Source organism: Pleuronectes platessa, chromosome 14, assembly GCF_947347685.1.
Source record: "Pleuronectes platessa chromosome 14, fPlePla1.1, whole genome shotgun sequence".
NCBI lineage: Eukaryota > Metazoa > Chordata > Actinopteri > Pleuronectiformes > Pleuronectidae > Pleuronectes > Pleuronectes platessa.
The window spans coordinates 8853678-8925766 of record NC_070639.1 but is presented as its reverse complement, the minus strand read 5'-3'; the positions used below and the strand labels follow the sequence as shown (position 1 = coordinate 8925766).

Here is a 72089-nt window from a genome sequence, read left to right as displayed (position 1 = left end):
ACTTTATTGGATTATAACCACAATGATTGTTTAATTGATAGACAGTATACACATTTTTGTGTGTGTATGTGTTTGTATGTATGTACATAAATGGAATCGATCTCTTATTCTCTGTACACAACAACAACAAAGGAAGCATGTCCATATACCCACGAGTAGCATGAGTATGCACACTGCTTTTAGCTCCTTCTATTGTGGAGCTTGCAGTCCAAGGCCGTGTGCCATTCACGCTGGGCTCTCTGAGCTCACATCCAAACCTCTGCTGCCTTCAATTAGCATTTAACTCATGAGTGTCAGTCAGTCTCTCCTTCTTCACCACAGTAGTCGGGAATTCAACGCGAAATTCAACATTACGCTGTATGCTTTATACAGCGTAATGAGCACCAGTAAAAAAGGGACGTACACGTTCAAAACCAACATGGACACATAATCACACATTCAATCACTTCAGCTTTGAAAAATATTTTGTCCATTTGATTTGTCATTTCAATAATGTGTCAAGAAAAGGAGCCGAAACCTTCTCTGGTGTCACCATCTCAGATGTAAGGATTTCATGATTTCCTCTACAAAGGTCCATAGGGCCATCGTTGGTCAAATCTTTTTTTGAAATTAAATAAATCATGGGGTAATAATAATAATAAACATTGTTTATATTGAGTATGATTTTAACCTGATTACATTTACAACATAATGGGTCTTCAGTGTCCACATTGAGATCTGACCATAGACGGATAGATGACATCATGGCTCCCTAAAATTGAAGCCAAAACACCCTGGTGGCTAGCTGCAGTGTAGGTCATAGACCCTGTCTCCTCCATGTTCATGGATAGGACAAACCAAAACGTCAAAGTAAAGGTTAAAATACATTTTTCTCAACATTGGTTTTTGTCATTGTATGTAGTTCTTATCACGTAGTTTCGAATGGAGTTGTAGTCACTACATCCACAGGTGTCTTAAATAATGTGAGGACTGAGGAGATGGCTGCTCCGGGTGTTTAGTGGCACTGCTACCCCGCTGGTTAGGAACAGTCGCATTCGAGCATTATTAATTGTTGCATGTGTCTATGCATAAAATACAGAATAAGTGACACAAGTATCGTAAACACTCCAAACTTCTTAAAACATGCATACGTGTAAGAAGGATACACACACACACATACACGCATTGGTCCATCAAGCTGCTCTCCATCTATCCAAGGATCTCCTGCGACCTCCCTCCTAACAAGGCCAGGGGACATTCATACTGATTTATTCAAAGGGACGGTTCTCATTCAATTTTCTCCATATTCATAAGCGTGTTTCGCACCCCCGCTCTCGTTTTCCTTTTCAGCTTTAAATTAAAGGTACAGGAACGAGCCAGGCCTTTCATCTCCGGGGTTGGGGGTGGAGGGCTGTGGGAGGAAAAGCAGAGGCGTGTGTGTGAAAGAGTGTGTGTGTGTGTGTGTGGGTGTGTGTGTGTGTGTGTGTTGGGTGGGGAGGGGTAGAGGTGCATCAGGCAAGGGAGAGGAAGGACTGGTAATGGTGACACTCTCTCCTCTGTATTTATTAGCCCCCCCCCCCCCCCCCCCCATTGCCCATGCCCCCTCCTCCACCCCCGCCCCATCTCCAGCCTCCCCCCACCCCCCACTCACCCCGACTACACCTGGCTAAAATGATTCATTAATGCAAAAAGCAGCATTTTTTTAAAAGCCTGTATTTCAAAGGCATCGACGGGGAAAGGAAAGAGAGCGGAGCTGAGTAGGGTGGGGGGGGTGGGGGGGCAGCCTGGGAGAAGGGCGTGCGAGCAAGCAGCAGCAGGAGGAGGAGGAGAAAGGGATGGAGGACGAGAAGGAGAGAGAGCGCGGGGAGGCGAGGCGTTTGAAGGGGCATAGCACACTTCAAGTTTCTGTCACTGAAAAGATCAAGCTGGGGAGGTAGAGAGGATGCGTGAGGTTTTACGGCAAAGTCTGTTGTCATGCACTTACTGGATGTCGGTGAAAGTGGCTGTCATTTAGCAATAACACCACAGACAACAAAATGTGACAGCGTCTGGTCTTATAACTAATATCTAGTATGGTAAAAGAGTGTTTTAGGGGTTAAATACACACTTGTACTCAATAGTAGAAATGGCAATACACATTAATTCACTTGTTCGGTAAATCAGAAGATCCTTCAGTCACTACGACTACGGTGCATTCACTAACACACACGAACACACACACGCACTTATACACACTGGCAGTAAACACCACCAGCGGGATCATGTGTCGGCCACTCCCAGTCCAGCTGAATCTTTCATACGGCTGCAGATGATGTGGTTAATTATAGATGGCAGGACAAGCCGGGATCCTTAGCCTCAATTAGACGGGGCCAGAGGGTTATTGACCTGCGCAAACACTGTCAGTGCCTATTACACACTACACATGGCCAGTGACAGCAGGGGGGGGGGCTGGGGGTGGAGGGCAGCGCTGGGTTACAAGGGTGGCCGCTGCTTTCTTTTCTTTCCCAGCAAAAAAAAAAAACACAGTCGCACACATGCATCCGAGCACAAACACACACGCACACAATCAGAAACGCACAAATGACAACGCATTTGTCTCGAGACGGCTGATTTTGTAATCAGTGAAATTAATCACATTATTAGCTTATTACTCTTGCTTGATTGTGTGTGTGTGTGTGTGTGTCTGTGTGTGTGTGTGTGTGTGTGTGTGTGTGTGTATTTGCACTACTTCTCCACTTTAATCTTTATTTAGTGGAGTTGTTAAATTATTGGTTTCTGTCCCATCATCCTGATCGAATTGTCATCTCAAGCAAGATGCTTTAAGGTGGATTTCAATTTGTCTATTTTAGTTTCATTGTTTTTTTGATTGTAAGAACATTATACTTAATGAAGTCTAGCCAGGGATCCAGGTACCACAATGACATATGTACGTTCAAAATGTCCATTAAAATCCACTCATGATTGTAATGAGGGGGAAAGTGATGAAGTGAGGAAAATCAGTGGAGGCTGGGATGGATCAACTCTTTCTCTAAACCCAACCATGTCCCATTCCTGCGTAAACCCATTAAACCTTCACCACAGCCTTTGTTACAGTTTTGGAGAGAACATTCAAAAGACAACAGGGCGTCAGATGAGAAAACACTTTTATGTATTGATCTAGAGGGCTAAAGACTAATGACATTTTGTTACCTCCACCAAAGAGGTTATGTTTTCATCAGCGCCTGTTTGTTTGTCTGTTACTTAGCAGCAGTACCCGAAAACTATGAGAACAACAATGAAACTAGGTGGATGGCTGTGGTACGGGTCAGGGGAGAACCCAGCTCTGGATCAGGGGCTGTTCTTTAACATAGTGAGATAGGGTGGTTTTATATAAAAAAAAAAAAAATCCCTAATAATTCATTGGTCTTGTTGAAAAACAAATCTGGCATATTTAGGCGATCTATATCTGAGTGTGTGTAATTTTGTGCAGCTTGATTTAATTCTAGGGGACTATTGGGCCTTGCTGGAGGTATGTGCTCTACAGAGTGAAATTCAGTTTTTTAACTTTGAGGACACAAGCCTCACACAAACCTCCAAGTTAACTGAAATGATTTAGACAAAAAAAAAACATTTTACTCAAACTCTCCACTGTTAACATACATCACATTATACCCAGTGCAAATGAACAGATATAATGGGGTTCCCACGCATCCTGTAAACCTGGAGCGTTTTAGCCTTATCTTACAGTCCTACAAAGGAGAAGAGAGACAAGTAGTTGTGTTCTGTGTCTTCCTAGAATTTTTTTTTTTCTTTACCTTCATTTGAAGCATCTCTTTACTGCTGGCTGCCGGGGTTCAGGGACCAGATGAAGTGAGAGGAGTGAGACTATATGGGCTGCTCTCGGTCATGTTTTGAAACACTCTGAATATGGGCATTCAAAAACGTTGTGATGTTTTCAATGCACACGCGCAAAGTTGTGTGTTTTTGAATGCACCATGAATTTCATCAGATTGGTAAAGACGGCACCCACTTTATGTAATAATAAGCTTGGATAAAATCACTATTGATTTGTTTCCTGGCAGACAAAACATGTGAGTGGAATAATCCTTCAAAGGCATTTAAATGCAACATTACAGTAACTGTAGGTTGTAACTTTAATTCTTACCTTTTTACTTTCACTATTATGACTTGCACAATCACCAGGACCAAACCTGGTATTAACATCCGTCCTGAGAGATCCGATCACAAATGGCCAGTGCTAAGTACGTGTGATCACTGTTCACGCCTGGCATTAAAATGCGTCCTGAATGTGTCTCCTGTGACCGCCTGTGATCGGATCTCACTTCCCCGCTCTACATGCAAATTAACACGCGTGTCATCCGTGTTAGTTAAGACCAAATTACGTTGTTTTGACCCAGTCTGAGTTCACAGATGTGTCCGATGTCACTGTTTGTGTGTGTCGGCGTGACCAAGAGAGAGAGAGAGAGAGAGAGAGAGAGAGAGAGAGAGGAGTCAGGAGGCCCCGAATGAATCTTGTGCAGCTGCAGTGAAGACAGATTTCACAGATTTATGAAAAGTGCCAGTCATGTTAAAAAGAGTAATAAAAATAGGTTCAGTTCATAGTGAAACTGTAGCAGGTCAGAGGACATCAGCTGAGCAGGCATTTCCTTCATATGTGGACCAGGACACATTCACACTGCTAGGAGAATGTGGACACATGTGGACCAGACCACCTCCGAATGTGTCCTGGTGTGATCTGAGTGTCCTCACACCTGTACATGTTAGTACCAGGTGTGTAAGGGGCTAATGTGAGTCATCTAAAGAGAAACTATTTGATGATGTTAAATTGACTTGATAAAAACATTTAGGACAAGAGCTGACCAATTTATAGATTGGCCAATAAAAATCGACACATTGGTATCTGCACTCATGTTTGCCGACAGAAGTTTTTTTAGAGGTTAAACAATGCAGGAAATATGTGCTTTTATGTTCACATTTTAGTTTAAAAAAAATCCTAATTAAAGTTTTATATTTGGTTTTATTTGTTTTCTTTTTATGTATAATTATTTATATAAATAATATAATCTACATTTAAATAGCTGTTATATATCAAGCCTCAAGCACATTTCTTTGTGGTACAGATTTAATAATAACATCTTAGCAATTATTGTCAATTATCTTTCTTATACCTACAGATATATTGGTATTGGAAATTGTTTACTCCACTGGGCTACACTGTTAACAGGGTATATGAATTGTGACTCTTTTATTATATGTGAACTGGTTTTCTCAGTGGTGAAAACAGTGAAAGTGCAATTTTGGGAATAATATAAAGCTTTAAATGGGAAAGTCGGTTTTAAACAGTGTTCAGGGTTGAACGACAATGTTTACGTTATTTGGATGTTTGCACATCGAGCTGCTGTTGTTGCAGTAATGGAAAGGTTGATGTGATTGAGTCGAAAATTAGACTCAGGTTTACAGGAACAGTTCACAGTAGTCCTGTATTTAAAGAGCTACAATTTAATTAAATTTTATAAAAGGAGTAGTTGTTAGTCTTAGAACCGATCTCCCATCTGACACCTTATGTCAGATGGGAGATCTTGAAATCTTGAAAATGTCCTGGAAATGTATTCCTTGAAAAGAGTTACGTCACAGATATAATACCCAAGTTTTAAATAATTTCCTTAAAAAAAAATAGCAGGCTATTTCCAAGCTTTAGCAGCAAAAGATTAATCTTCTGAATATTTTGCATCATAATTTCAAGTTTCTATAAACTTTCTGTTCCTCTAGAATCACCCAACCTTAACCCTCTTCTATGGAAACAAGCAGGCAGCATCCCCGTCAGCGTCATCCACACATCAGCACAGAGCATTGATATTTGCCGTGTTTTTCTCACGGAGGTAGCTATTGGTGTAGTATGTCCCATTCCCAGGGTGTCTCTCGGAATACGGTCCCTGGGAACAAAACCAGGCAAACAGCCCTGAAATGTATCATATAATGATCCGGCCCTAATGTGCATGGCTTCAGGAATAGGACGATCCTTGAGTTAATCACTGCTGTCTACCTTAAACTCTGCGTCTAATGACTGTTTCCTCTCAGGCCCTCTGTCTCGTCTCTAATCCATCACCGTTTTATCCTCTTTCTCTCCTGCAGAGGTGGAAAGTTATATTTTCCTGAAACTTTTCTGCTACTGCCGATTAGTTTAGCTAAGTTTGTATTTGTTGATGAGAACTTGAGCTCCAGCCGCAGCCTCTCCGCTCCCCGTCCACCTCCTCCTCTCTCCCTGCTGCCTCACCTGTACTCACCTGTGCCTGACTGTGCGGGTGAGTGAGAGCCAAGCCACCTTTGGGACCTGCTGATTAGGGTATTAAAAATAAATGGGCTCAGTTTAGGTGAGGGGGGGGAGGTTGGTAGCCCAGTGGTATATATTTCTGTTAATTTTTCTCTACCCCCCTCCTATGTAGTGACTGATCTGGCAGAATATGATAGCATGGGCTGTCACGACAATAATTAGGCCTATTTTCCGTGAGGTCATCTTACAGGGACGCTGGGCGGCTGTGGTTCACACACAGGGTGCTCTGTGCTGCTCCTGCCCCAGAGCCCCCAGGATATGATCGTCCACGCAGGGCAACAAAGAATCACTCCGCAGCAAATGAGCGAAACATAAAACACCTACAATCTGATATGGACAGTGGTTCCCAACGCTTTTATACGATGGGAGAGGTTACCTCGCCGAGCTGTCGCAGCTGAAGACCAAGCGGCCTTTATTATCGAATCGTGTCCCGTCTAAGATACTGAACAAGATCTGAAGGAGGATTAGGTCGTCGAGGATATTTCTCGTGATGACTTTCAAACGAGGAGTCCGATTGTGTTTGTTTGTACAAGTCATTGGCTTTGGAAAACTTTACATCTGAGTCAAATAATACAAACCTTAACATGTGAGGTACACATGATGATGGTTCCGCCACCAGAGAGTCAACAGTGCCAAGTGAGAGCGCAACATATTTCAGCTCTATTCAAAACACTCCCTGGTTAGGTCAACAGCTGCAGGCTAGAATTAGAAATCAATTATTCAGCTTCGACAAGCTCATTAAGTCTCTGAATAGGATTTTCTGTTCTGAGTCTGCCTGCTCATTTCTCCTAGCTTGCATTTTCTAATTAGTATTTCTTTTCTCTTTAAAGTTTGATGGTAGTTTGGGTAAAACTGTGGACATTGACTTAACACTCAGAGACCCGCCAGCTCCTCTGAACAGTATCATTATCCGTGGAAGAGGCTGTATCGGTACATTGGAAGACCACTAAGGTTGTTTGCTTTCAGCTCGGGCACTGTCTAATGATTGGAGTCATCAGGCTAAATTAGGCATTAATAATCAAAGGAGTGTAATCTGGGTAAATTGAGCATTAATAATCAAAGGATGACTGTAAATTATCGCACACAGTAAATGAAGCAGCACTAATCAGCAGTAGGAGAAGAGGGCACGAGGCTGACAAAGTATTTGGAGACAGCAAATGGAGGGATGTGCGCGGAGGGGAAAATGCATTTATAATCAGCTCCCTCTGAAGGGCCGCACTAAAATTATTGATGTTGTCATAGTAACGTCCATCCAACCCCATTGACGGTATCCTTTGAGTAAAGCCAGACATAAGCTTGCATTTTATAATGTCGCCTACTGTTGCCTACATCACCTACAGTGCAAGAGGGCTTATTAGCAAGCCCATTCCCTGGCCATCCCTCGTTCTCTCTCTCTTTCTCTCTCTCTCTCCCCGCTCTGCCTCCTCCCATCCCTCTCTCCCTCTCTTCCTCTCCTCCCTTCCTCTCCTCTCCACATTGTGTGTGCCTATCTGATCCCGTGGCCTTTTGTTGCGCTATGAAAGGCCTGATGCCACACTCATTATTTTCTCCTTTATCTCTCTCCCCACTGCTCTGATTAGAACAGTCGCCCCTGACAGACGCCCTCAGCCAGCTCCTATCCATTACAGTGTGTGTGTGTGTGTGTATGTGTGCACATGTGTGTGTGCGTGTGTGTGCGTTGAAGGGAGAGAAAAAGGCAAGCTACCTACCTACCGTATATAAATGTGTTTAGCACAGTAAATGGGAATATATGAAAACAAAGAAATTACATAAATGGTAAAATACAAAGGGTGTAGTTTAATTTATTTTTTTATTTTCTTTATAAAATTGAACCTATGCCCTCACATTAATCCCTCTTCTCTGCCGCTCACTCTCCCACATTGTCAAACCATTTGAAAAGTGACTCTTTTGAGCATAGTTCTTCAGTTTTGGCTTTCCCGTTTAGTTGCCGCAAACTTTTTTTAGGTATAGTCAAAACTGTTCTTCGGTAAAGATCTGCTAAGTTCATTGGACACTGTACAGACATGAGCCTGTGTTCCTAAGTATGCATGTGGACCAGTTGACCTTTTACATTCACGTTCCCTCCCTCTTTTGGTGAAAGCACACGTATGACACACAGCAAAAAGAAGCTAAAGGTTGTTGTGTGTTATTTCACTGCTGATTTTGGGTTTCCCTTCAGTTTTTAACTCATTCAAATAAGAAAATGCACAATATCAACCATACAGCATTGGAACATAAGGTGTCATATTTTCAAAGTGTGCAGTAAAACCAGCAGGGGGCATTTAATGCGTCCTTCGTTAATCGTCAATAAGCTGTTACAGTTGCAAAATTAAATTTATGCATAAATCAGCAGCATTGAATTATAGGAAATACTTTTAAATATTTCCAGATACATGTAAAATAGAACAAAAAAGCCTTTTTACACATATATTACCTTCTCTCTCTCGCCAAGTATGTCTGAATATGTCATTTGCTTTTAAATTACATTATCATGCAAAATTAAGCAGAAATTTGATGAAACTCTGATGGATTCACCTGAGTTAATGGAATAGGGGTTTAAGAGGGAACTAATTATCCTTGTTTATTAGGGAGGGAATGCATTTCTTTGGAAGGCCGGATTTTGAATGTAAACATTAATGGCCTCCTTGATTAGCATAAGAATGGTGTGTTATTGTCCTGTTTAACTCTGGGCGTATGCATCTCTGCTGCTCTGGACACGCACAGACACACACACGCCCACACTCCATGAGCTTTAATACACTTTGTTACCTGCGTTATCTAATGATTTTTTTTGTTATTGTTTTGCTAATCCATAAAATTAATTTTTCAAATTACAGTTTAAAGGCCCAATGACATTACTGAAACTTTTTTTAGTAGAGGACAAGATAAACAAAATCGTGCTCCAACTGAGGTGAAGGATAATATTTGATACAAGAATATTTGATACTTAGTCACTGTGATGTCCTTCCTTTTTGGATTTCGCATTCATTTTAGAAAAGTTAGTTTAATCCGTGTAGCATAAAAGAGGAATCGGCCATTACTTAATAAACATAATGCTAATAGAAAAAAACCATATGTGATTATATGGAAGGAGGAAACCTGGGACCCAGGTGAAGAGTTAAATTAGGTAAAGGAGGCGATGAGGAGAGTTAAAGGGCAGGTGAAGAAGGGAGGCTTTGACTTGGGGCCTCCCGGGGACGGTGACCTTATTTCGAATTCTGGGTAAGGGACTGTAGTTGGGCAGCTAAGGAGCCCCCACCCCCCCCCCCACGCCAGGTCTCGGATGCACACTCATGCACACACACACTCACACACTTTCAAGGCTGAGTTCAGGAATAGAGACCCCCCTGAAGTCCTGCGGCTCCCTCAAAGGCCAAGTCTCTTCCACTGTTGTAAGTGAGGCTGCACAATAGGTTACACATACAATATTCCTCCAAGGCTCAACTTAATATCCTCAGAGGACTCACTGCAAACTAGGAACTCAGTCTACCAAGTACTACGGGAGAATGACTGCATGTATATATTGTTGCATTTTATGTTTGACAGCTGGATGACTGGCATGTGAATGATACAGTGAAATAAGAAGCATTTGAATTGTTTGTTGTAGAACAGTTTCCTGAGTAATTTGAAAAACCTGCAGGGAAATCTTATCAGAACAAATTCAGAGCTTAAAGATGGTTGACTTTTAGGACTTTTGCACAACGACCTTGATTGGTCCGGACCAAAATAACAGACATGAAAGGTTCCTTGGAGCACAGTCCAGACCAACGATCCTAAAGGTCGTCTCAGTCTGGATCGGCCGTGGTCCGGATCGATTGCAGTGTTTTGGATTTGTTTGCAATTGTGAACCAATTGCAGGAAGTTGAGACAACATAAAACAATAGAAGAAGAGAGGACTGCTCGTAATCTACACCTCCTATCATGTCATGTTTGACTGACGATTTATTTTCTCCATCCTAATGGAAAGACTACTGTTTTCTATGCACTTTTTCCAAATAAGGTAGAGAATAAAATAGCCACATTGACAACACCTCAATGTCCGACGCACGCCTACGATCTACAAACCAATCATTATCAAGTATAGGTAGACGCAGCCCAAGGAGGAGATGACGACAGGACGTAAACTTAGAGCTGTTCTTAGGTCCCGGTTAACTAAATTTAACAGGAACAGATTATTCTGGGTAGCTTTGTCCATTTTAATGACTTCTACGATAACAGTATCCTAACATGAATCACACTACATCACTTTACAATACCACTACAGGCAATGCACATCACCTCACATATAAATAGTACCCCATCTACAAAACAATGACATTTTATATTACTAAATATGTCTTAAATAATGTATTTAATTCCAATAATCTATCATTTTAAAAACTACTCAGACTGATCCAAGGCGATGTAAAGAATTCAGCTCTCGTTTCAAGGCTGTCTCTTCTCATTTCTCCTGACGTTGGCTTCCCATCATCCACCGTCCTTCTCTTTACGACTGTCATTCTGTTTCGCTCCAGCCAAAGCAATCTAGTGCTGAAAAGTGTAAAAACAAGCATCACTAGCTGAGTGGGCTACAGGGCGCATCAGTGCTAACAAGGTAAAAGTGCCAAAGTGCTTAACCAGGAGTCTGTCTCACTGCCTCCCTCCCTCCGGCTCTCTCAGTCTGTCCTCTGCCTCCCCTGGACCAAGCAGGCTCTCATACCTTCTTAATTTGTATCCATTTTTTCTTGTCTTGTCCATCTCTATATCTGGCCGGTGTCTAACGTGACAGATTTCACCATCAAGAAAGATGTTCCATTAATGGGCCCTGACCTTGTCTGACGGCTGCACTTAAAACCTTATCTACTACGAGGCTTTGTAGAAGATACACACACACACATATACACACATACACACACCAACTTTCCATTTCACCCCATCTCCTCATCATAATCTCCGCTTTTTTTCTCTCCTTCCTCCATAAATTTCCAGCTCCTCTCACCTTACAAGAGCCCCCCTCTGTTGTTTGTGGGGACTTGCCTGATAGCCATTAGTGTTACACCCTATTACATCAGTAATGACTGACTGTGAGCTCTAATTAGAGATATGTTAGAGAGAGCTGACTTAACCCCCCCCCCCCCAAACCCCCAACCAACACCTCCTTCTCCTCCTTCCTGCTTTTCCGCCGAGCTGTTACTGTGACTCCATCGCCGTGGCGACACCATTAGCGCAGCACCTCTAAGAGTTGCAACTCTGACTGTTAAAACCATTACGTTCATTACAGACCAATCAGAGGGGGAAGGTGTTATGGCTAATTGATAAGCTGAACAATGCGTAAAATCTTGTCTCTAATTGCCCTGCGGGAGAAGGAGAGAGCGCCCCGGGAGGAGGAGACAGTGAGAGAATGAAAGAGAGAGAGAGAGAGAGAGAGGAAGTGACTGGCGTGCTAAATTCAAAATCTGATATTTTTTCAGTGAAATACTTTGGCCTTACAATATGTCTTCATTCAAAACAGGCTGCAGATTTTTTCCGTCCTTTCTGAATAACAGGTTGTTGCTTCTGAGTTTGTTGTCTGTGATCAGATGATTATCTGAAAGGTCTGTGGCACACTATGAAGAGAGTCTTGCCTTCGCTGCTGGAGTAGGTAATCCTGGGTAATAGCATTATGGACACAGTGTTTTCCTAAAGCCCATGATTATCCACTGCTGTTTGCTGTGGGATTGACATTGGCCTCCCTGGTCTCTCATTCTCTCTCTCTCGCTCTCTCTCTCCCCCTCTCCCTCCCTCCTTTTCTCCTTCTCACTTGTTCATGTCGTCCTGTCTCTGACTCACCACTCCATCAAGCCCTTATATGCTCCTCTCTTACAATTCTAACAAGAGAAGATGAAAATAGAGCACATGGAGCAACAAAAGAACAAATTGCTTGTAGACAAGAGTGCCCCAGATTTGAAGGGCAAAAAAATGGCACCTTCAGTTTGGCAGTTTGGATTTTCCGACCCACTCTCGAATCAATAAGGACACAATGCATTATGTTGTTTTCTAAAATATGTTCAATACGTCCAGCACATAAACCAATTTCAGCCATTACCAACTTGAATATTTTCAACACCTGATTTCTGTTTCTTGGTCTGCTCAGTCTGTACAAAATGGCGTACTGTAGCCTAGCATTTCCTGGATATTTTACAGCAAAAGTTCTGGAGAAATTACTGGCGAAACTGACTCAGACATTTGTCTTCTCACATACATTATTGTCCACCCACCCCTCCTCTCTTCCCCATTTGTCTAATCCTTTTTACAATGCTGGAAGTGTTGGGTTTCTCCATCAATTTTAAGGTCTCAACCTTCTCTTAGTTTTCAATACTGTGTCATTTTAAGAGAGTATGAAAGTTCAAGATTTGTTGATTTTTGGGGGGGTAGCTCTCTTAACTTATTTTGGGGTTTTTTTTATGTTTGTGTGTTGTTGCCTCTCACTGTTGTTGAGCTCTTTGTGTTTCTGAGTGTCATGTTATTAAGATTTGTGTGTTGGAGAGAGAGGGTACTCAAATGAACAGAGCGAGGACCTCTGCTTTTAGCCAATTGGCTCGCTCTTCCCTCACCACTTTCAGGCCTGAACTTGACCTCATCTCTCACTCTCTCTCTCTCGCTCTCTTCCCCCCCCCTTAATAGTTTCAACATTGACTTTTTACTTAGCTTTATCACTTTGTGTCAATCTCCTGCTCGTGTGGTTCATGGGTATAGCACTTATTTGATGCCGCACATCTCACAAAGTGACAGAGCAATCTCTGGTGAATCAGTGAAAATGACAGGACGTAGCAGTTGTTTTAATCTGCAGAGAGTCTTTTTCTCAGACAGCAGGTGAATGAAAGAGTTACCCATGGCAGGTTTATTGAGGCTAAGTTGAGAAATACCACAAGTATGGTGGCCCTGAGAGCTCAATGCACTGCAACCTGGAGAAAGCACAAGCAAATTAGGAAAACACCATCGATTAAAACAATACATGCCCTGCAAATATATTCCATAAAACCAAAGAGACGTGCACTGCAAAAAGTCACACTACCACCAAAAGCAGAAGTGTTTCCAGGCAATACAAAAAAAGTGATGAACCTGGCTGGAGATTGTGCTAGTCAGATGCTTTCACAGCAACTGGAAAAGTGGCATCTGGGTAGATAGAGCATGCAGGAGGCAGGACACGAGGAACCCTGTTTAGGAAATCAATTTTTTTTTATTTGCCGCACCTTGACACCTCTTATCCCCAAAAGCTCTCCGATCTCATCGTCTTTCCAAGCTGACATCTGCTGTGTGTGGCCCCTCTTTTTCATCTGTTTTTTGTTTGGTTTTGCTTCCATCACTCGCTGGGATTTTTCTGGACATTTATTTAGGGGGCCGGCAGGAAATGTTCAGAGGAATGTCTGGTGCAAATGACACCGTCAGTTGCGTTCTCACATACAGCGCCTCCAGAAGATTTAAGGAGAATATCCAGTCTACATGTCTGAAAGCAGCTTAAGAGCCACCAGCATGTCCCAGTCGGGTTCATATCATTTTTGTCTATATGCTGGTTGAAGCACATTTATTTGGTTAACTATTTTACTTGCATTTGCAGCTTGTATTGTAAAATTGTTACTTATTTTGCATGTGTTTTCTTAAAAACGGCTTAAAGTGGAGGACCCAACCCTTCCTCTTTGTCTGTACTGTTAATGCCACCGAATCATTATAAAACAATGAATGATCAGTTCCTAAATCATCTCCAAGAGTCTGCTTTGTTGTTCCTAAATGACAGAATTACCTTAATAGCACCCACATGTTTTTCACCTTGGCTTGCATGAAAGCACATGGACACGTGAAGCAGTGAAGAGATGCTGCCAGCTCCAGAGACTTTTAATCAGGGAGTCCGTCAGCTCTGGCAGCTGTGACGCAGCAACAGGCAGAAAGGAGGCAGCCGTTCACCTGATTCTTCAGCGGAGAAGGAGCTGATCCACCTGGCTCTCATCCTGTGGGTTACACAGACAAGAAACAAATCTGTCTGTCTGTCTGTCTGTCTCACACTGACAGACACTGCACATTCATCAAACTGTGCATCTGGGTGTATATAAGAGATATTTGATTAATCTGTGTGTGTGTGTGTGTGTGTGTCTGTGTGTGTGTGTCTGTGTGTGCATGTGTGTGTCAGCTGTCAGAACCACATGCTTGTGAGCTGCACAAGTCATATAAACAAACTCTGACTGGACACTCTGGTCTCTCCTCAGTATTTTCAGTAATATTTGGTGATTCCAGGATCTCATTCTCGGTTAATGTCACGAATGAAAACAGCCTCCAAAGTCAATACCTCTCCTCCCTCCTCTCCTTTTCCCTCCTCTCTCCCCCTGTCGCTGCATCCCTTTCTGTTCCAGGATCAGTAATGGGAGTCAGAATGCAGGAGGAGGCGAGGGGGGTGCGGGGCTCCTCGCCAAGTCCTCGCCCCTCCTCCGCCAATGCGGCACAGCTGCCTTTCAGAACCCCGCCGCTCCAGTCCATTCATCCTGGAGAGCCAAAAAAAAAAAAGTGGCTATTTATTAGAATACTTGTTTTGTATTGTTCTGTGCCACACAAAAGACGCTTCATTGTGTTTGAAGCAAGCCCCTTTCGCAGAGAGAAACAATAACTTGGAATTGTCTTTTTTAGAGTGTATAATAAATGTCATTTCTTCTTGTCTCTGCCGCTCAGTGTGTGTTGAGTAGTGGGTTTGGGCACCGGGTAAGGATGGCCTTGGCACTGGAGCGGCCAGACTGTAGTGGGAGTAGCGGTCTTACATGAAGCTTTGGAGGGTTTAGGACGGCTTTAGGAGCATGAAGGGACAAATCTGCCCACTTGGTCTGGAGCAGAGGGAACCAGGGGAACATGCGTAAGTTTACATATACACGCCAAAAAAAAGCGACATTTGTGCCGATATTTAACTTGTGGATGCAGTTAACCTGTCTTGTTCGTCAAATCTATTTTTTGTCGAAATTCGTTTGGCGGAATAAATAGCGGTAACTTGACAGCTCTGTGATCTCATTCACTGCGCATGTTGGTCTTTATTGGAATCGTCATTACAGGAGAGGTGTAATGTGTGTTTTCATAGCTGCAGGCTGTGGTTTTATTTCGGGACAAGTGAGCTCCGCGGGGCTCGGCAGCGCGGCAGAGCGCAGCGCTCCGCGGCTCCTGGTGCTACCAGTTGCTCACTAACCGACTCAGGTGGATTTTTACAGTGACATTATCGGCTACTGATCTGCTCCGGGCTGAGTGGTTATTATCTGATGCATCTGTCTCCATCTGAATTACAGAGGAACCAAATCTGCTGCGTGGTTTAAAAATGTGGATCTATTTATTAAGCGATGAATTGTTACTGGTGTTATTGGCTGTCAGAATGTACGTTACACGCCTGTTTGTTTACCTTTCAGTAGGCGGGGAGAGGCGGGGGACAGAAGTCGAGGGCTGATCATCGTATCTTTAGATTTTAGTGTGAGTGAACAGGTGCTTTCTCTCTTCAGGTCAGAATCAGCTTTATTGGCCATGTATGCGCGCACGAACAAGGAATTTGACTCCGTTTTTTCCGTTGCTTTCAACGTACACAAATAGACAAATAAACAGAAAAAACAAGGACAACAACGCAGAAAGAGGTTGAGCACAAGGACAACAAATCGGTACAATGTTACGCAAACGGTTAACTACTATATGTACGAGTATGATCGGTTCAATGATCGACACAAGACCTGGTGTTGTGTGTCCAGGTGATCCGCAGGTGACCATATTACCTTTTTTACCCCCACAGCCAACGCCAAAGCAGTTCCAAGTGTCCTGGCTTGCGCAAAATTACGCATAGCCACGCAGCGCGCGCGTGGAAACGTTTTAGCTCAGGTTAAATACTTTAGAAGAAAATGTCAAAGATTAAAACGGGTTTGTAACTTTTGTGCGTGGATGATGGGGAAAAGTGTAGAAATAAGGGTCCAATGACAATGCGCGTGGACGCTCATAGCTGTGGGATTATTTATATTAAGGGGTATTTGTTGTGTGGGTAGGAGTGTTGGATAACTGCTTTGACCCTTAGCCCCAGTCGTGGGAGCGCGCGCGCACGCACACACACACACACATACACACACACAGACACACACACACACACACACGCAAACCCACACACACTCACATCCTGTTGCAGAGGCCGCGCACAAAGGAGCGAGGAGGCTTGAAAAGAGGTTTGTTAAATGAGGAGTAACTGATGGGGGATGACAGAGATAGAAAACACTGACCACCGGGGTCCTTGTGTCACTGCATGTGAGGCCAACTCTCCATGAACAATATACATCCACTACATTCATATTAATAATAATTACCATTCTCTCTATTGTCGTTTATCAAAATTACTTGTTCAGATTATAAAAAAAAAAAATTGAAATAACTGTGCCCAAATATTTGATTATGTCAGATTATATCTGCTTATATCGTTTCTTGTAATGATCGGCCTATTTTAAACTACTGTAGACTCTTGTGGGGACTATTAGGGTTAATATCGAGCAAAGTTTTTTTTCCATTATTGTATTATAGGACTTTATTTTCAGTCAGCATTGTTTGCTTGTTGTCTGGTGTCATGTCCCCCCCTCCTCCGCCTTCGCCGTCATTATATTGTCATCTTTCTCGGGCCTTAAGCCACATGGCCCGGACCACTGCGAACGTTTATTGACCATTGTGATCTCCCGTTAACCCTATTACCAAAGACGCATGGATCCGTCCGAGTGATCCCGCTCCCTCAGGCCCTGAGCAGGGAGCTTTATCAAGCTAAGCTCTAATTAAAATATAAAAAAACACAGCAAAGAACGATAGAATGATTAAATCGTTAGTCTCGCCGCGGGAAGTGGTATTTCGTTTTCCCTTTCAATTAGAGGTTGATTGGGCTTTTCAAAGGAGGTCAGCTGTGAAATCTGGATTATATATGCCCGGACGTGAAGACACGTATAGACCCAGCTCCTTCTCATGGTTTTTACGCACGCGGACTGCTGGACTGGACGTTAAAAAAGACACATTAAATATTGTTGTAAGGAAAGTCAACGTCTGTAGCTGAAGGCAGAGACACAAGGACTCGTGCGCCATCACCAGCAGACGGCGATAAGAGCGCTTTGCCCCGGCAATTTTATCCCGTTATGTGGCCATCCACCCGCCTGGGTTTCTCCTCTTTATACCTACTGTTTTTTACCTAATCACCGCCACACACTTCCACTCTTACATAGCCTGCGCAATTATATTCCTGGGTAAAAGGAGAGGTGACTAAAAATATAGATTTTTAAGGGCTGGTTGCGCATCAAGTCCTCTGAAAGTGATTTGGTTCGGATCGGCTTTGGTGTAATCCCTGTGCGTAAAATTACAGTTGGGCCCAGCCTTTCAGGACTTTCATATATGAAGAGAAAGTGGAGGGTAAATAAATGATTTCACTTAAACTGCTGCTTCTCTCTTTAAAGCGGATTTCTGAAAGTCAGCATCCATCCATACATGAGCCATATTTTAAAATATGCTGAGATGTTGTACTCAGTCTAATCACATACTGCCCCCACCGTTTGGTCGCTTCATCGCTGCAAACAAATCTTAGTTATTTTTGTTTAGTTTGAGCCTCTGAGAGGGTGTTTGGAAATTTCAAATGCCTTGTGCTATTTGTGGGATTTACCCTCCTCTCTGCCTCCTCCTTCTCCGCCTCCTCCTCCGGCGTGTTCTTCCTCCGTGGTCCCCTAGTCACCTGACCAAACGCCATGCAAATCACTCTGCTGCTAGAGCCTCATTGGCCGCTTGTGGCTCATTTAACCGCTGTCAGTGCGCATCATATGGCCGCCGCTTTAACCAACTTCTCAACTCCGACATAAGCAAAGTGGCTCAAATGCGCATTCTCTCACAGTGGATGTGAACCAACCCAGGCGAAGACAGGGCGAAAAACTGGTTGGAACATTTTTATATCCCTTCTCGGATTATTTTTTTGTGTCGTATTTGATTCGTTAGGGTTTCAGAATATCCATTCTGCGACTCAGTCGACCTGTGCGTCCCCGAACTTTGTGCGCACTTAGCCTATCTTAAAAAATACTTTTTTCTCTGTTGGTGGCGAACTTTAAAACCAGGTGAATGTATAGCATGATGATGGAAACTGACCTCCATTCCCCCGGCCCCCAAACGAACACGACCACGGGGCAAACGGGGCCGAATGGCGGGTCCAAAGCGAACCAGGAACGGGTGAAGAGACCGATGAACGCGTTCATGGTGTGGTCCCGTGGGCAGCGGAGGAAGATGGCACAGGAGAACCCCAAGATGCACAACTCTGAGATCAGCAAGCGGCTGGGTGCCGAGTGGAAGGTAATGTCCGAGGCTGAGAAGCGCCCTTTCATCGACGAGGCGAAACGTTTGAGAGCCATGCACATGAAGGAGCATCCGGATTACAAGTACCGGCCAAGACGGAAGACCAAGACGCTGCTGAAAAAGGACAAATATTCCCTCGCAGGTGGACTGCTTTCTGGGCCCAGTGGGGGTGGTGGAGTTGGTTTAGGGCACGGCATGGGATCCTCGGGGATCGGACAGAGGTTAGAGAGCCCCGGGGGTCACGGAGGCTCAGGCAGCTCCGGCTACGCGCACATGAATGGCTGGGCGAACGGCGCGTACTCGGGGCAGGTGGCTGCAGCGGCAGCAGCCGCCGCGATGATGCAGGAGGCTCAGCTCGCCTACAGCCAGCACCCGGGGAGCGGAGCGCACCACCACCACCACTCGCACCACCACCACTCACACAACCCGCAGCCAATGCACCGCTACGACATGTCAGCGCTGCAGTACAGCCCCATCTCGAACTCTCAGAGCTACATGAACGCTTCACCCTCCGGCTACGGCGGGATCACCTACACACAGCACCAGGGCTCCGGCGTCTCCTCCTCCACTGCCATGGGGACGTTAGGGTCGCTGGTGAAATCGGAGCCGAGTGTAAGCCCTCCCGTCAGCAGCACACACTCACGGGGTCCTTGCCCCGGAGACTTGAGAGAGATGATAAGCATGTATTTACCGACCGGAGAGCCGGGGGACCCGTCAATGCAGAGTAGACTCCATGCCTTGCCGCAGCATTACCAGAGCGCCACTGCTGGAGTGAACGGGACGGTCCCTCTAACACATATTTAGAACTCACAGAAAAATTGAAAACTGCAAACGAACACATAACCAAATATTTACCTCTTTTCTAAATAACCCCGGCCCCGAGATCTACCTGCATTTTGTACAGAATGTTTATGATATTGTAAATGAAGGGTAAATAGCATATTCATCTCGGCTTTTTTTGGAATAGCAACCAGTGGAATTATATAACTAATATGAAGCTGAGATATTGGTTATTGTGCTATCATCTTTTTGTCCATTACTTAACAGTCTTAGTTGAGGGTTATGCCAGGTCCACGTGGGGAGTATTTGGTTCAATTGTCTCATAATTTTCTTGTAAGTTATTTGAAAATGAGAAAAACGTGTCATAATCATAAGAAAGTGCTTTAAAAAGAAATGGGAAAAAAATCACGTTCTTTAAATATTTGTGTTCATTTGCAGAAGCCTGTGTCTTAATTCTTGGAAATCATCTCGTTTTATTGTAACACTCTAATTATTGTAAATTGTGAATAATTTTAATATTTCAAAAGGATGACGGGCAACTGCTGTTGTAATTTTAAGTGCTTTTCCTGCGAGTGAAAAGCCCTGATATTGCAATGAACAAGAATTGAATAAATTTCACAAGATGTTGCATTGATTCTTAAGAGAATGCTCTTACACTGATTCTTTTTCACGATGTTCTTGGAGGAATCTCTTCACGTTTTACAACATGAGAATATCACGAATCCTCCTCTGGAGAAAAATCGCCACCTCTTTAAATTTGGACACATCTAGGTCCCATGAGCTTTGAAATAGACCCAATTGTTTGTGCGTAATTGTGCGTAAAGGCTACAGTTTGAAGGGCTGTGAGGACACACTTACAGTGGGTTGATGATGTTTCATGAGCTAAACTTTTATTTGGATAAATATAAAATAAGAACATTATATAAAGCTTATTTTTTTCATATTCAGGGGTTAGGCCAAAACATATTCAAGTAGTTTAATTGTTAAACACAGGCCGATATGATGGCCCACATTGTCTGTTCTCATAATTCATTTAATTTCATGTAATTCATTGCTCTATTCGTTTTTGAACATATTCCTTAAAAATCTAATCTGATTGATATAGATTATGAGAAGGCCTCATCTGACAAACCACCTGTTAGTGTAATTAACAAAGTGTCTTCATTTATTATAAGGAATAAAAGCTTTTACTTAAAAAAAACGTTTCCTTTTCCCCTTTCAATTGCCTATGAAATGTGACGTTTTTATAGCAAATTTAAGCAGCAAAAATGTAATCCTTGTTTTAAACAATGTTTCGTATATTACATAAATATATGATCAATCATTAGTCTTCATTTGTATTTGTCTAACCAATAAGTTGTGTCACATTCACTCTCTTAACCAATTAACATCAAAGTTTTAATAATGAAATCAATGACAAATTATCAAAAGTCTGCAGAGGTGTCATCTGCGCAGGATTTTTAAAAGTACTTATATAGGTGTATACTAAGCTGCTATAAAATATACAATAAATCATATCTGATCAAATCACAAGGGAAATTTCGAGAATTTCCGCAGAAAGTTTTGATGAAGCCATTTTCACTGCTTCTGTTTTGAGAACTTGACACTTAACTCATGAGACTCAGGTGGAAATGCTAAATAACATAAATATTTAACCAATACTTTATGGATAAAATTATTAATATTAACATAGTTATTATTTTAAAGACTCTAGTCTCACTCCTTCACTTGAACTTGTTTATTTTACAGCCACTGGCCTTCCGGACATAACATTTTTTTTCATCATCCTAGTTTATGTCTTGTGCCTTTAAATTGTATTATTCTTGAGATATAAAACATAAAATATGGGCACCACGAGATTAAGGGCTTTATATAAATTGACATCTTGGTGGCTACGTGGTGACCTCAGAGAAAATTCTCAGTATCATAAAATCTCTGTTTCTCTACATTCATTTAGCCAATTTCCCTGAGCAGTGTACAAATCATCACTTTGTAACAGCTGTTATTAAATCCAATATGCTTTTATTCATAAATTGCAATCACATGAGAGGCAGTCAGATGAGTAAGAGTAGGTATCAGGGAGAGTCGGTTCTGTTTTTTCCTCTCGACACTTGATGAAGCCCAGAAACCTCCATTAGGCACCAACGGGATAATAATGGAGAGAAATAAGAGGTTTGCTATCATAAAGGCAGAAAAACAACCTTTTTTCAAGATATAAAAGTTTCCTTCACTGCGCAAAAGAGAGCACCAAATGTGTCAAGACAAACCAGATATCAAGGAGCGCAACCATCGAATCGTTTACAACCAAACTGTTGCACAAACTGGACTCAACCCTCCACCACATGTGGAGTTAAATGGGGTTAAATCATGACTCATCAAAATTTCGAAGCTGTAGATGTTGGATCTTCACTGACACATTATGTAGATTTGGCACAAACACCTTCACAATGTGGAGGGATGGGTGTTGAAGAGCAAAGACCCCAATGTCATTCAGATTAATAATCCCTTCAAAATAATATAAATTACTTCGATTTTTTGTCATGAACCACATCTTCTTTTGACATGTACACCTTTCATCGCCTGTAGGCCTCAGATGCAGGCTAATAGCCATACACATGCAAATGAGGGACATTTATGCCTACTTAGGCATTTTGAATATAAAAAAAAAATCAATTAATCTCAAATACATAGTTAAAGGGTCTATTTCACACTGATGAAGACTTGCATGGCATGTCAATTAAACCTGTTAGGCCTCATAGTGGAGCGTGTCACGTCTGGCTGCTCGTCAATCTATTGAAAGGAATCTGAGGGAGCAATGTCTGAGAACGAGTTTAAATTCCAAAATCCCAAAGAAGCTGCATCTAGACATCTCCCCGCGCACTGTTCCTCCTCGCTGCGGCGTGTATGTGGCGCAGAGGAGGTGGGTTTGGTTAACCCCCCACCCCCCCAGCCCTCACGTGTTTTGCATCTGTTTCAAATCTTATCTGTTGATGTGAAGAGATGCGGATTAGCGTTGAAAGCCCGGGAAGGCGGAGCGCGTCACGGCGCATCGCCGCGGCTCAAAGAGGCGCGTTCTGGCAAATTTAACCCGCATAAATTACACCTTGAGGTTGGAGGAGCGGTAAGTGCAGGGTGCAACGTGAACAGGCAACGATGGGTGCGGATGTAAACGTGTGCGTGTGTGTGTTTGGGTGTGCTTGTGTGTGAGTGTGTGAGTGTGTGTGTGTGTGTGTGTGTGTGTGTGTGTGTGTGTGTGTGTGTGTGTGTGTGTGTGTGTGTGTGTGTGTGTGTGTGTTTGGGTGTGTGTGCGCGCCCGCAAGAGTGTGTTTAGCTGACCGGCCAATAAATCTCTCCGCCGCGCGCTCCTCTTATCTTGTAGCCACCGATATATTCCGTGCTAGGAGGCCATCAGCTCCGGCGCACACTCGGGCTGCTCGCAAAGCCCCGATCCCTTGCACTCCCTGTCCTAAATGGGGATAATTAGCGTCACTTTATCACGCCTCTGCATATTTCCTCCGCGTCTCTTCCCCCCTTTTCCTAAAAAAAAAAAAAAATTACCAGGCAGCCTGCTCACGTCGCCCGCTCTGTCACAGAAGATTATGGAGACAGATTGCACAGAGCGAATGTGCCGGGCGAGATTAGCGCGGAATAGAGAAAGCAACTGGGCCAATGAATTCCTCGGGAAGGGCCTTATCGTGCAATTACACGTTGACATGTTTAACAATCTTGCTGCCTCTTAATCCTGCGGTGCTGCTCTATCTACCCACAGCTACCACGCTGCACGCCGGCGCACAGACCTAATGCACCGAAACGCAGCGCAGAATACACTGCAAGTTTTGAGAAATTGCTTTATTTATCCAAACTTTGTCCGGCAGCATTCACCAAATCTTTTTATTTTTCCTTTTTTGTCCCCCCCCCCCCCCATTTTCTATTTCTCATTTTCCAGATCTCTCCGTTGTTGGAATAGCATCTGCACTGGAGCTTTCCGACAAGAGGTGAGACATCCAATACACTTTCAAATGTACAATTTAAAATCACAAATAATCACGCAGCGATTGGGGGAGAAAAAAAAAAGCCAAATGCATGTTCGGGCCCGAGTGGATAAAAACGCACAAAGTGGGGTCAAATGTAGACTTTAAATCTCTGTGTCCAACACACACGCACGCACGCACGCACACTCACACCACCGCCACCGCCACATCCCGACCCCATCCCTCCCCCCCTCCTGCCTGGCTGTATGTACCGGGGCCTGTGTGGGAGTGATTGTGGAGCTCCACTGTAGGAATTTGGCAGCGGCCGTGGTTTGGAGAGCCGCCCCACGCTGAGCCCCATTCAGCGGCCAGCGCGCTGTGAGGTTGGGAAGTTTCAGTCAGCCGTGTACAACTCAATGGCCCCCACAAAGGCGATTACAAGCCCCAGCGCATTCCTGTAGGGACCTGGGAGCGGCGCAGGTGCGATGGGAGACCGGGGGTAACCCGTCACAGGAGCGATAAAAAACACGGGACAGTGCTGGGACCACACAAAACCAGCCGCTCCACAGGAACCGGGGATTTAGTTTTCTCTTCTGTGGTGGTGGGGGGGAGAGAGAAAGGAAAGAATAGGTCTGAAGACGATGGGAGTATATGGAAGGTGCGTGGGGTTGCCGCACTGTCCATAACTGAATGAAAGGATGCAGGCTCCCAATCAGGGCTGAAGCTGAGGTCATGAGTCCAGAATCTCCAAACATAAGCCTGCACATAACATCAACAATCACCAGCTCATAATCATTTCTATAAAAACAGACATATAGACATTTTATAAATTACTGTAAAAACTTCACATTTTTAATTATAAAGCTTTCTCTTCACTATAAGCTTTATTGACATTTTCGGGCAATGCAGTACAGGTAAAAACATTACAATATATGGCTTCGATGTATTGATTGCACACATGTAGTGTCTAAAACCAGACTAATCATTGAATATAAACTCTTGATGTTATTGAACCCTCTATATTTTTCCTCTGGGATGCAAACATGTCTCCAATATGGAATGGGAGAATGGGAGAACTGGAAAAACTTCGGAAAACCCAGTTGTATTTTACTTGTCTTTATGTTGTATGCAGTGAAATATATCCAATTTATACAATGGTTATAAATGTAATCTCACAGGGGATTTGTGAAGACGACCATGAAACTCTTCCAATTCCTTCACTTAAAAAACTTAGCAGCCTAAATTAATTTACTTAAATCATGACTTTTTTAGAAAACACTTCTCCCTGATTTAGACTAATAAACTTTTTTCAATAAATCAGCAAACTGCCGACACAAAACAATCAATTACCTTTGTTAAGATGTGAACATATTTAACTGCTCAATCTGAACAACACGACTGAGCCAAATCACATGATTGTTGAAGTATTGTTCACATTCAAAGTTTATTGTTCAGCTAAAGACGGACTCAAACTGTTTTAACAAGACCCAAAGGAATATGTGGATTGAGCTTCTTTCTGCTGCTGTTCGTTGTATAGGCCTACAAACCTATACCTACCACTAATGTTAGTGTTGAACCAACATGACAGGTTTGGTAGAGAATTTAAGTGGACTGTTGGTCCATTAACGTCAATTTCATAGTTGTTTTTCTTGTTATTTATAAAAAGGAAATATACTTTAAGTTGCACAACAAAGGGTTCTCCACCAATGAAATTTCACAAGTAGAAGTCGTCAGCTCAATTTTGTGAGCCACATTTGCTACGTTCCACTGTGATGGCGTCAATCCACAGTTTTAACAATAGTGGTTAAAGAGTGGTTAAAGTGACTGGCTAAGAGGCTAATGATTCATCACCTCATCCACCATTTCATACTTCATACTTCAACCTATGTGCATCTGGTACTCTAACTCAGCAGGTGTACCTGTAAAGTCCATTTTTAATACAGCCACAATTTTTCTTTGTGGCTACGTCCATTAACTCCAACAGTGTATTCATCAAGGTAAGTACGAGCTGAGATTTCAAAACACGGCATCATCGCTAAAAATAGCTCAGACACGACAGGAAACACAGCCAGAGAGGTTTTAAACAAAACACAAGTGAGTCTTATTTACTTATTTAAATGAAGAATCTCTGCCCATCATGTCCATTAAAAACATCCATGAAAGTTTAGAGACTGACTTACCAGTTCAGCTTTGATTTGCCATCGTTATGCACAGAGAATATTTTTGAGATTATAGGTTTTACTTAAGATTCTACCCACAAGTGTTGTGGTTCATTGGGCTAGAATGTTCACTTATAATACCGGTATGACCTCTGGATGTTTTTATAAACAATATATTTGTTGGCCAAACCCCAGAAGATAATTAAAAAAAACAGCTTGCTCTTAAATGTGAACTCTGAATGACTGCAGTGAATGGGCTTCTCATTTGCAGTTGATCACCTGAGGATGAGCTGCACTATTTAGAGGAGCCAGTGTAGAGAAAAGTGTAACACCGATGAAGATGATGAACACCAGAAACAGCAGGAAGATAACAATCTCCTGTATAAGGGCATGGGACTTAATCTCTGTCTTCAAACACTTAAAGCTTGACACAAATAGGAAAGTCTCCATTTACCAGACCATCGTGTTTTGGCTCAGTTTTTGTGGAGCATGTAGGATGCAGCCCCTGAAGCGTGGATCAGTTATGTTCTTAGGTTTTCTCTGTGTGCCATTTAATTTTAGATCAGACAAACTCTTTGATACCGGTGTTCCAAACATCTGAGGAAAACAGAACCACATGGACGTTTAAAGTGTCCTTCACAGTCCTCCTGTTGGTGTACTCAAAGGAAGGACCTCTAGTCCAGGCTTTACTGCCATTTTTTTCCTTTTCTTTCAACATGAGTGTTTTCATAAAGAGTTTCTTTCATGGCGTCTAAGAGACAAACAAACTTGAGGCAGTTTGAGTTCATGTGCTCAGGAGCAAAGGGGGGAATCTGATATACAATATTCTTGAATATGTGCAAAGTGGCTTCATGTTTCTCATTTTGTAAACACAATAAATCAGATCAGTTTATTTATATATTTATTGATCTAATGTCAACCACTGATTGCAAACATATAAAACCTATAATATATGTTTGTGGTATAAAAACTTTTGTAGATGCTTAGGGGGTGAAAGTAATGACCTTTCTCTATTTCTTTCTTTATATACGTCTTTCTTTCTCTATATCCGTCTCTCTTAATATCCATCTTTCATGGTCCTTTCTGTCTATTTCTTTCTGTCATTCTTTCTTTCTTTATACATCTGTCTTTTTCCATGTCCCTCTCCTTCTCACATGATGTGAATGTAGCAGTAACATGTTGTCACTGATCTTATATGCTGACGTTAACACTTTGCCCAAATCACTGCTGGGCTCTTCTAACTATCACCTCTAACTCAGCGGTTGAGTCCCACTAACTCACCGACTCTCGCTAAATGGCCAATTCACACAATCGAGTGGCGCTGGCGTGTTTCTCTATCACCACCTCACACACACAAACACACAAACCCACCAGATGCTCTAAAGGATTTCTGCTGCTCTGCGGTGGGTGATAATTCTCAAAGCGGCAGAGATGAGGTTAATGAGGGGTCAAAGAGTTCAGATAAGAAGCAGCAGTTTTACGACACCTGCTGCAACCTGCAGCTCGCTGATAGCTGTTTGAACTGGCTGACCTCTGACCTCTGCCAGGTCAAGTGATCAACACAGCGGGTTGTTTAGATCCGGTCCGATTGGAGCACGTGAGGGATGTGTATGTCACGGCGATGTGTCCGAGCAGCACAGATAAATAGTTCTTAATGATTATAACCCTACTCAATTTGTTTCCACCACCATTAGATTGTTGTCGGCTGTCAGGCTGTTTAAGGTGCGGCATGAATTTGATTCATTTGTAATTGAATTGAAAACATACTGGCTATTAAGCATGCAGCTGATTGGAGCGTGTACTTGTGCATGTGCATGTGTAAATATGTATGTATGCTTAACCTACAGGGCTTTCTATATTCTGCTCTGCTCAATTTTCATTTACCGACCTTTGTCATTTGATATCCTCACAAATCACGGTTCTCTCTTTGTCCATCTCCCTTTTCTCTGTCCGTCTCTTTCAGCAAAGTGATGACCAGTGGACATGGACCACTGCTGGTCGGACTGGGATTTACAGACAGCTCCTCGTCTCCTCCGCAAGCAGGCATCCTTACGACGAGCGCTCGGAGATGGGACCTTTTGGGAAATGTTGGCAACAGTCAGAGCCCTAAAATTCTTCCATCTACTCTTTCCCCTCTGATGCTTTCTTCTGTAAACCCATTATTATTATCAATATTATTAATCTAATATTTTGTGTCTATGTATTGTGTCAAATTTCCCAGCATGTGGATCTTTTCTCGTACCTTAACATCGACTGGAACAGAAAACAGCACCAGCTCCTTATTTCCCTCATCTCAGCATAAACAAATAAACCAAAAAGAGAAATAAACAAATAAATAAATAAACTGCAGTGTCTGCAGCAGTCTCCATCCTCCCCATTCTGTTTCACTGGAGCCAGCTTCACTGTCTTAATACCCTTATCCCCTCAGCTGGCATGTTTTTCGTGAACCCGCTGCATTTTTCAGATTTTTAAAATCCGTCAAATGCCTGTAATGAATATTTCTACAGCCTCGAGTGTATTCAATGTGCTGTGTGACCAGCGCAGCAGGAAACTCTGGCACTTGGACCTGGGTGATAATTGGACTGAGGCCTCAGCCAGTGAGGAAACAGGTGAAATGAAATAAACATTTATTATCAGATATGTTCTAGGATTGTATTAACATATTCCCTTTGCATGGGTGTACACATCATGTATATTTCCATTTTACTTATTTTTTCCTAAAATATGAAACTGTTTTCTTGGATTTTTAAATGTTATCTTTCACTCAACACTTGTATTTTAGTCTGTTTGTTTGTTGTCTTAAACAGATTTTTGTGAAAAGAGAAACTGTGTGTTAAATAAACTCCTGCATCTTATTGCTGCTTAAGAATAAAATCTCGTCCTTTTATTATCATCATCATTCTAATTATAATTATAATTTTTTTCACGTTTCAAATTGAGAGGTGAATTGAAAGTGAGAAGCTGAAGAAAAGTTTTAACATTAAAACTCTGTGTTAATTTCAGGGCCTAAATGTGCCCTCAATTATGTTACCATGGCCCTCAAGTAATTGATTTGGGGAAGAGAAGTGGTGTGTGTGTGTGTGTGTGTGTGTGTGTGTGTGTGTGTGTGTGTGTGTGTGTGTGTGTGTGTGTGTGTGTGTGTGTGTGTGTGTGTGTGTGTGAAACCTTGGTTTATAGATTTTTTTTTTAAATCAATTCGTATGACATCGAAGTTGGACTCATAATAACATGAAACTGTTTCACCACTTTCTGTGCTCATTTATATTTTGTTCTCTCTCTTAGCCTCCTGGTCCATCATTGACTCGTCCGTGTGTGTGTGTGTGTGTGTGTGTGTTTGTGTGTGTGTGTGTGTTTCTAGCTCAATCACACAAAGACAAAACACTTGCGAGACTCTAATCCAGCTGTGTGTGTATGTGTGTGCGCTGAAGTACAGCGTCAGTTAACAGACACACACACAGAACGTGTACAGAGACCAGATAATGAGCCTCTCAGGTGACTACATGCAGTGATTACCAGGTTGCTGGTGTTATAGGAAGTATATCACATAAACATACACTCCCACACTGTGCACACTTATTCAGACACACACATATATGCACGCACCCACACTTACACACACACACTCTTGAGAGATCCTTGGTTATCACACCCTTCCAGATTGTTCTGAACTACTTATGGAAAACACACACATCTCAAGATGTGGCCACACTTGCCAATATGAGCCCAGTGTTAAGAACAGTTGTCGTCGTCGTGTGTTTTCTCTTTTTTTTTAGCATCTCTAAATTCCTAGCGTTGCTAAGGTGCTTTGGGAGGGGATTAACAGAGGCTGGCGCCGATGAGCAAGCCTCGCAGATTTCCAACCAGCAAGAAAAAGGACAAAGAAAGAGGGGAAAGAAGGAGGAAAAGCAGCAGAGGGTTAGACAACAGGGAAATGGCAGTAACAGCTTGTGTAAACATGATGACTTGAGAGAGGTAAAGAGGCAGAAAATGAAGGAGCGGAGAGCAAAGGAAAGTAATAATAAGTAAAGGAGGCCCCAACTTTAACACAGACCAGGTGGAGGACACTCTCCCTTTTGCTCTTCCTTTCTCTGCTTCTTTCCTTCCGCGTCTACCCATAAAAAAAAAAGTTCCATCCCTCCGTCGCCATCGCCTCATTCTCTTTTCATGTGCTCTCTCTCCTCTCTATTTCTACTCTCTATCTCTTTATTCCCCCAAGGGCAACAGTTTCAGCTCCAGACACTTTTGTCTCTCTTTCTCTCTGTCATAGCTTCAAACAGCGCCGGCAATCAGGTCATGCTGATGTGCCCGGAGCATCGGTGACTGTGCCGTCTCAGGTGAACATCTCCCAGCGTGTCCTTGATGACACTCTCTCCCTTTCTCCCATCTCGCCGCTTTTAATTAGCGTAGTGAAGGCAGCAGAGACAGCTGAGCCACGTTTACCAATTATCGACCTGCTCGTCCTGGCTGCCGCTGTGACGGCACCGCGATGCTTTTAGTGTTTCTGCAGTCGGTAAAAAAAACGACAACACATGAACTGACCCTGATTTTTCAAAAAAGATCCTAAATGCAGACTCGGAGAGAGAAACCAAATCTCTATCGGGCAAAAGAAGGCGCAGCAAAGGGAGGGAGGTCCACATGCTTTTTCTTTGACTCCTCTCCTGAGGCTCAGCTTCTCAGGTAGAGTGTAACTGGATGCGATCTGTTTGTGGAATACAAGGCACTTGACCAAGGGCCAGCACTGCTCCTACCTCGCCTCCCATCCCCTCCCTCCCCTATCCTTCCCCTACCTGGCTCAGGTTACCCCTCAGCCCCCCCGCCTCCTCCTCCTTCCCTTTCCTTAAAGTGGTGGCAGGTTGTGTGTTTTGCAGCTGCATGTGTGTATGGATGTTGAAAGGCATGTCTGTATGTTTTCTGCCTCGTACCCGGACAGGTGTTTGCGGCCCCGCTCGGCCTCGGCAGCTGGGGCTCCTGTAACTGTGCCCGCCTCGGCCACACTGGCTAATGTGACTGGGTTGGCCGAGGTGCCGCGGCGGCTGTCTTTCAACCACTGATCCCCTCAGAACTACTCATCTGATCAGGCCGGGTCTACGCTCCGCGGCTGCTGGGGTCACACCACCCAACCCTGGGGTCAACCAGCTAATTACAGACCCCTGTGTCCGCTGTCTCTGTCACCACTGGGGGGATATGGGGAAGGTGGGATGAAGCCTGAGAGAGGAAAAAAAAGAAGAGAATATTGACTTATAGACATCACAAGGTAAACAAAGTGTATAACCGAGCTGTGCACGAGTGTGAGGCTCTGGTTCTTTTCAGCGTCTTGGTCGCACCCTTCCCAGGCCTCGGGCAGAGATAGAAGCTTAGACCCATGGGACCAGATCATCGTGAGTTTATGTGGATTTATGTATCAGCCTCCCGCTTCACAGCCTTTCTTGTCTTTGTTGTCACATTCACTGTAGCGGCCCGATGTAGCGCTGCTCCCGGGCGAGCCAGTCTCCTGCTTTTAAGAGTTGGAGAGTCCATATGTTGTGTCTAATTCCCTCCAGCCCGACCTCTGGCTGTGACAATCGACTGAACTGGTATTTTAATGATGCTGCACACTGGTCGCCAGTCACAGAGAGAGTGCAGATACGGAGACACACACAAAATATGTACCATACCGCCATTGTATTACATTAGTCTGAAAGTTCATTAATCACAAATGCAAAAGGTTTCTCAATGGGAAATTAATCAAAAAAAACAGCCATTACTCACATGCATGAGCAGCAGCAGTTACACCTGTGACAATGCCATCTGATTTATAAATGTTACTCCAGACTGTGTTAATGACGCCACCCAGGACCCGGCAAAAGCAGGCTCTCTGCGTTCGCTGAAATAATAATGCACTAACCATGAAGCAATTCTTGAAGTCAAGGAGCGTGTGCCAGTTCACAGGGGTCAGTGGGTGTTGCAGTAATTACAGGGTGCAGCTTTTTCCTCACAGCTTGACCACCGCAGGTTTGCAATCCCACCGTGTAAAAGCCTGATGTCAAAAATGAAGTCGGTCGTACCTCTTTTTTCTTTTTCTTTTCTTCCCCCACAGCCATTTCTCCAGGCAAACAAATACTCAGATCAGCCACGATCAGAACACGGTCGCTGGGTTTAGTTGCTGATGGGAGCGCTTGTTTTCCAAACAGGCAAAGTTGAACCCTAAAAAAAAGGAGGAATTGTAAAATCGTTTGTGTGAGAGATCCAGAAATTGAGAGACCCTAGTGCAATGTCTGCATGTGTGCTTACACTGCCCTCTTTTGAAGGTACTGCATCCTGGTAATCTGCAGCAGGTCTGGAAATCATGAACACAAAATGAAAAACCATGTTGAAAGTTAACATTTGGAAATCCATCAAATGATATGAATTTTAAATGATTTAGACACTCATCAAAACTCAACAAAATCAGGACTGTTTGCTGTCCTGGCTCCTAAATGGTGGAATGAGCTCCCCATCGACATCCGGACATCAGAAAATGTACACATCTTCCGCCGAAAACTAAAAATTAACCTCTTCCGACTTTACCTTGAATAAAATAAAAAAAAAATATATATATATATACTAACAACTTTTGAAACTAACACTTTTAGTAGCACTTAAATGGCACTCACTTATAGCACTTTAACACTTTATTTTGAAGAAACTGTACTTTCTTGATTCTTGCTGTTCTGGGTCTGTACCCTCGGGCTTGATGCACTTATTGTAAGTCGCTTTGGATAAAAGCGTCAGCTAAATGAAATGTAATATAATGTAATGTAATGGGAGAACCTTTAAAAAAAGAGAAGAACATAATATCACTTGCAAACGCTGCACACATACGTAAAGAAGCTCAAAACAAAGTTGTGTGGCAGTAATCGTGTTACATATGCTCGTACAAACACCTTTTTCACACCAATGGATTTCTCTTATGTTTTATATTTTATTCCCCTAAAAAAAAAAGGCTGGAGAGAAAAGAAGTTCTTGAACCTTTCAGATGCAGCTCAAATAGGTTGGAGGAGCAAAATGTTTAGAGCTCGAGAGCAATTACTAGTTTCTAGTTTCTAAAATTCTGATATTGGCTAAAGGGGCGAAACCAGATCATTTAAGATGCTTGAAGAACTTCTTCAAACACACGATTATGTTAAACCAAGTCTAGATTTTGTGTCTTTTTTTATTATAAATGAATGTAAAATGCCACCACTGAGAAAAATTATTATTAAAAAATATCTGAGGCACTTGATATTTTGTTGCACTGATCTTTGGTTTAATTGAAAACCAACAATCGGTGACTATAATACTTTCGACCAAACACAACATTTGGATAAAACGTGCAAAATATCAGGAAGAAAGGAATGAATAAAGCTTTTAGTCGCCTTAATGAAAGCCTATCATATAAAAATCTTTATGTGATGAGAGCATGAAATAAAACGGACTGTAAAGTTTGATGGTGATCAGGCCATCAACTTTGTCACATTTATTTATTTAGCCTCTTAAGAAGCGTTGTTTCAGCTCCTTGGAAAGTGCTATACAAATCAAATGTATTATTATTACTTGATTTTACAGAATTAAGCTTGAAAAGGAAGAGAGAGATAGCAGGGACCAAAAGCTGCAAAGGAATTTCAAGTCGGACCCTGACCTGTGAACACTGCAGGAAGACTCCAGTCTCCATCGATGGGCCACCCAATAACTGGCCTGGTTAGCTGGGAGCCTCAGCTTTGTCCTGTTTGTTCACTTTGGTGAGAGAACATAAGGTCGAAAAATGTGACTATATTCACGTACACATTTGGCACATTCCAACACAGAGAAAATACAAAAAACTGCCAAAGATTTAAAACGATAAATGTTTAAAATTAACAGGGAGCTTTCAGTTCTAATATACTTTAATTGTATAGCTACAACATATATTTTCTCAAGACACTCTGAAGAGTAAGACTGAGACCTTGCAAACTTATAGAGTAAAATAAACTCTTAACAGGAAGAAACCTCAAGAGCGAGACTGTGGGCGGCCATCTGCCTCGATCGGTCGGCCTGAGCGAGGAGAAGTGGGTGGAAAGAGTGGAGAAAAGAAAGAGAGGGGTTGTGTCACCTCTTTTTTTAGTCCTTGAATATAAAACATATTCAGCAAAGCACTTTTCTTTGAAGTGATTCAATCAAGCAATTTCAGTTTTATTCAGTTTTCTAGTTTTTAAGCATACAGTAGGTCTAGTGGTGCTGCTTGTCCTGCTACAATAGGGATAATAATGAAACATAAAGTCCCATAATAAATTCTCATCTGAGCCTTTTAATGCTTTAATGTTTCAGCTTGGATCTCTCTTCTGGATCGATCCATTTCTTCCTGTCTTGTAGCGACACAGTTCTCTGACCTCAGCGGCTTCACAGGCTCTTCTGATAAACTCATATCACACATGGCCGGGAAACTAAAAACCTGATCTAATTAGCAGACCTGGTCAAGAATGATAAAATCAAAACGAAGAGGACGTTATTAGCTGGTGACCCCTGCTCATTTATTCATGGCATCACTAAAGAGGACTCTGGAACACAGCGTCCTGCCAAGTTCCCCTGAGGAGCCTGTTTGCTGTTTTGCTCCTGACTATATCCCCTCTCTTCATCTCTCCCCTCCTCTGCCTCATATACATGCACTTGACACCTTCCTGAGCAGACTCACCTGTCCAGGTATTCCAGTAATCCAGGCCAAGCCTTGTCAGGTGGAAGAAAGTCTATCCCAGGGCGGGGACGGGGGAGGAGGAGGAGGAGGAGAGGGGAGTCGCAGTAAGTCTAGCCGGTGGTGGAGCGGAGGAGGGAGGAAGAGGACCAGAGACAGGGGGCAGGTAAAGGGGATCATATTCAGGCTCCTGGGGACAGGAGGCTTGGCGTGGCACCGCACTGCCCACCCAACATCAACACTCTCAGGTTCCCTGGCTGAGATGGGCCAGATAATCACCCTCTCTCCACAGGGACCATCTGGAGGCAGGGAAGGAGGGAGGGAGCAGGGGGACATATTTTATTTCCATAAAACATAAATTCCCATCTGCTGACAAGATGGAAAAAAAACTAAACACAAACAACCTAGCTCCTTTTTTTATTTTGTAATCTTAAAGCAGATTCACACATGAGCGCTGCGACATGTTTGCCTGGTCCAGAGAAAACAGGACCCCCCCCCCCCCCCCCCCATCTCTGAGTGTCTCCAGTTTGATTGACGCTCCTATCCCTGTAGAGATCAGAGGCCCGCCACTGTGATTATCATCTCACAGTGGTAACCGAGACACCCCTAATCCCATAATAATACTTCACAGTCAGTCAGCGCACGAGTGTCCTGACCTCCTGCAAAGAAAGCACATTCAGACACGGACATCTAACACGTATACAAATCTGTTTTATGTCCACAAGCCCGTTTCCATTAAGTTAAGACGCAGAGCAGCAGCGCAGATGTACTTGATCCTTTGTTACTTCTCTGACATTTCTGACTTTCATTTACCACGACAGTTTCTGGTGTATTTATTTAAATGATTGGAAATTCAGTGTCAGGCCTCAGCCAGTCCAGGAAAACTTCAGTCCAAACACGGAGGTCATTCGAACCAAACACGATGTAGTTTACTTTAAAGAGGCCAAATGTATGTTTTCCCCTGAATGGCACTCAGAGGCCATAACTCCGCCAAGGCCCAAATTGCACACATTCATAGATACTCTCCGAAAATATCTCGAATTATATTGGGGAAAACGTAAATTAAAATACAACATCCTATCTCACACTGAAAAAGTTCGAAAAAAAATAAGGATCCAGCCCAGAATTTAAAGGGTTCTTTCCAGACCCATCCTTCCACCACTTTGTTTTTGAACTAAGTTAGAGGATGTGCAAAGATGAAAACGACCTCCTTGGCTGAGGTAAACATGCTGAATGAACAGTTTATGCATCAGAACCACTGCTACATGTGGCAATAGCTATTGAGGATCCTCTCCTAAAAAAGATGTCTTTATTAAAACTTTAACCGAGTCAATGCCATTTAAATGTTTACTTTTGTTGGAGTCCAGCTTTAGAATTGACTTCCATTTGCAAAACCTCGTTAATCTGCTGCATTGAGCAAAAAGTCTGAAGTTCTCACTCTCAAGTGGAGGGACGATTCAACCGCCAGCTGCAACTTGCTTTTCTCTTTCTTCTTTTCTCCTCCTCCTGACATGTTTTAGCCTCTAACCTGTGTGTGTTTATCCGTGTGTATGTGTAAACGCCACGTGCACACGCTCCGTGAGCTGACAGAAGTCTGCCACTGTAAACGCACCCTCTCTGAAGGGCTGGAGAGACAGACGCCTGCAAACTGCAGGGAGACGGCGAGGGTCCCGGAGTCGGTGGATGTCATTGTGTAACAAGCTGTTTCAGCACTGAGCTATAGACAGGTAAACTGCAGACTTCACACAGGACAAAGAAAGACCCTGCACCTGTGTGTGTGTGTGTGTGTGTGTGTGTGTGTGTGTGTGTGTGTGTGTGTGTGTGTGTGTGTGTGTGTGTGTGTGTGTGTGTGTGTGCGTGCGTGTGTGTGTCTGCTCCTTCCACTTGTGAAGATGAAGGACCTCACAGTGCACGTGTTATTATTTTCACCTCCCAGGAGAAAAATTGTCTCTTTTTTTGGTGACAAAGTGTGAGACAGTTACTTTCTTTATATACAGACATACAATTTGTGCTGCTTTTACTCTATTAGACAAATTCAATTTCATTACCACACAAGAGCCTTTCATATATTTAATCCAAACCAAAAAGAGTGTTAGAGCATCTGTGATGTAATGGAAAGACATTAAGCTTAGTATCCAGAACTTTGAATCTTTTCCCTTCAAAACTGAGTAAAGCAGCCTTTTAATTTGTTCAGCTGGTCCCTTTTCATCAGGTTTTCTCTAAAAGACTGAATTATCATTTGAATTCTGTCTGGTCCAATCTCCTTTATCAGTTACTGTTAATGCATTTTTTGAAGCAGGGATTCTCACATTATGTTAAGAGCTGCCCTGAGGTCAGTTATGTCTCAACGGTAAATATTGTTCCTCATCTTGAATCATCCGACACATCTAGGTGCTGATTTTATCTGTAAAGGTCTGATAATGAGTGTGCAATGGAATAACATATTTATTACGGGCAAGGTGCAAGAAAATGTATTGCCAACCTAAAAGATACTTAAATTGGTACACACAAATTAATTTAAACTAACCCTAATTCTAAGGGCTGTACGATTAAATGTAAATGTCCGAGTGAGAGGAGTTTCTGCGGTCTATCCCCGGCTTGGCCCCTGGTGGTCTGGTCTGCAGAATCCGATGTGAGAACACAAACAGGAGATCCTCCGCAGGATTCACTGTGAGCGAGTGGGGGGGTTGATGACGTTTCTAGAGAGTCTTGGTGATAAGAGCCGACGCCATTGTCGTTGTGCTGTAAAAATACAAAAACACGTGATCTCTGCAGCAGAATTATTACATTATCCTGCTTCTGCCTGCTGCTCCATCCCTCACCTGAATCCTAAGGAGGATTCGTTGTTGTTGTTGTTGTTGTTGTTCTTGTAAACGTGCTGCGTTGTTCATGTGTGAAAAGAAAAATGCAGAGAAAGTCCGGAGCCAATTCTCTCAGACATCCTCTTGGGGTCATTTCGGAAAACAACTATACAAATGTCTGGCCTGAAATCCATCAAATATTTGTTCTTCTGTTCTGCGTGAAGGAAAAACAGCGGGTCCACTTGATGCAAGTTTCACATGTGCAGCGGTTTTTCAGTCTTTCTCTCTGCAGCAGGTACACACACACACAAACATACACTTTGGGGCTAGAAATGTGCACAAGCTCTCCGAACACCACAGGGTATCACATTTTCCCGACTGGTCTCAGCGGTGTTACCACGGCACACATCCGTCTGCTCAGCATTAGCGTGATAGATTGTACTTTTCACGCTGCCATTAGCGCTGAAGCAGTATGCTGAGCAAGGCTTGTGTATGCTAATTGCCCTCTCACACCTGCAGTTTCCAATTACCCCTGAGGAACGGCGCCAAATCTCTGTTTGCAGCCACCACCAATAATATGAGTAATGGCAAAATTACACGAGTCCTTTTGTAGGGAAATTGGAAAAAAAAGGGGAAAAAATGAAGAAATCATTCAAGAGGCGTGTTGAAGAAGAGGAGAGACGGAAAAACAGAGGTGAAGACAGGAATAGAAAAGAGTGTGAGGGAGAGGGCGATGCAGGGGTTCCTTGGACTGTTTCTCCTTCTGTGTGTTGATTTGAAGAACATTCCCAAAGGTCAAACTCAGATCACTCAATTATGACGTTTGATGGTTTGATCAGAAACCAGAGCAGAGAGATGAACCAGAAAAACCTGGAAGCAATAACATACGTCTTCTTCTTGGTGAAGGTGAGGGGTAAGGTTTTAGGTTATAGGATTCCATGTCGTAACGGGATAGCTGCACAAACAAACACACGTGTTTGTGTGTGTGAGTACATGTGTGTGTGTGTGTTTAGGCATTTCATTTTTGTTACCCGTTTAGGAGCATTTCCAGCAAAAACACTGACCTTGTCAGGACCATTAGATCTTATGGGAACCAAAGCCTGGTCCTAATGAGGCCTAACTTTATTTTGTAGGTCCTAGTTAAGGTTATAATAGTGATAGTAATAATCCTAATGATAGTATCTTTAGTACTTCATTATTTTTTTAAAAACCTTCACAAAGAGGACAAATATAAACAAGAATAATAATACAATAATAATATTAAAGAATTTAATATTCAACAAAATATTAAAAACAAGGACAACAAATTAAATAATAAAGGAGCATTTAAAATGAATTGCAAATAAAAAGGATAAAGGAAACATTCACGTAAAAGCCATCCGGTGAGTTGAATTGCTTGGTTAAGTTCAGGTTAGGGGCGAGACGTGACGTGTGTATAGGTTAAGGTGAAGGTTAGGAATGAATTGGTCAAGGTGAAGGCTCGGGCTAAAGTTTTTATTGGGCTGTGCTCATTGATAAATAAATAAATACAAAGGCCTAAGAAGGGCCGCTGCTCAAACCTGTGTGTGAAGGTGAAGGCTTTTTTTAAGGTTAGGTTAAGGTTAAGCTAAGGTTTAGGTTAGGTTAAGGCTTAGGCATGTAGGTTGAGGTCAGAGTACGTCTCCAGGAAATCAATGTAAGTCTGTGTAATGTTCTCTGAAGTCATGGAGACAGGACTCCTGGTGTGTGTGTGTGTGTGTGTGTGTGTGTGTATGTGTCCTTGTGTTTGTCTGTGTGTGTGTGTGTGTGTCTGACAGGGGAGTCTCCGGGGGTCTTGGCGGCTGCTGGTCTTGATAACAGGGGCGGAAAAATCAATCACCTCCTCTGACAGCCATGAGAGTGGCCCTGCCCCTTTATACCTCCACTCCTCCCTCCTGTCTTTCTCCATTTTTGTATCCTCTCTCTGTCACTAATGGAAGATGATGTACAGGCAGGAAACCCGAGCACAGATTTGAGCGTGCATGTCATAGCTGATATAAGCATCCACACACACACACACACACACACACACACACACACACACACACACACACACACTCTGAGGCAGGAGGCTGCAGGTAAAGCCATGTCAGGATTAGTGAGTCCTGTGAGTTGGTGACAGTGAGGAACACATGTTCAGGTCACTGTCTCTGTGACTGAACTATGTTACTGCTCCAAACACTGTTCTTCTTATTATACTCCCCTCTCTCCCCTCTTTTCTATCCCTCTACATTCACACCCCCTCTCTCCTCCCCTCTTTCTCCCCCCTTTGCATCTGCACGTGTGTGTGTGTGTGTGTGTGTGTGTGTGTGTGTGTGTGTGTGTGTGTGTGTGTCGGCACAAGCTGAATATGTTTAAGGGGTGAGGAGGGGGGCACCAAATCCGTGGAGAGGACTTGGCAGTTGCTCTTCTCCCTCCCGCTTCATTGCTTTGGTCCTTCCCAAATCCTATTTCACGGTGCCAAGCATCCGCTCCCTGGGATCTCCACAGCTCCCATCTCCAGACGCAGGTTTAAGCCCCTCTCCTGGCACCGAGACTGGGCACGGAGAGAGAAAGCATGTGACGCACATAAGCACCGCCAGAGACACAAACACACCTATTATGTGTGCTCAGAGAGGGACGGGCCTGCAGCGTGTTGCACTGCTCACGCACACAATCCTAGTGTCGCAAGCCGTGTTCCTTCCGTGTTGCACTCACCTCTGACAGGAGTCGGAAGGTCACGCATGAGCCCTGTGAGCTGCTTCTGAAAACACACTCAATAAGTCGTCCAGTCAAGCAACAACACGTCAGTCTAGTTTGTACTATGTAGCAGCAGACTCTGTTTGGGTCGCATGAATAAATAAACTGCAGACAAAAGATCATAGGCCTAATTGTCACTTAATTAATTTGTTCTGCCATTACACAGGGTAAACTTGTGCTTTAATGGTCCTCCAATTACCACTAATCAAAGCAATTCATTAGCTGCTAAATTACCTGAATCTCCACCAACAGAGCATCGTGACCCAAGGGTACATGTGAGCTGCTGCAGGGAGACAGCTCGTGTGATTTTGCGTATCGACCACTAGATGTCACCAAATACCTGATAGTAGAGTACTAAACGTTTAACCCACAGATTCTGTTGCACATGACCACTCAAACGTGTAAAATCCTGATTTTACTGAATAATATACTTTAAACAAACAATATTGAGACATTCAAAGCAACAATACAACATAATATTTACGAGTTTAAGATTACTACATTATTCTTATTGTATGTTTTGATTTACATTCACAACAAAAATGTTGTGAATGTCAGAGAGTTGAGCTAAAAAGTGTCCTAGCACATTTTTCAACAGTGAATTTATTATTAGTATTAATATTGTTATTGTTTTTGTTGTTGTTGTTGTTGTTGTTATTTCCAACTCAATGAATTGAATATACATTAATTACAATTCCACATCAGACATGACAAATGTTGACTTGATTTGATTTTCTAATCACCATAGAAAGGGCTGTTCAGACACAAAACATTTATACATGAATACAAAGAATCTCACTGGCGGGCTGAACTTATGTCCTCTTTTTGCTGTGTTCAAATATTTAAATAAATATAACTCTTTACACTACATACTATCCAATTGACTTTCTGTTTACTTGTCACTGGAGAGTGATACAGCTTGTTTAAACAGTTTCATAATATCTCACATGACCTTGGAGGGAGAAAATACACTACAAGTCACATTTACCATTAATTCGTACAGCGCCACTTACTATCAACTAAGTGCTTTTCATTTCTTGTCTCGTTCTAGTATCTTGCCCAAGGACACCTCAGCATGCAGACTGGAGGTGCTGGGGATCGAACCCCCGATCTTCTGGATGACCTGTTCTATCTCCTGAGCCACAGCAGCCCACAAAAATAGATAGATATTAAAAATTCTATGGTATAAACACGGTGATAGGCACGTTGATGTGTTCTGATAGTGTAACATTAGATCTATGAGTGTAGAATTAACATGCCTCACATTTATTAACTTTATTAAATCATCATCTGTCTTATTACATATATATTTATAAAGTAATGTGACAGGGCTTGATTGCTATAATAACTCAACCATTATTATTTATCGGGATAAGTTAGAGGCCGGTCCACATGTGGCTCTCACAGAGTCTATGCACAGGACTGATGATACCCCATATAACCCCCCCCCCCATGAACAATGACCCGGCTCCTCCACCAGATGAAAAAGTATTAATGAGTCAGTTGACTGTTTGATAACCAGCAGCAGCAGCAGCAGTGGAAACAACAACTAATGCTGCTGTTATGTTCACATCTGCATAAACTCTCTAATATGCTTTAACGTCCGTGTGTTCTTCTGTTGGACAAGCAGGTAAACACAGGATAACACTTGTCTCCATAACACGACCAGGGCATCAAACACAGCATGCGTGTCGTTTGTCACAGCCCATAAACAAAGAGCATGTTGTAACGTGTCCACTGAGGCGGACTCATCATTAGACACTCAGTGCCCCGGGGGTCTTGAGGGAGGTAAACAGCGGGATGGGGCATCGCTGGGTCAGAGCTGAGAGTGCTTGATGCCCATGCATTATTAATAGTGCCTGTGCTAATTGAAAGTCGTAAGTCCGCAAATGAAATGTCTGGGGCAGACCTAACGCCCGGCTGCCTGCTGCTGCCAGGACCCCCCCCCCCCCCCCCCCCCCTACATGGAGACCTGGCTAAACTTAGAATTTCTCTTGGTGATGAATGCAGTTGGATTTTGTGATATGTTTCTGTCTGTTACACAGACTTTCAACAATGGAAAGTTTGCTGTTGAGCACTTTTATTATTACTTTGTGTATTTCCACGTCTATCCTGAAGAGGTTAGACCACCCAACACTATGTTGTTTGTCCTTAATGTTGAATTTTATGATATATGTTTGATTAGTGTTTTGTCTTGTTTATTTCTGTGTTGTTTTATTCCCACGTATTTTGTAGTACATATTCATATATATCTGAATGTTATGCTATACAAATATATAATATAATATAATGTCAACATGTTACCTGGAGGACTGTATCTTTGCCTTTAGCACAAAAGAAATCCGTAAATGGAAAAATGTTTTGGATGCTGTTGTCTGAAACAAAACATCCAGTATGGAAAAGACTGTATCAAGGGGTCTAATTAATGTTCAGAAAACTTTATGATAAATTATAGATTACATTAGACTGGTTAGACTCCAGAAAGTGACGGTGGTGATCCATCAAAGCCATGATTAATACTTACAACTGCGTACTTCATGAACGAACGCCTTAAATAGTTTTTTTGTTGTTGTTGAAACTATATAATTTTTAGCTTGTTAGAAATCAGGAGAAAATGGGATTTTCATAACCTGCCATTAAAAGCTTTTTATACTCGTAGGATATAATAACCACGAATAAAGCCATTAGTTACCAGGATGTAGCTAGGGTAACATGGAACATTACCACAGAGTTTGGTATTTAGTGCATGTGAAACATCTCTGTCTAATTATACTCGGGTTAAATATACAGACGGTGAAGTAACTTACATCAAACAGTGAAACCCACAATACAGAGATCACAGAGTGAAGAACATAAGTACGTTGAGATCAGGTATTTAGACGCAATGACATAATTGCACTTGTTTATTCTACATTTTTATATGAAAAATGACTTAAATGTTTTTCCCAAGACTTTCCAGTCAACTTTCTGTCAATGAAATAAAATCCTGAGGATTTTATTTTTGACCTTTCTAGTCGGCAAATTTGACTATTTTGACTCGGCTATATTGTTTATGAAGTATTGACATGAATTATTAAAACAAAGGTTGATAAAAAATGTATAACAATCACAGTGAAATATGATTAAATTATTAATCCCATTTCATGATTAAATGGAGTTGCTTTAAAAACCTGTTTAAGGATCTGAACAGTTCTTCCACTTCGAATTCAAACTAAATGCATCACAGTGTGATGTTCCTATGAGCCTGTTGTGGTGATAATAGTTGTTGTTGCTTTTGAACACTTTATGTTTCTGTGTGTTTCCCTCTACATGTGAACTGTGCTCACTTCTCATAGTGACGGATGAATCCAGGGGCTCAGTGCGCATGCGCCGCGTGGTCATCTGACGGCTGAGGACCGAAGACAGCGAGGAGCCGCCGCAGCTACACGGGACCGCAGGCACCTCTCTCCCGCAGGAATAAAGCACTCTCACCCGGCGCCGAGCCACCGCAGCAGAAGGGCCCTTGGAGCTCCGGAGCTGTTTTTTTTTTTCCTCGCATGCACCGCGGTTTCCCCTGAAATGTAGCCAGCAGCGGCGGCGGGAGCGCGGGGGTCGTTGTGTTCGCTCGGTAGCCGCACGCATGGCTCTTCCCAGGGATGCCATGAAACCAAGCCGCCTGGCACACCGCTGCTCCCCGCTATCACAGACGCGGCGGCCGCGGTGCTGGAGGTGGTGATGGTGAGCGATGGATGCTGCTGGAGAGAGACACCGTAGGTAGCGTCAACCAAGAGCCGAGCACAGCTCAACAGTCCCCGCTACCAGAGCTTTGGTCCCCGCCGGAGCGGAGCTGTGAGAAGGATGGATTTCACTCTGCTCCGGAATATCATCCGCAGATTCGTAAGGCCCCCCCATCACACACACACACACACACACACACACACACACACACACACACACACACACACACACACACACACACACACACACACACACACACACACACACATACAACTACAACACACTTACACACACATATACAGAACATATACAACACACATACAACATACACATACACACACAGCAAATACAACACACATATACAGCACATACAAAACACCCAAACATACTACACACACACACATATAAATGCAACACACACACACATACGCACACACAGACACTCAACAGACATACATACACACATTGATTCGTATGGATTTTCTAGATACTAACTATAAACTTAACCTTAGTTACTACTTGACAAAATTGATCTTAAACCTTACTCTAACCTGAACCATGATGTAAACATAATCTTACTCTAACCCTGACCTAAAACTAAACCTAAACCTTACCCCGACTTCAACCTTAACCTTAACCTAAATCTTACTCTAAACCTAACTTAAACCAAAACTTAACCCAAACCTAAATCTGATCTTTAAACAGGTTGTCACTTTCAAATGGAATGATTTTAGTTATAGTTACTTGCTTTTTGTCCCCATTAGGAAGACAAGTCCTCATAATGATGTATATCCTCACAGCTTGTGTAATACATGGACCACACACAGCCTTATCCCCAACGTTAACCATGACCGATTCACGTCCAACCCTCCTGCGTGTGAAGAAATATAGAATATACGTGTCATGTTAACTTGTATGCATGTTGCACATTGGAGTGCACGCTGTCTGCATCACGAGTCAGAGTCTTTAAGCGTGGACGTGCAGTGTCGTTAAACTCAGCTCATCTGCAGCCATAAACATTTCACCCCAGATGCTCTGGCTCTGGCAGGTTTATGCACTGTGGGCTTTACACTGTGCGTTTTCCCCTATGTGGGGGAATGTGCTAGTGGCTGCAGTGACGGCTGGTGACTGTGTAGAATTGGAATGAACTTGGCTGGCCCACTTTTAACTTTGTTTTCAGTGAGCCACAACATGCATGCATACTAAACCGGCTCATGGCTTCCTAGTCGCTCGGATCTGCAGAGGAAATAAATCCCAGTCAGGACTCGGGGACTGACTCCAGAGGCCTTGCAGAGGCTCTTTCGGCAGCAGGAAAGTGGTGCGGGGTAAAACTACAGATGCTGGACTAAATCAAATCCTAGAACTAGAGTGTCTCCTAAAAGAAACATGTTTAGATTCACTAGATCTGGATTGTTATTTGGCTCTGCACCTAATTGCATAAACTAATAAATGTCAGTCTCATTTTCCGTAAAGATCCATGAAATATTCTCTGACAAGTCAACAAAAATGTCCTATTTCACAATGTCAGAGAAAGCGATCCACACCAAAGGGAAATGGAATCTTCCCTGATCCACATGTTTCCACCAAGTTTTGTGGTTATCCGTCAAGTGGTGATTGTTTGATCCTGTTCAGTTCTTTTACGCCAAAATTATACGTTTTACATCAAAATTTTCTTGTTTTCATCCTTGTTGAACGGAGACGATAAAGACCTGATGTGGGTGGGTGTTGATGTGTTTTTTTTGACAAGTGGAAAAGGGACTTAACATACGCTGGTGTTGAGAAGTCCAACATGGCCTCATCTTCATCTATCTCGTCTTTGAGCAGGAATTATTCACATCATAACAGAGCGGATGACGGCGAGCCTTAACCCTATTACTGGTCGGTCTGGTTTAATGAGGCCGGCATCATCAGCAGCCTCTGATTCTCTGCCAGGACAGGAGGCAGCTGGTTTGTTGGGTGTGTATGTGTGTGTGGGGGGTTGTTAAGAGGGAACCAGCTCTGGCAGGCCTTGTGTTGCTCATCAACCTGGGCACCTCTGGAGTATTGACACATCTGCTCTATACTGTACCGTCTGCGACCTTTTCACCTGACCTCCCAACATGGCTCAGGTGCTGTGAAGATAACTATGTGCGTGTTGCTGCATGCTTTTGTTTGCCTGGTTCGTCAAGCTTGTACAAATGAGTGTGTGTGTGTGTGTGTGTGTGTGTGTGTGTGTGTGTGTGTGTGTGTGTGTGTGTGTGTGTGTGTGTGTGTGTGTGTGTGTGTGTGTGTGTGTGTGTGTGTGTGTGTGTGTGTGTGTGTGTGTGTGTGTGTGTGTGTGTGTGTGTGTGTGTGTGTGTAGCAGGCATGTGACAGTGTGAAGGGAGCTTGACGGATGCGCCAGCCGGACTAATATCAGGGGAAATCAGATCCACCACTGAGGGTGAACAGCAGGAGGATGAGGAGGACGGGGTCAGTGAAGACGCCCCTCGTCTCTCACCCTTTTCCCCTCCGCAGCCTCACTCTGCAACACCATGCAGGAGACAAGGAATTAATCATTAATTCAATCAACCGCACATTGATTAAGAATCGGACGCACGCTTGATGTATATCTGGGCCTGTTATTACTGGCGTCTCACCTTCTGTTAACCCTGACACTTTCTGAGTCGCTGCTCGCTTAATGAGTCCACGCAGAAGAACAAACATTACATCACGCGCGGTGATTAACATGATAAGCAGAGAGCGGCCGAGTCCATTCTTTGGACGGAGAGCGGTAAACTCTCATCAAGGTCAGCGCCTGAATGTAGCCGGCCTCAAATGCTTTCAGAATGTTATCCCCCCCCCCAAAAGAAAGACAATGGAGATTTGATAAATCATCTTCAGCCATTAAAGCACGTGTGATTCAGTTCACTTTACTCCACTGGGCAAGTTTGTGAGCCTTCACTTCATATCTTCTTCTCTTTATTATCCGCCTGTCATTGATTTGTGGCTCGTCCTTGATGTATTTTGGTTTGAGGGGCATTTGTGTTTCTCGACTCTTCTTTGCTTGTTTCTGCTTTGGTTTGTTAACAACACGTGAATATGCAGTTTCTATTCAACACAACCTACCAGACTAAACTAGAAGAGGACGATAAAGTCCTGCACTTAACCTCCATTGACGTGCGTCATGTGTCCAACTTGTACCTGTAAAAAATAGGAATTAAAACAACTCGCAAATTGAACAATGTGATCAACGGGTGCAGTTCTAGGAAGAGCACTAGTATATTGACCTTTCACAAACATATCATTTTGGTAGAACATTTTCATTTTCTAAATTCAAGTTATGTTTTGGTTCTATTTGTTTTGAAACATTTGTTATAGTTATTAATAATAAAATGTGTGTTTAAACTATGAATATCAAGCCTCAATTACATATCTTTGTCATAAGGGTTTGATAACAACATCTAAGGAATCACTGCCATTTTATTAATTTAACATATATATGTTAGAGATGTTCCAATACTGATACCAGCATCTGAAATGCCTGGCAGACTGCTGAATATACCAGGTCTGCCATCGACGAACATACTTGAATCTATGTTCCAATCGGATACCACATCTTTAAAGTATTTTTGTTGCAACAAAACAAAACTGCATTTTTCATTTGATAGAAATTCTTCTTCGCTGCTCCGAAACAGCAGTTGCACCGTACTGTGACTGGCAGGTACTGTTTATAGAGCAGCGAGTAGTCAGGGCTGGACACACACCAGCAATTTGATAATATTTCACGCTGGAAAGTCCCACAAGTAAAACGAGCTACGTGAAGGCCTATCGAATGCAAGACTTCAGTTTCAAGGGGTGACTCTAGTGATGCCAATATCAACACTAGCAATAGGCCATACACCACTGATAGCAATCATCACTTCCATACAGGGTTAGTAGCATACAGCTGTTGAAACATATTATATAAGTTGTTTTTTCAAATACAGTGGTCTTTGGATCGGTATTCCGTCAAGACTCAAAGTCTTAACTCGAAGGAGGGAAATGGTATCGGAACTACTCTAATATGATTATTGGCCGATATATCTGATTCGGGAATGAATTACTCCAGATTATTGGTATCAGTATCATCCCCCAAAAATCCACATCAGTCGGGCTCTATAAAAAGGTTTTGTACAAGTCTGTTCAAACACTAATTAAATTCATTATATGAGTAATGAAGTTGCACTGAACAACTGGTGCCTCGACTTTCACTGTGAGGTGTGAACTGTGTCGCCTGATGAACTGTGTTATAACCACAGGCAGTTATTCAAATGTTTCCAGGGCAGCACTTTGATATGATAAGGAAATTATATTTTCTGTCGGCCGTGGATTGATTCCAGTGTATGAGCCTGTTTTCTGACTTTACAGTTCAGTAAAGAGTAATACGGTGTCACAAGGTGTCATGGTATTTTGCGGTGCTTGAAGTCTAAATGCGGCATTTTATTGTGGTGTAGGCTAAAAAGAATGGCTAAGCCCTATTGAAATGTTTGTGTGTGTGTGTGCACTCTTGTTCTGGTTTGTCAGCAGAACTGGGGTCAGGTGGTGACAGGAAGAGATTTTATTTATAATGAGATTTATCTGTAAAATGATCTGTGGTTTGAACAGATCCTGCGTGTGTGTGTGTGTGTGTGTGTGTGTGTGTGTGTGTGTGTGTGTTTGTGTGTTTGTGTCACCACTGTCTCCACTTCCTCCTCCTCTGTGCCCTTTTTCCCTCTTGTAATAATAACAGCGATGGCAGACACACACCGTGAAAACAGCGTGGGGTCATGATCTGGATAAGAGCAATGCCGGCATATATGGGTGATGGTCATATTAAAAATGACCTAACACCTTACAGGAGTGTGTACTCTCATGTAACAGCCTCTTGTGAAGATGACAACATTTTGATTTATATGTTGGCCTCGTGGCCACTCCGCTGTCATGTCTTGGCTTGATTTACCCTCGTGGCCCCCTCTCTCCTCGCCCTCCTTTACATCTTATCTCCGAATGTAGAACTGTTATTCTGTCAGGGACCTCTCACGTCCTCCGCAAGCAAAAGCGAGAGGGCAGCGTGTCTCTCTTTGATCCGTAAGGGGCCAGGAGGTCCAGGAGAGCTGCGGGGCTTTAGAAAGGCTCCTCGCAGCTTTACAGCTCTGTGAGTGCCCTGGCTGGTGTTGAAAAGCAGAGCTCGATCACTGTTTACCACATTACTTCTCACCGCTACAAACGGTTAAGGGCAAGCTATTCCTGTCCCCTGCCCCCCTTGGAGATGGGGCCCTGGCGGAGAGACAGCGGCTGTAGGTGACAAATATTCGCAGGATTTGAGTTTTGGCCGAGCTTTGCCCGCCAGCCTGCGTGCAAATCTGAGAAAACAGCCGTGCATCGGATGTGTCAAGATTTTTTGCGCCCCACAGCCGGCCCTGAAGACAGAGGTTTTATTAGACGACACCGTTTTAGCGTCATCTTAGCATGTTGTTGATGAGAAAGAGGGTTTTTTAGCATGCAGATTACAGTGCAGGGAGAGAAAGGAGACAGAAGAGGAGAAGTAGCACAGCTGGATTAGAGACTTATGTAACAGTTGGATCACAGCGAGTCAAGAGGGAGAGGAAGCTGGGGCAACAACAGAATACAAATGTTGTCATTTTTTAAAGTAATCTCACATTTATCCTTTCGATTTTGTTGCAGATACAGTTACTAGTGTCATCAGGCTAAAACAACCTCTGTCGACGCGAGGGCACTGGTGCCGTATAAGTTTTAATCCCTGTGATACATCCACACCTGAAAATGCACATCACCTGACCACTTGCGTACACTGGGCCTGCGTGTGCAGGTGTAAACAGGAAGGCATGGATGTCTGAGCACGACAGCTGTTAGCAAAGACAACACTTGCAAAAGATTATTCATGTTGTGTTCTCCACTGGTAGCAGAGGCCAGTGACCGAAAAGACCAAGTCGTCTCCACTTCTGTCCATCCACATTAAAACACTGCCCTGGGGGTTTTCAAACTAAAACACGGGCAGCAACATTCCCAAACTTCTGTTTCAGCGGCTCTAAAACTCCATAGAAGTGTGGATCTGTGTGTCTGTAGCAGAGTTGATGTGTTTTTAAACATAAAGGTAGTAATGTTGGTGTAGTCTGAGATTGTGTGTTTGTACAAAAGCACTGGTACATTTGTGTTTAACGTCTCCACCTGTGCTGCACTATCCCCCAAATAATATCCTCTAATAAATAATTATAGCAGCTAATGGGGCTCACTGTCTCTGTGAGCTATGATCCCTCGCTGTATTTCATTAGTCACTTCCTCTCTGCTGCTTTTGATGTTTCATTCCACTTTGTTCCAAAAAAGGATTTTCCACAGAGAATATGGTCTTAAGAAGTTTCCAGCTGAAGCTAAAATAAAAGCACAGAGAGGATCTAGAGGACGTTGTCTGGGGCAGCACATTTTCCTTAAAGTCTCATAATATCTTGTCAAATCCAGTTTCCCAGCATTACATTTGAGAGAACATGTTACACGAGTGATCTTCACTCTATGTGTAGTGCAGCCTCCGCGTGTGAAGCTGTTTCTTTGTGTCTTGAACTCGCAGGTGTAGCGTAGCTGCTGGCATACCGTGTTGCCATGGTGATTAATGGTGAATGAGTAGCAGTGGAGAGCACGTTGAACAGGTAGCCTCCTTCCTTTTAAGCTGATCAAGGTCTCCAGGCTCTTTTTATCTTTTGCTCGATGCTACGACAGACTTCACAGCTTCCGCTAATAACTAATAACTCCTCTGTTCTTTTCTGTCTCTGTTTCTTGCACAGACTTATAGGTTGACTGAAATTGGCTGATTTGAGCCTTTCATATCAGCATCAGTGTTTATGTTTGTTGATTATAAAAAATATATATATTATAAAATAAACTTTCTAAAAGGATATGCCTTTATATTAACATTTAATGTAAAAAAAAAAGGCTCTGTATATATTCATTCATGCATATATTAACATAGTTATTTTATCAATAGTTATTTACAATAAAGTTTATGGTGTAACTGTAAAATATCAAGCCTCAGTAAGATGTCTTTGTCATAGAGGTTTGACAACAAAAATTATTTTAATGTTGGCTACATCAGTCGATATATCAATATTGGAAATGTTTTTATAAACATTATCATAAAGTCACTTTAGCATCACCACCTGTTACATCATATCATAACATGTTTATCTAAACTGACCTTTGTCAGTGTTGTTTTGTTTATGTATATATGAAGAATATTTGTTTTACAGTTTGTACTATTTATACAGTCTGGAATGAACAGAATATGCTAATCTTACCAATGCTACTTAGCTAGTGGTTTAGCCTAATGTTTTGTGAGCCTATTTGAGGTATTTGTGATATTTGATTATTTATAATCTGACATCAATATAAACTAGCATCACATTAAGTGTCAGATCATGTATGTTGACAATTTTTCAGCCAACCTATCTTAGCTTTCAATCTAAGATAGTCGTATATTATTGAGCTAACTTAGTCAGTTAGCCCAGTTAGCGATGTGATAGTCACAGTTACAGGGTGTAAATATTACTTTGAATATGCTAAGACAACAAGATCCATGTATTATTTTCTGGGCAAATGATGACAATGTCAAGAAACCTCCATTTTGCAATATTAAGAAAGTGAAGAAAAAAAACAATTGTTGTCTTGACCTGTGTTAAAACGTAATACTTTCTTTCGTGCCCCGTGTTTCATCCTTTTGCTGAATTCCGTGGGATTCTGCTCAGTAGTTTTTGCGAAATCCTGCTCACAAACAAACATATTGAGACAACGGTGACACTTGTCAACACACTTTTCTCTGTCCAGCCAACATGAGTAGTTCATTAGGACAATTTGATCTGTGAGTTAATGAGGGAAACCTTCTCCAGCACTGCACGGTGTAACAGTGGATAGGTGGCGTAGGGCTGAGACATGACCATTTAATCAAGCCAGTTTATGATGCATTTCTTTTATTACACCTCTGTGGTAGAGAGGACCTCCATCGTTAAGACAGCATGGAATGATCCCGGCACTTCAGGGGTCAAAGGTTACTTCTCCACCATAAAGCCTGCAAAGCTGTGCCCACTGCAAATGTTATGCAGACGACCAGACCAGGAACGAGCTAAAAATACCGTCTTGGCTTTTTAAAGCAGGATGCAAAATGTTAAAAATAGCAGCCCTGCATCTGCTCTTTCTTCAGAGTCTAAACATCCACGCAAGAAGAACACCCCCCTGTACAGTATGAAGCAAGTGCTGCAGGAGAAGTCGCGGTGGTGGGATGTTTGCTGGTGCTGTTGTTTATGATTGTTGTCAGACCAGCCTGTGAGTGAGGAGGCGGTTTCAGTGTTGTTAACAAAGACAAAGCCTCCAACCAACCAGCCGGGCACTTTGTCTGATGGAGCGGCGGCATGAAAAGGGAACAGTGGGGCCGGGGTTGATACAGATCAGGGAGGATTAATGATCAGATAACCACAAACCACAATGCAATCTCTCTGTGTCTCTTTCCACCGCTCCGCCACAGTCACACTGTCAGGGTGTGACACTCGCTGGGCCAGAACGGCACAGATAGAGAGAGATATGATGGGATGAATGAGGAATCAGGTAAATGAGAATTTTAGAAAGAGAAAATCAGGATTAAGGAAGTAGAATAAATTGGTTGGTTAAGTCGGTCTTTTATTATTGGTTTGACTGAGAGACCCCTCAAGGCCGTAGTTATATATTGTACGTATACTTTTGACAGTGTTTTTCAACATTTTTGTCAATGCTTAATGAAATTTGGTGCAGATGATCAAACTCCTTCCTGTTTCCTTCCTCTCCTTTTCCAAGCCGTCAGATCGATTCAACACGAGCGACGTTCTTGTTTTGACTTTCTACTGATTTGAGACCAGTGAACATGTCACTTCATATCCCTAGGACAGATTGTATGTATGTGTTTTTGACTGTTTGCTTTGATCATTGATATTCTCTGCTCTCTTTTCCATCAACATGTGCTCATTCTCTTTCATTTATCCTCCTTCAATCTGCTTCTCTTTCCCCCTCTCTCTCTCTCTCTCTCTCCTTTCATTTCACTGCATCACTCTGGGTCATGTCCCCCCCCCCCCCCCTTAATGTTTTGGAGTCGGCTGACACTGTTAGCTCGCTTCCTATTTTTATCCCCCTCCTAAGCGCCTGTTGATGGCAGTGGTTAAGTTTAAATGTGTGACTCTTGAGTTTTTCTCTGCTGCAGTTTGCTCTGGTTTTATTGCAGCTATATCACACTAGGAAAAGTGACGTTGGCCTTCATTTAATCTTGTGTCCCAACGTACACTTATTAAAATCTATGGATTTGAATCTTAAAGGTTACGGAGAAGACATGTAACAAGATCAAACTGTTCAATTTTCATCACGCAGACTCATAAAAGTGTTGGACATTGGCAACGATGAGCCGCGTCTCTGCCAAAGTGTTTAAGGACTTTTAAAGCAGTGAAGCACTGAATCCACCGAGGTGCTTGTTCCAGAACTTTTCTGCTAATGGTCAACACTTCTCCTCTGAGCTGTGTCAGGCTGTGGCTGCAGTCTCAAGAGTTACGCTAACTCAGGTCGAAGCATTACGAGCCAGATGGAAACAAACAGCTGAATGTTGTGGTGTTTCGACTCTTGTTTTTTATTTTTTTCTCTTCCCATGATAGCATTTTTTAAAAGAGACACCTTGGAAAAAACATGAGCTGCACAAAACTCCCAGGATGCACTGTGCTAGTCCCCGGGGAGCTACTTAGATATAATATAGATGAGCGAAGAACTGAAATGGGGGGGGGGGGGGGGGGAATCATACACATGATGTATTCATCATGTTGTATCAAGCTGTGGTTTCACAGACTCGAATGTTGTTATCGAATGTGTGCAGAGGAAATATCCTTTAACAAATAAATGTTAAAGGATGGAGCGGATGAGTGCAGAGACGTCCTGCTGGAGGAGCTGAAAAGATAAAATGGCAAATAAACACTTGAGTTACTGAGAGCTGATCCCACCTACACACCAACTCAACAAACACACAAACTCAAGAAACACACCAGCTCAACAAACACACTCATCTCTCAGTTGGACCTCGGTCTGTGGGCTTGTTTGTGAAAAGAAGTTTTTGGAGTGGTGTGACACAGTCTTCTGTTTGTGTGTTTGATCCAGAACAGGCAGGCCCGTGTCTTTCTCAGTTGATCAATACTTAACGGACCAGTAATAATAACATTTTATTTATCTTTGTTACATTTATTGTATTAATGAAGAACTCCGATAGTTGTTTAGTAGGAATGCAGTGAACCTTCAGTACTGATTCCCAAACCTATACTACAGTAGCTACTGATGATTATACAAGGTATTGATCTGATCTTTTTCACAAATTTAAAGTCAATATACTGCATTGCTAATTGGAATCATTTTATATTTAAGGTAACACCAAGCTGGCATTATTGAGAATCTAATTCAATGGAGTTTAAGATGATAGCTTGATAAAGATGATTTATTGTTGTGAATCAGTATTTGATCAGCTTTGAAAAGGTCGGTGTTGATCCCAAGATCCGGTTAAAATGTATCAGTTCATCTGTGTGTGTGTGTGTGTGTGTGTGTGTGTGTGTGTGTGTGTGTGTGTGTGTGTGTGTGTGTGTGTGTGTGTGTGTGTGTGTGTGTTTGTGTGTCTTCAAATGTATTTTACGGTGACAAGTCCTCAGATTTTAAAAACTATGTATTGTATAGTTGTATTATTATTATTATATTATTATTCGTAATAATAATAACTTAACATATTAACAGGTCTACTAATCATTACAGCATTAGTTTAGTTATTGCTGAGAACAACATGATAAATCACACATCAGGTAAATTTTGATATACAAAATACTAGAGGCAGCATCATGTACAGCAATCATATAAAATGTATACACTATCAGTCTGCATTTGGTGATAACATTGTTTTAAACAAGGATGATTATGATAAATAATAATTACTGTTTGAGTTAGATTATGATAATATAAGACAGATTATAGTAAGTAGGTCATGAATCATAAGTGAACTCAGTTGAACAGTGTGAGTCAACCCATTCTCCTCCTCTCTACCTGTATTTCTATTTATATCTATATGTCATCTCTGTCTCTATCAGTGTGTGGGGGAGGAGAACTGGCCGGACAGCCGGACAGTGTACATCGGACATAAAGAACCCCCTCCGGGAGCTGAGGCCTACATCCCTCAGCGTTACCCCGACAACCGCATTGTCTCCTCCAAGGTGAGTCAGTGCCTGTAACGCCGTTCATCATCATGTCATCCCTTTGTCTCACACTCAGACAACCATGTAATCCCTATTGTGAACACGTTTTTTAAAGCATGACACACTTCGCTTCCACGTGGTTGGCGAGTCCTGCATCACCATTTGTCTTGCCAGAAGGATTGTTCGGATGTGCCATCGTTTCCTCGCTCTGTGTTTTCATGTGTGTGATAGTAATTCAGCTTTTGCTCTGACCCACAGTACACCTTCTGGAACTTCGTTCCCAAGAACCTGTTTGAGCAGTTCAGAAGAATCGCTAACTTCTACTTCTTGGTCATATTTCTGGTCCAGGTGAGATTTTCACAAAAATAAATGAGCTCTGTTTTTTTTTTCAACTGTTTGATCTGCAAAGACTGAGATGCCACAGAAACCCTCTCTTAGCTCTTGTTTGTCAAAGGAAAAACAGAAAAAACACAACCAATACACAGATATTTAGCGATTTGAGTTAACTGCTTTGTTTATGTCTGCACTTTATTGCAGAATTCCGTTTTTTTATCATCTGTTTAATATATGAAATAATAGTGCGAGTGCACATATACTTCAGCATCAGAAACAATTTTATTTTCAATTATTTTTGTGTTCAAGTTCATACATTGATGAATAAATGTCTAGTGTCCAGTGGGGTGCCTGATAACTCACCTGGTTAATCGGGTGCCCCATAGACTCAGGCATCTAAGGTCAGATAATTGTGTCCTAGCGATTAAGACCGTAGTGCACAAAATATCTTTAAAACTATTTAAAGACATATTTATCAATTATTTTAATTTTCATTATTACACTATCAACAACAATTATCGGCCTACTCTAGAAAGCAGCTGTTAAAAAAAAACTAGAGCACTAGTTGTACACAAACAGAGAATTCATGAGTCCATTTCGTGATGTAATATTTTTCATGCCCACATAAAACTGGCCCTTAACTATAGACCATGGCATGCGCTGCTTAATTTGTCATAGGTACAGTAGGTAACCATATCCAAAGTTGGCTTGAAAGCAGCAGATCAGTTGGTTAAATTAACTTTGTACATCCATGTCTCAACCAAAATTAATGGCAGTTCATCCCATAATTTCAGAGCGCACAAACTTTTCTTATATTAACTCTCAGAAATGTTTTCACTTTCACTGATATTGTCATTTTCAGTCATTTCTTAATCCTCTTAACCTTAAATTAACTCAGGATTGGTTGAAGACCCTGTCATCAGGTTTCCTGATTTCACAATAAAAGCAATTATCGAAGATTTATAGGGAAATCCTGTGTCCTGTGTTTTCAGGTTATGTGAATGAATGATTATGAACAAAAATTGAGTTTGTTAACATGTCGTTATCCTGAAATATTGAGTGTCTCAATGTCTTTCTGTCTAATTCTTAATCATAGAGAAACAGCTTTTCTTTTAAACACTATATCGAACCAAATTTGGAATAATCATACAAGTGGGAGACTTTATTGAGGAGGGGACAACAATTTACCTGAATGCAGCATAGCCACAGTTTTGGTGTTTCATCAGTAGCCTGTGAAATACTGCACCCTCTCAACGGGACAAACTGGGTAACGTGCACAGCAGCAATGTTGGCACGCCTCCTCTTTTTCTTTCTGTCAGTTGTAGAGCTCCCTCTTTGTTGTATTCTCCTCCTGTATGAGTGCAGATGGAATATATATAAATCAAGATTTGATTACGGGGACACTAATAAGGACACTCAAGTCCTTATTACGGAGGCTTTTTTCTCCCTGCTTCACTTCCTTACTCAGCAATGCATACTTGGCATCTCTCCTCTCTGCCTCTCCCTTCTTCCACCCCTACCCCCACACCGCTCTCTCTCTCTCTCCTCTTTGCAGCTTATCATCGACACCCCCACCAGCCCAGTCACCAGCGGCCTGCCCCTCTTCTTTGTTATCACTGTCACCGCCATAAAACAGGTAGGACACACACAAACAATGCATGCATTTCCAGGAAATATTGCCTACAACGATCCCTCTCTCTCTCTTTCTCTCTCACTCTCTCTTTCCCTCTCTCTCTTTCACACACACCAACTCGCAGCATCGAATACGCACAGCCAATCGGGACGCTATGTTATCCGCATACACGCATTCCTCGCTCAGAGAGGGGACACGCCATTGAATATGTCTGGTGATGTGAGAAATATGATAATGAATGGTCTCCTCTGTTAATCACTCCGGCCGAGCTGGAGCTGCATCCTCTCTGCCGTGTCCTGGAGACGAGAGATGGGATGCTATCAGTGATCGATGAAGCTGTTCAGGCTACGGAGGCCTGAGTTTTGCCGGGACATAAATCTAAAACATGACGTGTTGCTTAGAAATCCAGGAAAGAGGTCACTAAGCTCTGGGAGCACAATGCTAATTAATTACAGAGTATGACTTCCACCTCTTCCCCCTCTCTCTCTCTCTCTCTCTCTCTCTCTCTCTCTCTCTCTCTCTCTCTCTCTCTCTCTCTCTCCCTCTCTCACTCTCTCTTGATATCATGCTACGTTCGGGCCCCGGTTCTCTCTGCACAATAATCCATATTCTCTCCTCCTCTCTTGCCAACAAACACACTGTTATAATCTTGTTCTCTCTCCCCTCTCCTGCTGCATCTCTCTCAGGGCTATGAGGACTGGCTCAGACACAAAGCTGACTGCTCCATAAACGAGTGTCCGGTGGACATGGTGCAGCAGGGGAAGGTGGTGAGGACGCAGAGTCACAAGCTACGGGTAAGAATGGCCTCATTAGAGCAGCGCAGCACCTGAGGCCACAAAGCACTGTACTGCTGCGTGGCTCACTTTTCTCTATATCTGTCGTGTCTCACCCCGCCTCCTCTTCTCCGCAGTCCCCTCCACCTTTGTTTCCTTCTTCCTCTCAGGCTCACTCTTGCCTTTCCCACCAATTAATATCTCTGAAGCTGTAGTAGAGGGAACAATCGCTGTCCCCTGGCACACCACGCATGAGTCCCCCCGCGGGAATTAACAGGGCCGATGTATTTTATAGATTCAGTTCTTCCTGTCGTCATCCCCTTACGTCATTCTGATGCAACAGCAGATCACAGTTTGGTAGCGTGGCTCAGTCTAATTCCTGGATATGCCCTAAAAAACCTTAGATTTGTATTCTATCATATTGTATATGTTTTCAGCAATGTTATGTGTCATAGATTTTAATTTACCACGTCAAATTCAACTTGTGTAGCCATTTCACAAAGAATTTGAATCATGAGTTCAGTTTTATCATTTCAGACAAAACCGCAGTTTAATCGTTATTAAAACAATGTGACACAAGTAATACTCAGTTTTTTGTTGTCTGGACTGTTAACCAATACACAACTCACTCTTCTGCTGTTGCATTTAAGTCTGGGACTTCAAGCATATTAACAAAGTTACAGTGATAAGTGGTCACTTAAAGTCTACGACCTCATTCAGACGTTGTCTTAACATCAGTCCATGCCAAATACAGACACACACACAAATGCAGTGACTATGAACTCTGGGTAAAACCAGCCTCATTTGGTCTTAATGTACAAAAGTGATGCAGGTGTTTATTTCCATATGAGTGATCCGATCACAAGGAGCCAAAGGAGACACATTCAGGACACATTTTAATGTCAGGGGTAAACACACAAATCTAGCGCTGTACATTTGTGATCAGATCTCTCAGGACGGACGTTGATACCAGGTCAGAAAGGAGCCCAAATGATCCAAACCATAATAATATAAAAGATGTCCAGCATTGTGATTTGTGCTGTTGCTTCATCGTAGAACCGTATGCATCACTCTGCCCCGCTGTCGCTCTCTCTCGCACACGCTCCCGTCTGTCACAGTCAGACCAGCCATCTGCAGCACCAGGAGAAATGTCACTGCTTTGGTGGCCCAGTGGACCGTCAAAACATCCACAGAGTTATTACCTTCCTGTGCTGGCAGGGGAGAACTCAGCAGAACATTGGAATATAGCTGTCGGTTAACGATTAAATGAACATCCCCCGTACTGGTACCCGGAGCAGGGCTGAATGTCAAGATTTCTGTCGAAAAGCAAGAACCGGTTTCACTGAGCTTGCATTTTTCTCTGCAGAATCCCTCTCATATTATCCAAGCGTGGATAAAAAAACAAAGGTATCTGTTTGCATTAAATGAGTGTTGAGCTCAGCACCTCCTATGTAGAGGCGAAGTATAATATTCAGTCCGGTTACACCATTGTGTCGAGAGGGGTGTTTAATGGGTGCAGGTATGTTTGGATTCTGCTGTGTCTGCTGCTCCTGTCGAGCGCGGAGACGGTGCTGGATGTTGAGTGTCATCTTGGAATGAGGCTTCGATACAGTTCCGCAGCATTAACGGTTCACGGAGCATTAGTTTGTGTTTCCATTGCAGTGGATTTCATTCTGCATTCACCTGCACCAGAAACTCTGGATTTTTCTGTCCCCCTTTGTGAGTCATTGTCCCCGTCTTTCTCTCTCTCTCTGTCCTTTCTCTCTGTCTCTTGAGTCTTCTCCGGTTTTCTGCACCAAGGTTTCTCCCTTCCGCAGATCAAACGGAGAGGATTAGAGTGTGAATTGGGAGCAGGAATAATGATGAATATATTAATCATGCAAAATCAGAGCGCGTGTGTGTACGGTCACCGTGGAGATGGGATTTATCTGAGTTTAAGCTGCTCCGCTCGCATAATCTGTTATGCAACTTCTAAATCCTTCGGGGGAAAATGGACGTCTGCATGTCTTTCTCTCTCTGTTTGTGTGAACCTCTCGTCAAAATCCTTATCTTTTATTATGGATGTAAAAAGCCATTATGGGATTGTGTGTGTGATGAGTCGTGTTCCGTCAGGTGGGGGACATCGTTGTGGTGAGGGAGGACGAGACTTTTCCATGTGACCTCATCCTTCTCTCCGCCAGTCGTCAGGATGGGACCTGCTTCGTCACCACCACCAGCCTGGACGGGGAGTCCAGTCACAAGGTGCCAGGACGAGTGCATGATGTGGATTTTCTTTTACTCAGCCATATTTAAGAGATTTTAAAGTACTAAAAATAGTATTTTCATATTTATAACCTTATTAAAGTTCCACGTCATCAATTGGTTAAATTCCTGCATTCGCATTAACACGTAATGCTTGTGTCAGCTCTGTGACAACATTGTTCATTATGGTCATTATCACAAACCTTGTGTAATTATCATATTTCCCAATTATTTAGTATTTTTTCTCACACTATGTTAAACAATAGTTTCACTAAACACACTTGGATTTCCAACGATGTTCCATGACAATTTACAGATTGAAAAATATCAAATTTCTCCAATATGTTTATTTAGAACTTTTCTACAACACATTGATTGATAATACATTTCTACAAAAAAATTAAAAGATCAATTTCCCAATGCGGTACACACTCATCTAGAGATGACATTGTTGGTATTTAATCTTTTAGATCAAGTGACAGATAATTAATCAGCAACAAATTATCAATTAATTGAATTTCAGGAGAACAAAACAGTCCACTTAGGTTTTAAGTGGACTACGCTACACTGTAGTTCTCCAGCCGCCCTCCTCCTATATGCCCCCAGGGTGACCCCCTGCTGCGCTCACCTTCCCAGCATGCTTTTGTCTCCTGACCTGCCAATTGCCTGTGATGGTTCCCCTCGCTGCCTCTCCTGATGGACCCTGGGATGAGGAAGCAAATGACCCCTGCTCTCATTACTGGCTGCGGGTGACATTTTCCTCGGTTGTCTTCTTCATTCCCTCGTCCTCTGCCTTTGTCCCTCAGACCTATTATGCCGTACCAGATACCTTGGCCTTTAGAACGGAGCAGGAGGTGGATTCTCTACATGCCATCATTGAATGTGAACAACCGCAGCCTGACCTCTACAAGTGAGTCTGACACACACTCACTGATGCATCTCTCTCCGACCTATTATCACATCTTAGAAGTAAATCTTCGTTTAGTTCTGTCATGATTTCATTTAGCTGTGACCTTTTCCAGATTTGTGGGACGCATCCATATTTACAAGGACAACGAAGAGCCCGTGGCTCGGTGAGAACTTTACTTTTAACTTTTCCTTTAGTTTTCACAGGGCCAATTTTTTTTTTTGTCTCATATCATGAAATGGTGTTTTTTTTTATTCTTGCAGACCACTCGGAGCTGAGAACTTGCTCCTTAGAGGAGCGACACTGAAAAACACACAACGCATTTATGGTACAAACACACAGTGTCACATTGTTTAAACATCCAAAGAAGGGTTGTTGTTATTGTTACGGTAACTCCGTGTTTTCTCTCTCCTCAGCTGTTGCAGTCTACACCGGCATGGAGACGAAGATGGCGCTTAATTACCAGTCTAAATCTCAAAAGCGCTCCGCTGTAGAAAAGTAAGATGAATGTCCAAACTCCTTTCACTGCACAGTCAGGGTTTCTGCAGGGTCTTAAAAAGTGAGCCGTGATCCTGACCCTCACTTTACTCCCTCTCGTCTCTGCAGGTCGATGAATGCCTTCCTGATAGTGTATCTGTGCATCTTGATCAGTAAAGCGGTGATCAACACTGTTTTGAAATACGCGTGGCAGTGGTCTCCCGACCGAGATGAGCCCGGGTACAACCACAGGACTGAGAACGAGCGGCAGCGGCACGTGGTCTGTCCATCGACCTCCGCTTAAAAAAAAATATATATAGATGCCTATAACCCCCAACTCTGATATTCACTAAAACATCATTGCTGTCATTTTTCTTTCCACCCAACCACAGGTGATCCGAGCGTTCACAGACTTCCTGGCTTTCATGGTCTTGTTTAACTACATCATCCCGGTCTCCATGTACGTGACGGTGGAGATGCAGAAATTCCTCGGCTCCTACTTCATCACGTGGGATGAAGAGATGTTTGATGACGAGCTGGGAGAGGGAGCTCAGGTCAACACCTCCGACCTTAACGAAGAGCTGGGACAGGTATATATACACACACACACTAACCACACACAGACACTCTCTCACTCACTCACTAACTCACCCACTCACCCACTCACACACACACACACACACACACACACACACACACACACACACTCTAAGTCTCTCTCTCTCTATCTCCCAGGTGGAGTATGTGTTCACTGATAAGACCGGCACTCTGACTGAGAACAACATGGAGTTTATTGAATGCTGTGTTGATGGGAACGTCTACGTCCCGCACGCCATCTGCAACGGACAAATCCTCAGCGCTGCGTCAAGTATAGACATGATCGATTCCTCACCTGGAGGATACAGGAGAGTAAGTGTGTGTTTGTGTGTGTGGGCTACTGTACAGTAAGCAGGCTCCTAAATCCAGCCTGAGTTGAATCTATGCTGCACCAAGAAGACGACTAACATTTCCAGACAGAAAGACTATTAAAGTAATTTCTTGGACGTAAATGTCCATTTTGAAGGGATTTTGCGATACCCTCCAGTATATCCAGTTCATAAAAACTTCAACATTTGCTCTGTAGCCACTGTTTGCTCTGTCTTACATAGACACAGACACAGAGAAAGTGATGAGTCGTGCGATCCTGGCAGGGGCAGCAGTGATTTGTTTAGAAATAATAGAGGAAAAGTTGTGGAGTCAGCATGAGCAGCAGAAGGCCACCACATATGACCAGAGAGGGAGAAGAGCAGGCCCTGCCAAAAGACCTAAATGTGTAGAGAACTCAAGAAAGAAAAAAGATTTCAAGCATTTTTCTGCTGCTGGGAAATGTAGTTCAAACATACGAGAGCAGTGACAATATGGCACCACACTGTGATCCTTAGGATGGAAAGGAGCTTGAGGATTACTGCTTGAAAAGAAGAAGTCATATCACGATGACTCAAACTCACAAACTGATGCACCTTAGACATGTACTGAGCTGTTGCCTGAGTGAAATAAAAAGTGTTTCTGGATTTGTTCGTCTGTTCCTTCGTCTAGGAACACGAGGATCTGTTTTTCCGGGCGCTGTGTCTGTGTCACACTGTCCAGGTGAAGGAGGAGGAGACGGTGGATGGTATCAAGAGAGGCATTCACCAGGGCAGGCCCACCTCCTTCTACATCTCCTCCTCACCGGATGAGGTGGCTCTGGTGGAGGGAATGAAGAGGTACACTCGCTGATTCACCTGGAGACGCACCCGCCCTCATACCTTTTGCTGCTTGAACTCAAATGTGTCTTGGGCCACATATGTTGGACCGCCTACTTAGTGGCTTTCAGCTCTGATCACCACAGAGGCCATGCAGACATGAACTCGGGAAAATATCTGCACAATCGGAGCTGGACATTTTCCAGATTTTGTCTTTCACCAATAGCAAAACGCAGTCAGACATGTTCACATTACAACAAGAAAATGTCCGGAGCTTCCAGATGAGTCCGGAGGCAAATTCTGCTAGGAAAATCGGATGCAAAAAATCCAAGTTGACATCTATGTCTGCATCCTCGACTTGCATGGCTCCTCTATTCCATCCAGATGTTAATCCCAGATCCAAAATGTGTCCGAACACTTTTAATCCTTTCTGAGTGTGATGCAAATACTACTGCTCCTCATAGTGTACATGGAAAACCTTCCATCTGACTTAATATCATTTCCGTCTCTCTTGTTGCCAGGCTGGGTTACACTTATCTAAGACTGAAAGACAACTACATGGAGATCCTCAACAAAGATGATGAGATTGAAAGGTTGGTTCATTGTGGTCACACCGCAGGAGAGAAAAACGAGGAGTGAGTCAGTTGATGGATCTGTGTCTGTACATCAGCTGCCCGGAGGGAACCAGACCTCGGATTGGGTTTCATGTTCTGAAGAGGCTACTATAAAAAACTACAACCACGAAACGGTGGGCGGAGCTGTTGGTCAAAATGCTCTCACTGACTGAAAGGCAGCAGTGTAACATTAGAGAGGCATTTTATGGAAAGTGTCTGATGTTTGGATTATTATAGGAAGTGTAACTGTGACCATCCTCTCTCTCCATCACTCTCTGCAGTGGTGTGTCAATAGTGAGTTATATAAAGGAAGCAGGGGAGCAGGAGCTAAAAAAAACTGTTGAAAATCAATTCAATCGATTTCTGATTACTCTCTGTTTTTGATAGGCTCCTCTCTTTGACATAGACACATTAAGGTCCGCTGGAGCATGACCAGGAAGTAAAATATGCACTTAAAAATGTATAAATAGTGAAAAATTACCTTAAACCCCTGGTCTCAGTATCAATTCAACATATTTAACAGTTTTTCCTAAATACTTTCATTGACATATGTTAACAAGAGGATCATTTGAATGCCAACTCTGTCTCTCCTCCAGGTTTCAGCTGCTCCATGTCCTGAACTTCGACTCTGTCAGAAGGAGAATGAGTGTCATTGTCAAGTCAAGCTCAGGTGAAATTTTTCAAACAGAAATCAGTGTTAATACACGTTATAAATCTTCCATCAGACACTAGAGCAGTGTTGCGATTTGTCTGAATTTGTTTTTTGTTTGCTGTTCGTGTGTTTGTGGACTCTCAGGAGAATACCTGCTCTTCTGTAAGGGCGCAGACTCGTCCATTTTCCCCCGGGTGGTGTCTGGGAAGGTGGAGCAAGTGAAAGCTCGGGTGGAGCAGAACGCTGTAGTAAGTGTACAGAGTACGGACTGTATGAAATAAGAGTGGGTTTGTTAAAACATCACATCACTCAATGATAGTTTTCTTTGTTAAAGGACAATAATGTGAATTAATTTAAATTTAAAGCTAAATTAAATTTGATGTCCTTATTAGCAACATAAAGAAAGTTGATATTTGTTTGTAAGAAATTAATCAATGACCTTGGTGTAAAGGATTAACACAGAATTATGTTAAAGTTCTGCTGTTGAACCTGTTTTTTAGCATCTTTTAGCAATTTTTTAATTTTTTAATTTTTTTATATATGATTTATTTGTAGAAATTTCAAAACAAGACTTAATGTACAAAAGTCCTCACAGATGAGAAATGATAGGATAACATATCAGACAGCCAAATGGTGAGGATACACATTACAACAACAAAATATACATAACAATAAATAATAATACAAGAGGAACAAAAAAATAGTTTTGAGCTTCCTGGCGGAGGTAACAAACTCACTTGGGCTCACATGACATCTTACACTGTTGCTCGGTTTCTCTCTGTAACAACAGGAGGGGCTGCGGACTCTGTGCGTCGCCTTCCGCCGGCTGTCGGAGTCAGAATACGAGGAGGCGTGTCGTCAGCTGACCGATGCCAAGCTGGCCCTGCAGGACAGGGAGCAGAAGCTGGCGCAGGCCTATGACACCATCGAGAGGGACTTTGTGCTTCTGGGCGCTACAGCGGTGGAGGACAGGTTGGTCACCGCGGAGATAGAGAGGAAAGATGAGAGAGACTTCAGAGAACAGAGGAGAGATGAATTAGTCATGATGCCATTTTCAAAGTGTTGTTATGTCTCACGGGGCTAAAAATACAAATGTTCATTTATTCTAAGAACAACATCGTCTAACAAGGCACGACTCAAGACTTCAGTATTGACCCCAACTAATTTACACTTTGACTTCCTGATAGATGAAGTGCTGATGAGCAGGGAGCGGAAAGATCATGCATTGACAAGTTGTCACCAGTTGGTAATTGATTGAGGCTTTAACCCACCCGACTGGAGGCTGCGATCTGATTGACTTATTGATGTGCAGGCTCCAGGAGAAAGCTGCAGATACCATCGAGTCCCTGCACAAGGCCGGCATGAAGGTTTGGGTCCTGACGGGAGACAAGATGGAGACGGCGGCGGCCACCTGCTACGCCAGTAAACTGTTTCGTCGAAGCACACAGATCCTGGAGCTGACCAAGAAACGCACGGAGGAGCAGAGTCTGCACGACGTTCTGTTCGAGCTGAACAGGACCGTCCTCAGACAACGCTCGATTTCTGGGTATGAGGCAAACCTCATGGGGAGTGCTTTGAATCCACATATCACACAATCACAATCTATGTGCATTCAACTTCAAACCGCAGACTCGTCTACAATTGATTTGTCTTCTTTGTTTCTTGATATTTTCTTCCAGGTTGTCAGTCGACTGCATCGACTTTGGTCTGATCATCGACGGGGCCACTCTGTCCGCGGTACTAAAGCCGAACCCGGAGGGCGCCGGCCACAGCAACTACAGAGAGATCTTTCTGGACATCTGTCGCAACTGTAGCGCCGTGCTCTGCTGTCGCATGGCGCCGCTGCAGAAAGCACAGGTGACAGAGCGGGGCTCCTTTTGCAAACGTTCTTCCCAAGTGACAAACAGTCATATTGATTAATGGTGGGTTTGTGTTTCTGCAGATTGTGAAGTTAATCAAAGCTTCCAAGGAGCATCCCATTACCCTCGCCATTGGCGACGGAGCCAACGATGTCAGCATGATCCTGGAAGCGCATGTGGGCATTGGTGAGCTCCTTTCACTGCACTAATCACTGGCTAATTTGCTAAATCCTCCATTAATATATGAAAGACTTTTTATCCACTAGAGTCAGAGTTGATTTTGAACGCTCATTACACTGATGCACATTAAGAACAAACAGCTAAGATTATCTCACATTTGTCACATTTTACAGAGTTGCGTAAAATCTTGGTATCATTATTATGGAGAATATAATAGTAATAATTAAACAACAAACTTGAAATTAAATGATTATAATTTATAGATAAGCTAAAAAAACAATATATTGAACTTGATTTTTAAAGGTTTGCTTTTGCCACATTTCACTGGTTCTTATTTGGGTTTTAGATTTTTTTGTTTAACAGTGTCTTGTGTTCCCTCAGGTATCATGGGTAAAGAAGGCCGACAGGCAGCAAGGAACAGTGACTATGCCATCCCGAAATTTAAACACCTGAAGAAGATGTTACTCGTCCACGGTCACTACTACTACATCCGCATTGCTGAGCTCGTTCAGTACTTCTTCTACAAGGTACCAGACAAATGCTTTGTGTACCCCAGTGGCTCACACGGTTTAATCACTTTAGCGTAATTCCCGGTGAAACACTGAGTTACAATGCGCCAGATTTTCTCAGCCACTCTGACAGATTACTGGATCCATGAATCCCCAGTGCAACATTCTCTCCTGGATTCATGGGCGCAGTGATCAGTGTGGGCGGCTTCCACCGAAATCCGTGCCCTGCCAACTGATTCATTTTTTTTGCTTTTTGGCAGGCCAGCTCCTTGCAGCCCACTCACCACTCACTGAGCTTATAGCCCAATCTCTGCATAAACAGAAATGTGTAGATCGTAGCATTTTTAGATTCTTCAAATCTCTTCACATGTTCTTGTTTCAGGCTTATCGCTGACTCCTCTTGTTGTTTTTTCTTTTTTATTCAATCTTTTCCAGAATGTTTGCTTCATCTTCCCTCAGTTCCTGTATCAGTTCTTCTGTGGCTTCTCCCAACAGGTAAGTAGTTGACACTGAGGTGGGGTTAAAGTAAGCCAGCACCCAATGTATGTTTGTACAGTGTTTACATATCCACAGCGTTTTAGTTTATATCATTGTATGTTCATCGACCTTGTCCTTGCGTGTAGCTGCATGTGCCAGAAATGACACCTTTTTTAACTTTTATGCACGTCTAATGCAACATGAGTCTGTTAACAGGTCCGTCCCTCTAGACATCTCTATGACTCCTCATTATGAGGGAGTATAGCAATTCCCACAAGGCTCCTGGAGGGACTTTTGGTAAACACAAGGCATTCTGCAGCAAACTATGGAAAAAACTCTTCAACCAGTTTGTCAAGGCACACAAGCCTGAAGCGTGGCTCCTAGAAAAACACAAGATGGTGCTAAAACCGTTCTGCTTGTGTTTCTTCTTCTTGGCCTTTTTGCTGCTGTGTTGTTTTTATTTATCTCAGTGAAAGCACTTATCGTTTAGGGAAAGCACAGAGTCCCTGCTCCTCAAGCGAGAGTATAAAGAGATAAACACACATTGTGTCTTTACACTAATGTCTGACAAAGTTAGCAATTAGCTGGTGAACACATTTTAGCATTAACTAGCTGTAGAAACCCACACAGACCAATACAGAATTAAATGAAAAGCTAAAACTAGAAGAAGATATTTATAAATGTATTTCTATTCCTTTTTTGAGCATGCACAGCCTTATTTGAATTTCTTTCACTGGGATATGACTGTTTGTTTTTGTTTGTTTTGTTTGAATGAATATTGGCCCGAAACACAACTTTAGATGAATTTGACAGTTTACTGTTTGTAAACACATTTGTGCCACAACAACTTTGTGAGCCGTTATTATGTTGGATGCTGTTTTTTTGGTACTTTGTTGCTGCCCCCATGTGACCAAAAAAGTGAAACAACACAGCTTTAAATGGTGAGATGTCCTTTTAGATATATCACGCTGTCTGTGTCTGTTGTGTTTGTCCCTTTGCAGCCCCTGTACGACACCGCCTATTTAACTTTGTACAACATCAGCTTCACCTCCCTCCCGATCCTCCTCTACAGCCTGGTTGAGCAGCACGTCAGCATGGACACACTCAAGCGGGATCCCTCTTTGTACAGGTGAGGTCGAGACACGATGTGTGTGTTGCCCTGGTAAAAAATATCGTTTTAACTGTTACAACTCTGCTTTTCTACCCCTCTGTCTCAGGGACATAGCCAAGAACTCTCTCCTCCGCTGGCCCGTCTTCCTGTACTGGACGTGCCTGGGTGTGTTTGACGCCGTTATCTTCTTCTTTGGTGCCTACTTCCTGTTTGACAACACCACTTTCACCAGCAACGGCCAGGTGAGCCTCTGTCTCTGTGTCAGCAGACAGGGACTTCTGTCATTTTTGTAGAAACTCACAGTTTTGTGGGGCGTTTGAATCCTTCAGGGAATTTAAAAGGAGGATAATGGATAAAAAAAGAAAACGTCTTTACGAACACTCATTCATCTCCATTAAGGGATGACTCATTTTTTTGTCTTATCTGTAACAGTAAGAGTTCTGTTCTGGGCCTGTAGCTCAGCGACATTGGATCTCCATTCATATCGACAACGCAATAGCATCGTTCTCTGTATTGTTAATTTCATGTCAACTGTTTTCAATTGCCTTTGGTCCTGTTTTTTAAGTTGAAACATCCTGAAATTCATTTGACCCTTTGTCCTGATTCTTTTTCTCTTTTTCTCCCCCTCCCCCCCTCCTCTTCTTCTTCTCTCTCTGCTTCCTCTCTCTTTATTTTGCTCCTCCTCCTCCTCCTCCTCCTCCTCCTCCTCTTCTTCTTCTTCTTCTTCTTCTTCTTCTTCTTCTTCTTCTGCGTCCTCAGCTCATGACCACCAACACACAGATGGTAAGCCCTGTCTCCCTCCCTGTCGGCTCTCTCTGTCTTTCACGCTCTTTTAGTTCCTGTCGTACCGTTTAAGCTTTCAGTTTTGACCGTTTCATCCGGTTTCATCCCTCCTCACTTCACATCATCCATGCACTTTCATTTGAATGTGTAGTTTTCTCGTGCTCCATTATTCCCCCTAATCTCTGTAAAGCCCTGAATCCTGCTCAGTACCTGATCGTAACAACTCCACTGACACAGTAGAAACCTTAGATGCTCCCCCACATTATTCCTGTGTTTGTTAGTAAATAGAGTATGTAACGTAGATTATGATTCCAACATGTGTGTGTGTGTGAATTTGTTTCTTCATTTGTATTTGTGGTAGCAGTTTTTGGGGTTGGTTTGTTTTTAATTTCCCTGCTCCTGTGTTGATGGGGGGGCTTTTCATCATGTACTCTTTCTGTTCTCTTGACAGATGCTTAAAAAAGGCAATACAAGCAATTTGTGTCATTCATAAAGAAAATCAGTAACTATATTGTCTCTCAGTAGAGCACATACCTCCGCCAAGGCCCAGCAGTCTACTTCAATTCAATCAAGCTGCGCCAGATTTCACTCAAAATATCAGTTCTCAAAAGCCATTCTCAGACTTGAACTCCAGAAAATGTCCGCAAACGGATTCCGATCTTTCTCCTGAGTTTGCGTTTCAGCTACAAAGAACAGAGGAGGAGATTCTCTGCTGCAGGAGGCAGGAGGTATAAATTCCGCTGCAGAGATCTGTTAAGAGCACAATCTTATCTTATCACCAAAAGCTCTTGAATATCGTCTTTCCACGATGAAACCTTCTACGTGCGTGGCTCCTCTTTTCATCCTGCTATATTTGTAATCTTTTGTTGTTGTCGTTTTTCAGTTTATCATTCATCGCGTGTTAGAAACGTCATCAGTACGTCGTCTAGTGATTTTACTTGGGTTTGGCAGGAGAAACTCCAGGGAATGTCCGCAGCTACTGACTCGTTCTCACATACTGCCCCTGTGGATAGTTTCAGTAGATTATTTGGAGTTCATTGCATGTCTCAGCAGGCATGATGTGTTTATTCAGATCCATGAATTATATCACCTGGGAAATCTCACAGTTTTGAATAAAGTGAAATAACAATCCCTGGATCCGCGCCCAGACAGGGGTGAAAACATAACTTCCTTGGCGGAGGTAATGAATGAAGTAAGATACCAACAACCAGCTGTGTCTTTCGCTCCCTCCCTCCATCCTCCTTCACCCCCCCCCCCCCCCCGACTGTCATTCCATCTGTTCACTCCTGGTGTCTGTTTAAACCTTTCTAGGATTAAGGCAGGTTGAAAAAAATGTGGATGGTGAGAGGTGATATTAAGATTTTTGGCTCAAACCTTTATATATACAGATATTGTTCTCTTCCTACCTAACCACAGCAGATATGGTGTGAAAGCGTCGGTCTGCTCCTCTCCCCTGCTTGTAGTAAAACCGTAGTGTGCTCCCTAATCCACGAGGCAGGTTGTGTGAGCGCCCAACCTCTAACCCTCTTCTTTCTCCCTCCTCCTCACAGATGTTTGGGAACTGGACCTTCGGGACTCTCGTCTTCACTGTGCTTGTGTTCACCGTTACGCTCAAGGTGTGTACGTCTTCAGAGGTCTAATGATGGAGGAGAGAGGGACACACACATTCAAGGCCATTGCACTGCATAATCCCTCCATTCGAAAGAGGTCATTACCCGCGGCGCTCGTGCTCACTGTTATGTTTCATAAAATGATCGACTGCGCCGGATGCTCGGTTTGCGCAACAGTTAAGCCTGAAGGCAGTGTCATTGACGGTATTGACTGCTCCAGTGTTTACTATGTATTTATTCTTGTTTGTTTCAGCTTGCCTTGGACACACACCACTGGACCTGGATCAATCACTTTGTCATCTGGGGGTCGCTACTTTTCTACGTTATTTTCTCTCTTCTCTGGGGAGGCATCATTTGGTATTATACCCTCTGGGTTTTTTACGGCAATCTATCGCCTTATATGTGTTAAGCACATTTCTGTAAAAGCAATCCTTGTCTCTTTCCTGTCGCTGCTCAGGCCGTTCCTGAACTACCAGAGGATGTACTACGTTTTCATGCAGATGTTGTCCAGTGGTCCAGCCTGGCTCAGTATCATCCTACTTATCACGGTCAGCTTGTTGCCAGATGTCATCAAGAAGGTCCTCTGCAGGACCATGTGTCCCACAGCCACCGAACGTGCACAGGTAGGTCCACAGTGAATCTGCTGAAGCTTTCAGCCATAGACTATATACAAAGATGGTCGACATGACGGCTCAACAAAAGTGAAGCTAAAGCGTCTCAATCACACCCTGGTGGCTGGATTCAGTATAGGCCATAAACCCTGGCTTCTCCATGTTAGTGGATGGGGCGTGGACTAAATTAGAAAGTCAAAGTAAATTATTTATAAATGTGTTTCTGTCATTTTAAGTGATTTTTCGGATGAGCTTGGTTTTAATTAGATATTTGATGCTTTTAAAACGAGGCAAGGCAGTTTTATTTATATACATTTATTTATGTGCTGTACAGGGACATCAAAACAACACAGGAAAAAGTTGTAGAGGAATTCTAAATCAGAAATACAAACAACAAACAATTTTTCAAGGAAAATATAAGAGATTAAAAAGAGCAGAATACCAACAGGTAGCCTACCAAGACTAAAATAGGTAAAAGAAATAAACAGGATCAAATCTGTAAAAACTATAAATAAATTTGTACATTTGTCAAATAGATAGAAATTTGTAATATAATAATTGAATTGGTTGAGAAAGTGTATTTTAGCTTCGTTTTTGTGCAACAGGAGGAAGAGACATTTCTTCCATCTTTATTTACGGTCTGTGCTTTCAATTGTCTTGTTAGGATTTCATGTTTCATGTGATTTTTACCTATTGTTAACTAAATGCTTTGCTAAAGCCATTAACGAATCACTAACTAATGCTCTCCCATTTTTAAGATGTTTGTGTTTTTGCACCTTTCGGGGTTAAAACAACCTGCTAAAGTAATAGTTCTCTTAAATCCTTGCACACACTTAATATTTTGAAAGTAATAAGCCATATGAGTGAGCCTCTAATCAGTTCCACTCTATTAACCATCCAG

The 72089-nt window shown here is 42.8% G+C and overlaps 2 protein-coding genes across 2 annotated transcripts; both read left to right on the top strand.

The window, feature by feature from the left end:
• Positions 1 to 18400: 18400 nt before the first annotated feature.
• On the top strand, positions 18401 to 19435 carry LOC128455967 (transcription factor Sox-1a). The gene has a single exon (XM_053439952.1). It carries the CDS (start codon positions 18401 to 18403, stop codon positions 19433 to 19435), a length of 1035 nt encoding a protein of 344 aa, XP_053295927.1.
• A 24071-nt stretch (positions 19436 to 43506) lies between these two features.
• On the top strand, positions 43507 to 71616 carry LOC128455922 (phospholipid-transporting ATPase IH). Its single transcript, XM_053439882.1, has 28 exons — positions 43507 to 43637; positions 54593 to 54715; positions 54956 to 55045; positions 56586 to 56666; positions 57350 to 57457; positions 59549 to 59677; positions 60484 to 60587; positions 60700 to 60750; positions 60848 to 60912; positions 61001 to 61082; positions 61191 to 61341; positions 61454 to 61651; positions 61797 to 61970; positions 62637 to 62803; positions 63304 to 63375; positions 63993 to 64066; positions 64193 to 64296; positions 64839 to 65020; positions 65361 to 65594; positions 65728 to 65905; positions 65991 to 66093; positions 66469 to 66614; positions 67032 to 67091; positions 68075 to 68202; positions 68291 to 68426; positions 70518 to 70583; positions 70831 to 70934; positions 71035 to 71616. The coding sequence occupies exons 1-28, from the start codon at positions 43599 to 43601 to the stop codon at positions 71213 to 71215; spliced, it is 3330 nt and encodes a 1109-aa protein (XP_053295857.1). The 5' UTR covers positions 43507 to 43598; the 3' UTR covers positions 71216 to 71616.
• The last annotated feature ends 473 nt before the right edge of the window (positions 71617 to 72089 follow it).

Bases quoted from the DNA above. Each gene is read 5' to 3' on its own strand.
- LOC128455967 (XM_053439952.1), top strand. From the start codon at position 18,401: ATGTATAGCATGATGATGGAAACTGACCTCCATTCCCCCGGCCCCCAA.
- LOC128455922 (XM_053439882.1), top strand. From the start codon at position 43,599: ATGGATTTCACTCTGCTCCGGAATATCATCCGCAGATTC. The intron at 68,203-68,290 runs GTGAGGTCGAGA...CCTCTGTCTCAG, and splicing joins CGGGATCCCTCTTTGTACAG to GGACATAGCCAAGAACTCTC. The intron at 70,935-71,034 runs GTATTATACCCT...GTCGCTGCTCAG, and splicing joins CTCTGGGGAGGCATCATTTG to GCCGTTCCTGAACTACCAGA.